Source organism: Tiliqua scincoides, chromosome 3, assembly GCF_035046505.1.
Source record: "Tiliqua scincoides isolate rTilSci1 chromosome 3, rTilSci1.hap2, whole genome shotgun sequence".
Lineage (NCBI taxonomy): Eukaryota > Metazoa > Chordata > Lepidosauria > Squamata > Scincidae > Tiliqua > Tiliqua scincoides.
In genome coordinates this window covers 20,337,728-20,409,816 of record NC_089823.1, presented here as the reverse complement: position 1 = coordinate 20,409,816, position 72,089 = coordinate 20,337,728, and the positions used below count along the sequence as shown (strand labels likewise).

Here is a 72,089-nt window from a genome sequence, read left to right as displayed (position 1 = left end):
AGCAGCAATCTCGGTCTGTATTAATGCTGCAATCCTATGTACACTTTCTGGAAGTAAGCCTCATTGAAAACAATAGGACTTACTTCTGAGTAATCATATTGCACTCCCTTGCACCAGTGGGAGCACTGTGCAGACAAACAGCTAGGCAAGGGCTATTCAGCCTATACCTGGTGCCCTGCTTGTAAGCTTGCCAGAGGGATATCTCCAGTTCAGCCAGAGTATTCATGCGGTGGGGTGACGCCACCTCCTCAAGATGGTGGAGGTGTGATGCTCTTGCCTAATTGTGAAGTCTGCTGTTTTCATCACAGAGTTCCCCTGAGCCATTCAGGGCTAGGCTGTTTGTGATGTTAGAGCAGCGATTTTCAACCTTTTTCATCTCAAAGCACACTGAGAAGGCACCACAATTGTCAAGAAACACCACTAAGTTTTTGACAATTGACAAGGCACACCAAGCTGCCAGTGGGGGGTTCACAACCCCCATTGGCTCTACTAATAAATGACCTTCCCCAAATTCCTGTGGCACATCTGTGGACCACTCACAGCACACAGGTGTGCTGTGGCACAGTGGTTGAAAATGGCCATGGTTTTTTCCAAGGACAGTTTGACTTGGTTCAGAAACGGCCAGAGCAGCTCTTGGACTTTGGCTGCAAGGCAGCATCTTGCCTGTGCTCCTGATGGACATGCCCTACCATGACTTTGTTGCATGGCTGAAGCAGCTCTTATTTCTGATTCTTTTCACCATCTGTGGTTTCAAGTTGGTTTACCACACTTGGGTAAGGGAAAAGCCTCAGTGTGGGAGAAAAGATGAGTCCTGGTCTGACTTAGGGTCTCCCTGCAGGGTCTGTCAAGACCTCACCTGAGGCGGTGGAACTGAACCTGTTCACTAGTGTTCTGTTCTCTGAATGTCACAACTAACTTTTGGACCTGGACCTAAGGACCATGAAGGAGGGCAGGGCCTAGGACAGAGGGGTAAAGGAGGTAATTTGTCAGGGTCAGAAAGGGGCCCCAGGAGCCAAAGGAGGAAGTCCTGAAAGTTCCTGGAATCTGACATTTTCCTGTCTCACCTAAACCCATTGCCTGCTCATGATGCTCAGCACAACCTCTTGCATGCAGTGTTAACTGCTGCTGCAAGCCATACACACCCGGTTCAGGAATACATCCATGACCCTCCTGAACAGTGTCAAATCTGGGAGGACACTGGCTTGTTACAGTAGCTCTTTGGCTTGTGGATCCCATAACCATGATGGAGTGCACAGAAGCTCAGGGACCCAGGTGTGGGGCTACAGCTGCTGCAGAAGTTCATTTTGGTCCATTCGAAAGTGAGCCTAAACACGATGATGCTAATTTTCTGCAATCGATTTTCTATATTTCTAAGATTTTAGAGAGACTTAGGAGTTTGTTTGGTTTTCCATATTACTTTATCTAGCTGCCAATGCCACATGATCAGGTAGACCTGGGCTCTGCATCAAGAAGCCTAGTAGACCTGGGCTCCAAAGACAATTGTGGCTGACAGCACCCTCCCCCTTACTTAGTTTACCCCCTGTTTTACCTGCCACATTGCCCCCCTTCCCCTTTGGGAACGGGCCCAGAAGAAACTTTGTACCCCCTGACAAAATTCCTCTCATAGGCCCTGAAAGAGGGTTGCCAGAACTCCTCAGGTTCAGACCTTAGGACTGCTCAAACATGTAAGTGCGTGGAGAAGGGCCTGGGAGGTGGAGCACCTAGCAGTTGATGACTAACACCTATCTCCCAGTTTCACCCTTTTAACTGGGAGTGAACAGGAAGAAGGCTGACACCATCCAAAGTTAGCGAGCATACATGGAAGGAAGCCTCCTTGAGAAAGCCTCCCCCAAATGAAAAGTAGCCCCCAAATCTGGGGAATCCCCTAAGAATCAAGCAGCAGTGGAATGTGTGTGTGACAGTCTGTAACTGAAAAACTACAGCGTATGAATTCAAAAGAAAGGAAGACCAGATATCCAAATGTCCTCAATGTTTTTTTCTTTTCCCATTTGTGTAACAGGCTCATGGCCCCAAAGTCAGGTGCTCAGTGAGTGAAGAAAGAGATATGGACTGGTGAGTAGCATCTCTCTTAGTCAGAGACCTCATGGGAAGTGGAGAGTCCTCTGGCTTCTTGGCTTTCTCACATCAGTTCACATGGTCCTTCATCTCCTATTTGCAGCATGATTGATCTACTCCTTCGTTAATTACAGAGATATGTTCCACAGGATATCCTGCAGGAAGAAGAATGTGGCTATAAGAGGGAAGTAAGTGGTAGCCAGTGTCCCCTTTCACTGCACTTACAGAGAGCCATTATCCTATAGCATCAACCTTCGATCCACAGCTTTCATTGTAGATGTGGGGGACATAACATCATAGAACAGCTATTTTCAACCAGTGTGCTACGGCACATTGATGTGCTGTGAGTGGACCGCAGGTGTGCCATGGGAGTTTGGGAGTGAGTCATTTGTTAGTAGGGCTATTGGAGGATATGAGCCTCCCATCAGCAAAGTTGTGTGCCGTGTCAATTGTCAAAAAAACTAATGCTGTTCCACCATTTTAGCACTTTGTCAGTGTGCCATGAGATAAAAACCTTGAAAATCACTGTCATAGAAGCATTGTGCCTGCCATGTTTTGGTCCCTTCTGTTGCTGCATCAGCCCTGACACCACTTCCTATCCCTGCAGGGATAAGCCCTGTTTCACATCTCATGGCATAGATTATGGATTCTTCAGGAGTGTGTGAGCACCTGGAAGAGGCCTCTCTGCAATGCTCAGCTCTGCTTCATTTCTGCTCAGCAGTGAGTTGGAGTTCTAATGCTTGGTACATCTTTGTGTCCACTAGGTGCCAATCTCGTTGGTCAAAAACAACCATGGACTCACTCTGCCCTTTGAGCAGCACTTCGTCTTTGGCAAGCGATGATGAGATCCCTAGCCTGTCAGGAAGCCTGCCGTCTCCACCACCTGATGTCTCAATGGAAGATGCAGCTGGACAACTGAGGCGCATTCCCAGACCCCCTGAGCTAGGCTAAAAAAGTCATGGCCACATTGTCATAAGAACATAACATAAGAACAGCCCCACTGGATCAGGCCATAGGCCTATCTAGTCCAGCTTCCTGTATCTCACAGCGGCCCACCAAATGCCCCAGGGAGCACACCAGATAACAAGAGACCTCATCCTGGTGCCCTCTCTTGCATCTGGCATTCTGACATAACCCATTTCTAAAATCAGGAGGTTGCACATACACATCATGGCTTGTACCCCATAATGGATTTTTCCTCCAGAAACTTGTCCAATCCCCTTTTAAAGGCATCTAGGCTAGATGCCATCACCACATCCTGTGGCAAGGAGTTCCACAGACCGACCACACGCTGAGTAAAGAAATATTTTCTTTTGTCTGTCCTAACCCGCCCAACACTCAATTTTAGTGGATGTCCCCTGGTTCTGGTATTATGTGAGAGTGTAAAGAGCATCTCCCTATCCACTCTGTCTATCCCCTGCATATGTCTCAATCATGTCCCCCCTCAGGCGTCTCTTTTCTAGGCTGAAGAGGCCCAAACGCCGTAGCCTTTCCTCATAAGGAAGGTGCCCCAGCCCCGTAATCAGCTTAGTCGCTCTCTTTTGCACCTTTTCCATTTCCACTATGTCTTTTTTGAGATGCGGCGACCAGAACTGGACACAATACTCCAGGTGTGGCCTTACCATCGATTTGTACCATGGTATTACAATATTAGCTGTTTTGTTCTCAATATCTTTTCTAATGATCCCAAGCATAGAATTGGCCTTCTTCACTGCCGCCGCACATTGGGTCGACACTTTCATCGACCTGTCCACCACCACCCCAAGATCTCTCTCCTGATCTGTCACAGACAGATATTATTTGATATCTGTCAAATATTAGACAGATATCTGTCAAATATTAGAAGGGAACTTTTAAAAGGCTTGTGGGGGGGCACAGCCCCCAAGTCAAATTCCTAAGAAGAGCGTGCGCAAACAGACACAGACACGCACCGTGGATATGGAAACCGTGGATATGGTTAACCGTGGATATGGAAACCGTGGATATGGTTAACCGTGGATATGGATATTAAATACTGTTAATAATAATATGGAGGAACCGTTCAAATACTGAAGCAGCCCCCCAAGCTCCCCACACCCATTCCATTACCTTAGTTTTTGTGTTTCTTCCTTAAACAAAGCAAAATCCTTGCAGAACTAAAGAGCAACAAGCAACAAGCCTGCACACTACCTGCAGGATAGCAGAGCATAACTAGGGTGGACACTGAGAGGCACCTGCCCTGGCCACTACTCCAGGGCAGGTGGCTTCGCACCCTCGTTCCTTTTTCTGCGGAGAAGGAATGAAGGTGTGAAGCCAGTACAGCAGGTGCCTCTCCTCTGGGGAGAATTCAGAAGTGACTGCCTTGCACCACAAGTGCAAGTGACTTCTGTGTTCTCCCCAGAAGAGGCTGTGCTGGCAGCTTTTCACCCCCTATTCCTTCTCCTGTAGAGGCTCCCCTTGAAAGGGCATGTGCCCACAGCATGTGCCGCTTTCCCGGGAGAACCCAGAAGTAACTGCCTTTCACTGCAAGTGACACTGTTATTATGTGATTTGGTTGTTAAGCAAACATTCAGCCCAATCTAGTGCCTTTGTTGTGTAAACAGACACTCCTTGCCAGACACTAGCTGGCTGTCTATGCTACTGGAGATAGATTGCCTGTTCCTTGCATTAAGAGCTTCTTTGTTGTGCAGACAGACACTCTGCTGCAGGCTTTGGAAGTCCTGACTGCCACATTAAGAGCCTCTTTGCTGTGCTTTGAGCACTGTCATATATGTGGTCTGTCCAGCGGTGTAGCTAATGATTGTGTAGCCTGGTGCCAAGCTCAAAATGTTGCCCCAGAAGTGATGTCACAACCGGAAGTGATGTAACATCTGGGCTTTTTCAAAGTGAAAAGGCATCTGCCTGCTATCTGAGGTCGATTTGTGCCCCCCCAGACAAAATCAAATTAATTAAGTAAATAAATAAAAAGTGTGCCCCTGATAGATTCAGGACACTGTACTGGGGTGAAGAGCAATGGTTATTCTTCTCTTGCTACATATAAGAGGGGCACCTCTTGAACAACAATCAGTCTCATAGTTCAGTTTTGATTGAAGAAAATCTACTTTTTGTTCTATAAGGCAATTGTGTTTTCATTTTCTGGTTAATTAGCCATAACTTTTGATAGAATGCTGATATTCCAATGCGTTTGTTTCATTGCATTCTACATTAAATTACCTTTCCAATGATATATAACATGATGGTATTAATAACATATACCAGATTTTCCCAATTTTGGTCACTAGTGCCATGCTCAGCTTGTTGCCCCCCCTAAAACTTGATGCCTGGTGCAACTGCTACCCCCTGCACCCCCTTAGCTTGCCACTGGGTTTGTCGTTAAGCAGAAATGTTGTTAAGCGATGCATGCCTATATTAAAGTTAATACCTCTGCCAAACCTTCCCTGAGGCGATACTAAGCACTCTCTTCTTCTGTCAGCGAGCAGATCAGACCCAGGAGGGGTTCATTTGAGGAGAATTGTGCTCCTACATGAATCAATAAGATCGGAGTTGTATTTGGGCCTCTGTGTGTGTGTGCGTTGTCTTCTTGAGAGGATAACTAGAATCCTCTCCTTCCCATGGAAACAGTAGTCTTGGCTTTTCAGTTTTTATCACTTGGAGAGTAGTTAAGAAGATTTAAATCACCTTGATAAAAGTGGAGAAAGAGGAGGAGGGGGACCATAATCGGTTTGGGACCTGCTGCCATCTCCTCATGCACCATGTGCCAGGGACATGAAGTGAATGGGGAGGCAGGTGAGGCAGAGCCTCCCCACCAGAGTCCTTTGAAAAGCGCTGCCGCTTTGTGAGGTGCCCAAGCACTCATAACCCAGCTTGGGCTTGGGCCTCACACAGCTGTGGCTTTTAGAAGGACTCCAGTGGGACGGCTCTGCCTCACCTGCCTCTCCAGCCACCGCACGTCCTTGCAACCTGCCTAGGTGTAAGGTCCTCTTCAGTGGCCATTTTATGGATCCTACACCATCTGAACTGAGATGGGTGCATCAAACTTGCTTCATATAATGGGCCGAATAGCGTTCATGGTGCCTGCTGAAGACCAGAAGTGACATTGTTAAGCAGAAAGTGACATCATTAAGCAGATGATGGTCAGAAATAAGCACTTGGTTCTCACATAGAAACTCAAGCAAATGACAGAGGAGAAAATGTCTGTCATTTGCTTGAAAATGAACAAGAACAAATCTTCATAATTTCAAGATGTGAGAGCCCAATTTATCATGCTGGGAGAGCCCAAGTCTAAAGTCGGGCAATAAATTGCTTTTGGGGGCCTTTCTGGCCTGTAGGCCTTAAGTTTGACACCCCTGATCTAGAAACTAGATCAAAACAGTTGCCCTGTAAAACCTGTTGCCTATCAAGGTTGGAAGGAGTCATTTCCTAGGGTCTGCTTAGCTGTGGCTACTGGCATTATTCGGGGGTTAAAGAGTGGTAATAGTATGAATTTCCACCCTTCTTATAAGAAACATGATAATGATTGGAAGGCTCTACCTCATCTGAGCAATCGTAAACTGAATTAATTAACAAAAAGATAAAATGAGAGAGTGCACATATACACATTCACTGAAAAAATGAGGAGAAAATTCCTTCTTCATCTCCAAATCAAATTACATTGATTTAAATAGGAGTGAGTGAGATTTACGCACTGGATACAACTTCAAACTGGCTCACTTTTCCTTGGTCATTCCAGAGGTCAGTTACAACAGCCATTTTGAAGATAGGCCCATGGGATGGCATTTAATCTGAAATTTAAAAAATCAGGTTACCCATGTCCCATCACCTTCTTTTGCTTATTTTAACATGATGTATGGGGGTTATCTTAAAACTGAAGCTCTGGTCCTGTGCATAGATTTAACTGGGAATAAACCCAATTAAACTCCATATAGAATTCATTTCAAACATGCATAAGCTCATGCTGCTCATCTGAAATGGTACGGCTGTTTGCAGAATCAAAATATTAAAAATACTTTTTCACAAAATCTAGAAACTGAAATGCAGAGAAGAATGGATAAAAATAGAGTATGATTTTATCAGAAAGGATATTACACCTTTACACCTAATAAATGACCTGGAGACAGGGGTGAGCAGTGAGGTGGCTAAGTTTGCAGATGACACCAAACATTTCTGAGTGGTGAAGACCAAAAGTGATTGTGAGGAGCTCCAGAAGGATGTCTCCAAACTGGCAGAATGGGCAGCAAAATGGCAGATGCGTTTCAATGTAAGTAAGTGTAATGTCATGCACATTGGGGCAAAAAAATCAAAACTCCACATATAGGCTGATGGGTTCTGAGCTGTCTGTGACAGATCAGGAGAGAGATCTTGGGATGGTGGTGGACAGGTCGATGAAAGTGTCGACCTAATGGGCAGCGGCAGTGAAGAAGGCCAATTCTATGCTTGGGATCATTAGAACAAAAGGTATTGAGAACAAAATGGCTAATATTATAATGCCATTGTACAAATCGATGGTAAGGCCACACCTGGAGTATTGTGTCCAGTTCTGTTTGCCACATCTCAAAAAGGACATAGTGGAAATGGAAAAGGTGCAAAAGAGGGCAACTAAGATGATTGCTGGGCTGGGGCACCTTCCTTATGAGGAAAGGCTATGGCTTTTGGGCCTCTTCAGCCTAGAAAAGAGATGCCTGAGGGGGGACATGATTAAGACATACAAAATTATGCAGGGGAAGGATAAAGTGGATGGAAAGATGCTCTTTACACTCTCACATAACACCAGAACCAGGGGACAGCCACTAAAATTGAGTGTTGGGAGGGTTAGGACAGACAAAAGAAAATATTTCTTTACTCAGTGTGTGGTCGGTCTGTGGAATTCCTTGCTGCAAGACGTGGTGACAGCATCTGGGCTGGATGCCTTTAAAAGGGGATTGGACAAGTTTCTGGAGGAAAAATCCATTATGGGGTACAAGCCATGATGTGTATGTGCAACCTCCTGATTTTAGAAATGGGCTATGTCAGAATGCGAGATGCAAGGGAGGGCACCAGGATGAGGTCTCTTGTTATCTGGTGTGCTCCCTGGGGCATTTGGTGGGCCGCTGTGAGATACAGGAAGCTGGACTAGATGGGCCTATGGCCTGATCCAGTGGGGCTGTTCTTATGTTCTTATCCTGGAAAGCTAATGATGATAAAATTATAATTATTTTTTTAAAAAGACTAAGTGCAGTATTAATTTTTGCCGTGCCTAGATACAACATAGGTAGAGTTACCAGATACAAAGGGGGATGGTGTGCCTACATGTTATTTCTGCCCAAGTTGCATATATGCAACAGGGATTAAATGTGTACAGCTGTGGACTGGGCAAAAATGGGTTAACCATTGTATAGAAGAGGGAATTTTGCAGGTGCAAACCCTCAACATGGAAGGGTTTAAAAAGCTGCACCTGCCAAAATTCCCTCTTCCATGCAATGGTTAAAGGTATAAGCACTCTGACCCCTTTTGCATCTGACAACCCTAGGTGCAAATGTACAGTGCTGAAATATCCTTAAAGCGCCTACAACATGAGATTTCACTCATATGCTATTAACGGGTTAATACTGCAATTGCGAGCATGACGGGAGTTGTAGGCGAAGGAGTAGGCGAAGTTGTATGCAAAGTTTCATGGGAGTTGTAGTTTAACCCAGCTCCTCCCCTAGAATGGCTGCCTCCTGTAAGGTAAGCAAGCTGATTCAGCTGTTACATACTTGCACTTCCTTGCAAAGCTGAGAGATGGTCACAGTTTAACTCAGGGAACCAGAGTCGAATGCAACTTGGGTGGATCTGGTCTGTGACTTTAGACCAGGGTTGAGGCTGCTCATCTCATTGAAAAAAGGTTAAAGCTCAGTCAGGACTGCTGGGGTTTGGGGAATTCCTGGGTGCATCAGTCTCTGTTTCCAGGGTGCTCATGATTCTTAAAGGCTAGTCACCAAACATTCCAGTTCTCCCATCTTGGAGACTTCGGGCATTTGCATTAAAGCATTTATACATGGAATGCCCCAGGATGGGCTGCTTATTGGCTCCTTTGTCCCCGCATCCTCCCATTGTGCCAAACCGTCTATCACATCCCATCACGCTACCATTCCCAATTTCTTCTCCTACTCTGCCTTTGTCTTGTTGTTCTCTAAGCTCCCCATCCTCGTCCCATAGGGATGAGGAGTCCTGAACCGGATACCCCTCAGCTCCTGTCGGCTTTCCCTCAGGGATCAGTTTAAAAGCTGCTCTGCCACCTTTTTAATGTTATTCGCCAGCAGTTTGGTTCCATTCTGGTTCAAGTGGAGCCCGTCCCTCTTGTACAGACCCCTCTTGTCCCAAAACGTTCCCCAGTGCCTAACGAATCTAAACCCCTGCTCCCTACACCACCGTCTCATCCGCGCATTGAGACCCCTGATCTCCACCTGCCTAGGTGGCCCTTTGCGTGGAACAGGTAGCACTTCCGAGAACGCTACCTTTGAGGTCCTGGCTGTCAGTTTCCTACCTAATAGCTTAAATTTGGCCTCTAGGACCTCCTGGCTACACTTTCCCACGTTGTTGGTGCTGACATGCACCACAACCGCTACCTCCTCCCCAGCGCTGTCTACCAGCCTGTCTAGACAAGGTGATGTCCTCAACCTTCGCACCAGGCAGGCAATTCGCCATACAGTCCTCACATCTGTCGCAAACCCCCCTCTCTATGTTTCTGATAATCGAATCCCCCACTACAAGAAGCCCCTGACCCCCCTCCCACCGAAGAGTATCCTGAGTGCATTCGGATATGGGCCCATCCCCTGGAGAAGGGGTCCCCCTAGGGGATTGTTTCCCTCCTCTCCAGGATGATGTTCTCTAGCCCCGAGACTTCCCACCTGGGCAGCTGTGAAGCTGCACACCTGAGTGTGGGACAAAGCCTGATCGTCCCCGGAAGTTTCCCCATGGTCCTTCTCTGCCTTTCTCTGCTTTTCCAGGTCGGCCACCAAGGCTTCAAGGGAGCGGATGTGTTCCCTGAGTCCCTGGAGCTCCTTGCACCAAGATCACACCCATGACTTATGCCCCAGAGGCATATAGTCATACATGTTGCACTCAATGCAAAACACTGGATAGTCCCCACCCTGCTACTGGCTGCCTGAATGCATAGTTTTTGTTTGTTTGTTTGTTTTTGTTTAGGGGTACTTAAAAACCCTACACTGGTTTGCTGCCCCTCTTCTCAAGGGAAGAGAAGGGTGGTATCTGGGGCCCTGGCTTCCTCACCCTGCTGCTGAACTTGCACAGATGCTAAACTCACTGTGCCTTACCCTGGCACTTTGTTCCTGAGGCACTGGGTTCCCGGGCGAATGGGCGAATATACATGCTTCTTTAATATCGAGGCTCTCAAACATCTGAAGTTTATCATATACAGCTCTTACGTTAAGCAACTTTACTTTGGCCACCCCTGCAATATGTCCTTGCAATACAATCTCTAAGCATGTGTTAGAGAAATGAAACTGACTCTGTAGCTGAGGGAGAATAATAAGTTGGTGGAGTGCACCCTCTGCTGGCGCACAGGCCACAGTCTTTTCTGTTTGTTAAGGTGAGTGAGAAATAGCTATGGAAAATAGCTATGTTTTGTGCATCCCAAACATATAGTTTGCTCAGAGTGTAGTGCTGTGTAATGCATTATAATGTCAACAGGGAAGACTTATTATTCTTGCTTCAGAAAATAATCTAAAAGCTGATCTCTCCTGTCGTAAGGTGTTGAGGTACATGTGCTCAACTAGTCTTCTGTCAGTTAACTAGCTCATCACTTCACCAAAGGTTTGGGTGGTTAACAATGTGTTAAACAGATCAGGTAAAATGCAATGGGTACTAAATTTTGGAGTGTATCTCTTTTGCACTAAAACATCAGTTACAACATCAAGCCTTTGTGCTTCAATAACCCAAATACTGCTCAAAGAAAAACTGGATTCTGCACTCTCAGATCAAAGAAATCAAACAAATTTGGATATATTTGCTTGTTTTGTATTGTTTATTCTATTTCTGCTGATAATGGGGAGAGGCAAAGGCAAGAGCTAGGCAGGCAATGAAGCCTCTCCCCTGTTCCATCTGGCAGGCTTATGGAGGTCCTGAATTACTTTCCAAGTCACTGATGATTAGAGAACATGCTGAGCTCCAGCTAACCTTGACCTACAGCCCACTCAAGAAACATTTTTGTGAAACTTCCTAATAATATTAGTTTCGCCTGAGCATTCCAAAGGTTCAAATGCTTCACATGCATTTTCTTTATTCCTATAAAGTCAGCTGCTATTATTGCTCTCATGAATTATAAGCTTTTCACAGTCTATTTTCTCTGTTTGTTTCTCTTAAGGATTTAAAAAATAAATTATCTCCTTAAATTCTACAAACCAGTTTGTGAAAAAACCTTCAACAGTCCAGTTACACTTAATTCACAAGACTGTCCATCAATCTCCTTTTCAAAGTTACGAGAATTATCAATATGGATAAATGTTGTCTTGAAAATTATTGTTCCAGAACTTAATGAATATAATTAATTTCTGCTCAGACTTATTCCTGAATTCTATTTGTTCTTTTTTGGAGCGCTTATATGTAATGTGTAAATTCAATTGTATTTACAATATCCCAGACAGTTCATGACAGAGGGTGATTGATTTCCTAAAAGCAGCTATTGTTATTTATGTGACTGTTCAGGGCCTCTGAGAGGAATTTTATCAGGGGGTACAAAGTTTCTTTTGGACCCCTTTGCAAAGGGGGAGGGGTGAAACAGAATGGGGGAGGGTGCTGACGGGCAAGCAGTATGGGGGCAGGGAGGAATGAAACAGCATGGGGGGAAGGTGGAGACAGCTGGAAAAGTCTTTGGAGCCCAGGTCTACCCACCCATGTGGCATCAGCAGCTAGATACCTACCCATGTGGCATTATCATCTTGTGTTTTCTTAATGGAATTTTGAACATGATGATTTCTTTTTTCCAGAATTACTTCCGCACCTAAGATTTTCAGCATGGAAATTGACAACATCAGTCAAAAGCTCAGCAAAACAGAGAAGAAGTTGCGGCAGAAACAGACGAAGGCCAGATATACTTTATTAAAGCATGAGGACATTGAGTGTGTATCGTATCCTACCAAGGTGACTAGAGCTTGGGGTTCTTAGCTGAGTGGGAATGCATTTTCTGCCATATGATCTTAAGCTTGTTTTCCGAGGAGTAAGTCCACCAATTTTAATGGAATGTATTTTCTTGTAAGTGTTCATAGGAATGCAGGCTTATTATTCAAGTCCAGCCTTCCTCCTTTAAGAACTGAAAGCCAGTCTCACTTTGACACATGACTCTGCGACGACATCATGTGAAAGAAGAAATTCCATCTTCACTATACTGCCTGATCTCATAGCAAAACTGCAATGTTCAACATATCTATGCTTATCCTTATAAGTCACTTTTTGCTAAAAAGCCCCCAAACAGTATGATATAAAACCAAAACATTTATGTAACATGTTTTTTAAAAACACAATAAAAGCAATTGTCTGGTAGAAATCAGAAGACAATTGTCTTGATTAAAACTTAAATTCAGCGGCCTCAACCAACTCCAAATGCCTGTTAGGACACGGGCAAATGCTTTGCCAGGTGCTGGAAAATAAGAAGCAATTCAATTCAAAATATGTGCTTTCTTTGAAAATCACCAGTCATATTTATTTTCATTGATAGTCAGGTACATTATTTAGTCCCACAGGGACATTATTTAGTCCCGCAGGCCAATCCTGACTCATAACTGACCTGTCAGGCCCAGTAACTTGTCCCTTCAAGCAGCAGCAGGCAATTCACTTCACCTGACGTCTTTTCTGGAACCTGATCTTTTGCCTTGCCTCTGATCTGGGTGTTCCCTGAGTGAGTTCCCTCACTCAGCTACCAAGAACAGACCCCTGCTAAAGGCTCAGGCAAAATGCCAGCCTGAAAAGGAAGACTGTTCTAACCCTTCCTGTTCAGGAGAGCCAATGGCCAACCAACCTCAGGGTTTTAGAAGTAGTCTATCCCTGAACAGGAAGATGCCATATACAAGGGAGTGGCAACAGGATACATGTTATCTTATGTGCAACAGGATCATGTTATCTTATGTGCAATGACCCAAACATCTGGTGGACCACTGTGAGATGCAGACAGCTGGTCTAGATGGGACCTAGACCTGATCTAACAAGGCTCTTCTTACATTCTTATGGGTAGCTATTGTGGGCAGTGTCACAGCCGTATCTGGGATCTATTTTCTGGCTAGAGAGTTCCTCTAAATTTGCATCCCAGGTGACTCACCAACACAGAGATATGCAGAGTTGTGGATTTCTGTTTGTAGCCCCATCGACTCCTGATATCAGAATATTAGCAAGTACCCAAGTTTTTCAATGTCATGTGCAAATGGCTTTTCTGGCTAAGACTCCAGGGTTATTATGTTTGAGTAGATGTTCTATAAATGTCAGTGCTATGCAGACAAAAGTTAACTCTTTTTTTAAAGTAATTGTAATACTCCAGGCTATTGAAATCTAAGCATTTAATTCTAGTATTCAAGAAGAATTGACCACATAGCAATACTGGGATAATAGCCTCATTTGCTCTTTATTGCTGTGCTCATTTATGAGATGCTCTTTCAGATGAACAAATTAGTGTTGATTAGTCATGTCTGTGTCTCTTTCACATTTCTCCCCCCCCCCCTTTCATAATTAGAGTCTAGTTGTTGCCAATGGAGGTCTGGGTAATGGTGTAAGTAGATGCCAACTTCTCTGCTTGGTCGAAGAATGTGGGCTGGTCGAAGCTCTCCTAATGCCGCCAAACAAACCATATTCATTTGTGAAATATGGAATGATGGAAGAGTCAAAGCGAGCCTATGACTCACTCAATGGAAAAGAGATCATGCTGGAGGGCTCTAGCCAAAACGTTATTCTCTATTTCAACTATGTGGAAAAAGGTATTACTGTTTTACAGTGATTTTTTTGGTCTGTTACAACTTGGTAAACAGAGCTTGCCTGCCATCTTGTGTTCCTTTTCCTCTGGTTAATGAGGCCTGGTCTTATGGGATATTGTCTGCATCAAGACTGTGAAAGTCAGGAAACTATCCATTAATTCTGGAAAAAAAAAGAAAAACATGATAAAGTCACAATTAAACACTTTGAAATCTCATTGATGTCAATGTGATTTCATTCTTTTCATTCCTCTTTCATTCCAATGATGGGATTTGCAAGTACAAGTTGGGCTGTCCTGTATCCAAATTGCTTGAAGCCAGAAATGTTCTGGATATTAGATTTTTCCGTATTCGTATTTTATCCTAATGAGATATGTTGTAGATGGGGTCCAAGTCTAAACACAAAATTCATTTATTTTCATGTACACCGTACGCACATACCTGAAAGTAATTTTATACAATATTTTTAAATAATTTTGTGCATTTTTGTAAGCTATCACATGAAATCAGGTATGGAATTTTCCACTTGTGGAGTTACACCATCATGTCAGCGCTCAAAAAAAGTTATGGTTCTCGGAATACTTTGGATTTCAGAATTTTGGATAAGGGATGTCCAACCTGGACTTAACATTGGCTGGGGTGAACTCTTCGTTTATACCCACAGTGTGGTTTTATGAATCCTGCCACTTCAAGAGAAAGGTTTCCTGATAGTTTGGATTTGACAGGAAGCTTCTTGTTTGGATATGTCAGAGCTATGTCATGACCATTAATTTTTTGTATTTTAATATGGATGCTCTTGAGAGTTCTTGGTCATGATATGGATTACCTGCTGTTTTGGGTTATCCTTCAGGGATAAGAAAAATGGGATATAAATGCTACAAATTAAATAAATTTTCAAGGAGTGTTGTTGCAGTAGAAGGCAGTAACGATAATAATACTGTAATTGCTGCTCTTGGAAATACAGTAATAATGATTGGAGAATTCAACAGTTAATTTTTTAAATATGTATTTATATTTGGCTGTTAAAATAACTTCCATGCTACTTTCGTATGCAAGATAACTGCTGAAACACATGCCCTATTTGTCGATTTCTCTGCAAATGTAACTACCAGGGTAGAAAGGAGCTGCAATTGTAAGTGTGGGAGTGTGTTCCCTGATGGGCATGGTGAGTTCTCATGCCAAGAACAAGGCTCTGCCAGCCAGCTGAGTGGCAGGGTGACGGCCGATGACATCATTGGTTGTTGCCTGCCCTCCTGTCAGGTTGATATCAGAGAGGTGGAGCTGGATACAACCCTTTAAATCCAGCCTGCAGCTAAGCCAGGTGTGGAGGAGTAGAAATGGACAGAAGTGAGACTCGGTCAAAAGAAAGGAAATATGGGGAGAGAAAGGGAAATCAGAGGAAGGAAGAAGCAAGGTATATTGGAAGGAGGAGGAGAGGAAGGACCAGCTGGAAGAAACAAAGGAGAATCCAGAGCCAGGAGAGGTGAAGAGAAAAGGAAGGTGGAAGTGAAGAGGAGCAACTAGGGTCTGGGAGAAGCTATAAACCAGTATCCAAAGTGCTGCTAGGGCACATGCAAGGGACTTGCCGCAAGCCCAGTAGAATTGTTGACAGCTCTTTTGAAGAATGAATCCTTGTGCCATATCACACATTGCTTTTGAATCTCCCATCAGTTTAAAAAGAATTGGAGGAAGTGTTGGTGTTTAAGGGGGAACAAAATTCCCTAACTCTAAAGCCCCCTTTTGTTCATGGAATTATTGGGGAGATACCCAGATACAAACTTCCACTCAGCCAGGAAGCTCACTGGGTGATTTTGAACTAGCAGCCAAGCCTACCTTACAGTGAGGATAAAAGCAGGGGATGAACTTAGAATGTGTTCCTGAGCTCCTGAGGAAGGGTGGGAGCTAATAATATTTAGTGTTTTATGGTTATATGGTACTTAGGATCCAGGCAGTGGTATTTAGACCTGTTTTCTTTCTCCTCTGTATTCATTGTCAGCCTCAACCTTTGACAACCCTCAAGAGTCCTGGGAAGAGATGACCATATGCAGCTGAAATCTCACCTGAAACAATTGGGGAAAGTTGTGACCTTTACTTTGACAGAGTAGTCAAGCAATTGAATTTGAAAAACAATGAGATTCCCTAGTCTCAAAGGGAGGGGAAGTTTGTATAGCATAGCATGTAGGGACCTCTCCCAGTCAACAATTGCCTTTGGCTATATCACTTAATTCACTAATACATTTTTCAAAAGCAATGTGGAAGATCTTTCTATTTAGGTACATTTTTGGTGATTATAGATTAGTAGGGCCTTCTTTTTTATGGTAATTTTGTTGAATATATGTTTGAGCACTTTATCATTGTAATGGTGCTTTCCTGGGCATTTGGGAATAGGGCAAGTTAAAAATTTAGACACATTTAATTCTTGTTGGTTGATTAGTTTGTTTATGAGCTCTGTGAGTCTGAGCAACCTGTTACCACTTGAAAGAGCACAAATGTGTCATTTTTGTGAACAGTCTGCACCTATCTGTACCCATAGTTCCTTGGGAGGACATGGCACCTGCTGTCTTGCCTCCAGGCTTGAGGGTAATTGAAGAGCTGGTTTCTCCTGAAGAAGAGAGACAACTTTTGGACAGCATTGATTGGTCAGAGGATGAAGTCCTTTCAAATGGTAAGTAGTTTGTTTATTTAAAGGCTTTATACCTCATCTTTCCCTTGCCAAAGCCAATGCCCAGCGCAGCTTACAAAATGTTCATTAAATACAACAATAAAATAATAAAACTCGGGCCAGAACTGGTGTCTATAAGAGCCAGAGGTATAGGCCCCTTCTTGCCTGGGCACCTTCTTTCCTGCCCTCAAGGCACTTAAATCTTGAGCCAACCCTGCAAACAGACAGAAGTAGATCTTCGCCAGATCTACAGACAGAAGCACAGATCTCTCATGCTAACCTGAGAGATCAGGTTAGGTTAGCAACTTCCTGCTCTTTCTGTGCAAAAGATATCACACAGAGGAGAGGGATGGGCAGCCCAATCTTATTCTGCCCCAGCGCCCAGAAGATCAGTGGCACCAAAATGGCTGCTACTATATCCTATGGGGTTAGGGCAGTCGCCGAAGACTCCTTGAGGTAAGGGAGCATTTGCTTCCTTGCCCCGGGTAACGTCACTGTGGCCCCAATGGGTATCCTTGGAGATTTCTTTCTCCCCAGGGATATCCCCAGGGATTTCTTTACTCAGCGTGTGGTTGGTCTGTGGAACTCCTTGCCACAGGATGTGGTGATGGCGTCTAGCCTGGATGCCTTTAAAAGGGGATTGGACAAGTTTCTGGAGGAAAAATCCATTACGAGGTACAAGCCATGATGTGTATGCGCAACCTCCTGATTTTAGAAATGGGCAATGTCAGAATGCCAGATGCAAGGGAGGGCACCAGGATGAGGTCTCTTGTTATCTGGTGTGCTCCCTGGGGCATTTGGTGGGCCGCTGTGAGATACAGGAAGCTGGACTAGATGGGCCTATGGCCTGATCCAGTGGGGCTGTTCTTATGTTCTTATGAGATGCAACCGCTATTGATTGGGCATAGAACCAAGGAGACCAATGTTGGGTTTCTTGGCTCAGGAGGGAGCACAGGATATGGCTGCAGAATCTGCCGCCGTCCCTGTTTCCTTCGGGCCTGATCCTCCCCTCCCCTGCCCAGTTCCATCCCCCTGCCCTGAAACACCTCTCCGCTGGTCCGTGGAGATACTGCTGGCTATATGGTGCTGAAGATTAGCTGGGCAAGATAACTAAGGAGCAGGAGGTCTGGCTCAGTTAGTAGAGCTGCGCCTTATATGCCTGAAGATCTGAGTCTGCCAGTTCGAAACAACCGGGAGTACCTGAGAACTGGTGATACGCTGATATACTGATGAGCTGACCCTAGGTGGCAGAGAGGAGTTGCCATCAAGTGGAACGTGGGAGGCGAAGGGCCAGAGAGAGACCAGACCGGGAAGGAATCCAGCTGGAATAAGGAGTTCTATGAAAGACCAGAACTATTCAATTGTAAAAATCCCTACGGGGGTTTAGAACAGCCTGCCTATGTAAACCGCCTTGGATTAAAGTCTGAGGAGAAATCTGACGATCAAAGAAAGGTGGTATATAAATACCTGTATAAATAAATAAATAAACTAGAGGTAACAGAAAGGGAAAGCCTACCAATTACCAGCATCTCCATTCCTTTCAGTATCAGTACTTGCAAGTCCCTCCACCTTTTCTCAACCATGAAAGAGAAGCTTCAGGATTCTGAATAATAGAGGTATAGCTGCTTTTCATCTAGTCAGTGTAACATGTTGCCAAGCTCCAAAAGACAAAATACCCATGGAATTCAAAAAGTGACCAAACTTCTCTTTGTGTGGGATATAGTCAGGAGAAGGCTTGTTTTCACTATCACTGGTTATGCCAATAAAACGTGTATTTGTTCTGCTTCCTTTCCACTTCACAGCTCAGAAGTCTTTAAAACACAGGAGGGTAAAGCATTTTGGATATGAATTTCGGTATGATAACAACAATGTTGATAGAGACAGACCATTGCCTGGAGGTGAGCATCTAAATGGAATGCACCTTATCTGTACTTAATTAAAAAAAAGATACAGATTGCTTCAGCATAGATTAGTAACCTCACCAGTTATGCAGTGAAGACCCCAAAACACATATGTGAACTATGTGTTTAAGGCCCAAATCCTAACCAACTCTCCAGCATTGACACAGCTGTGCCATGTGCTACATCCTGCAGTTGGGTGGCACTCACAGTGGCCTCCTCAAAGTAAGGGAACGTTTGGAACTGCATTGCCCTTTTGTTGGTGTTGGAAAGTGGGTTAGGATTGCACACTAAGGCTGCAATCCTACGTACAGTTTCCTGGGAATAATCCCCAATGAATGCAATGGGACTTACTTCTGAGTATACGTTCATAAGATTGCACTGCAAGATGTGTGTGGAAGTGGCCAGAAAGTGCCTCAAGTTGGGTAATCTTTGTAATGCTAAGAAGGTCTGGCATAAGTATGAGATATTTTGGACTGGATTCAAGCATGACCATAGTTTGTGCTAAACATAATTAAAAGCCCATAGCTGGTTTGAGCTTCCAGGTATACAAGCAAGTAAGCAAGCAATGGTTTAGGTCTGTCTGTTTGCTTCTGTTTTCCGTCTGATCAGGCATTAGCTTCATAAATTCACTCCTGTCTGCAGAGTGCAGCAATCCCTCAAGGTGAGGCAATGTCCATTTCCATCATGTGTAGCAAATAACTTGAGGCACAGCAATGCCTAAACTATGATTTCTGAACAGTCTGTGAAATTGGACATTACAGCAAAGCACAGTTAGCGCAAACCATGATTTCAGTTCCTGATTTGTTGGCTTGGTTTCAGATGTTTTTGTTTTAACATCTGAAACCAAGCCAACAAATCAGGAACTGAAATCATGGTTTGTTTATTTACTTAATACATTTGTGCCCCGTCTTCGCCCTTTTACTGTAGGCACCCAGGGTGGCTTATGTAAAAGTATCAGTATAAAAACAGTAAACAAACCATGGTTTTGCATTATATCAGAACCCAGCCATTGGCTCTGAAGCAGATATCAGGATTTTTGCATGATGAGTTTCATGTTCACATCAGTCTTGACCAGGATGACTGATATGCATTTCTGGCCATGTTTTGACCCCAACATAATTTTTAAAATGCCAAGAGGGGAACATGAAGTTAGGACTGTCTCTTGAGCTTGCTTTTCGCATTTTATTTAGGTGTCAAATATTTTTACTCACTGCTATTAGAAGGCCTGTTAAATCCTTTAACATAGCCTGCACTTTAAGATAGCCTGCAAAGTTATAGTATTCTGCAATTGTTTAAAATGAACCATTTTTATAATGATATAAAAAGTTATCCTTTTGACTATATAGAAGAAATGTGTAAGAGGAATAGAACTGTGACTAATCTGTTGCTCAAAAAACATGAGCAAAGGCACTTGATGTTAAGTGTTGCTTTTTATGGTGCATTTATGGCACTCTGTATGAAGATTTTTGAGCTACTCTTTCTGTGGCTGATTTGTTCTCGGCAATGAAGAAAATTCAAGATTGGGGAGAAGATTTAAAAAACATATGAAGCTGCCTTATACTGATAAAATCATTGGTCCCTTTTAGCTTGGTGTTGGCTACATCATCTGGTTGTGGCTCTCCAGATTTTCGCACAGGGGTCTTTCCTGGACCTACCTGGCATTGCCAGGGATTGAATCTGAAGCATTTTGCATGTGAGGCATTCATGCTCACCTGTGTCAGCCAGGCCTTTAAACATCTTATTTGCATCTTCTATATGTAATGTTAGGTCTCCCTGATATTTGTAACACACTTCTTGCAAAGTGCCTGGAGATGGAATACATCAAACAGAAACCTGATCAACTGACCATCAATCAGTATGAACCTGGACAGGGTATGTACATGCATTCCACTCATATCCTTAACCTGATCCTCCAGCTGCAGGAACTGCAGTGTTGTGAAGCAATTGCCGAGAGTGCCTCTCTGTGTGAACTTATTGTTCAGACTTGAGACATTGCTCCTGATTGATTTGGAGTTGTGAATGAATTCAGAGGGGAGAAGGCAGTCCATTAGGTGTGTGGAGCCAGGCTCCACTCTTCCAGTTGATATCCAATTTATGCTCCTGGAAAATGATCACTACTGACTGAGGCCTGCTAAAGATGACTGATGCCCAGTGTGTCAATGGGATCTAGAATCAAGTCTCTGATAATGAGGCTGGAATTAGATATTATGGCAGATGCAGGGCTGCCACTGAAAAGCAATAACCCCATGTCTTGTTCTCCCTCTCATTTTCTTTCATGACATTGAATGAAGCAATGTTTTGTCTTCATCATTCTGTGCATTTCGCAGCCCCCACAAACTGCAGCCAATGAAGTGAAATTGGGGCAGGGAGATGGGCAATGCAGTGATGTCATTTGCATTTTGTTTCATTAAATGGAGAAGACAGGAGGAGAAGGAGACACAGAGCTGGTTGCCGTGAATCTCAGCTTAAATCATTCCTAGTACTCTTTTTAATGTGACTACAGTCATGTGTCACTTAATGACAGGGATGCATTCCAGCACCCCTGTTGTCAAGCAAGGTTTGATGTTAAGTGAAGCCTCCAAAGCCAAGGAGAAGCTGTGCTGCCCTCACCTCTGGAGGCTTTTCTTAGTGGAGGCTTTCTTAGTGTCCAGTGGAAAGCACTGACATAAGGGGTTAGGATTGCGCCTTTGACCTGAAAGATCCAGGTTCAAATCCCCCCTCAGCCACAAAGCTTCCTGGGTGACCTTGGGCCAGTCACTCTCTCACCTACCTTACAGTGTTGTTGTAAGGAGAGGAGAAGTCACATACACCACCCTGAGGTCTGTGGAGGAAGGGCAGTATAAATATATGAAAAATAAATTTTAGAAAATAAACTTTTTGTTATGTGCTTCATATATCTCCATTCCTGAAACGGAGTGTTGTTAGATGCACAATAGAGAATGGTGGGAATTCCTAGGTCTACATATGCAAGAGCAGGATTTATGGTGAAGAATGGTTGAAACAGATATGTCTGTGAGTGAAACAGATATGTTCTGCACCTAACTATTCCTTTATTTTTTCCACAGGAATTCCTCCTCATATAGATACACATTCAGCTTTTGAGGATGAAATAATCTCTCTCAGTTTAGGAGCAGAGGTAATGTATATATTCCTTCTGGGTCTTTTACAGGGCAGTCCTGTGCATGTTTGCTCAGAAGTAAGTCCTCACCCCTGCTGGTGCAATGCAAAAGGTACTTTGTGCAGTTGAGAAGTTTTGCAGGAACCTGCTCATATTTGAACATATAGAAATATATAAAGACTGTCTTATGTTATTCATTGGTTGATCTAGCTCTGCATTGTCTGCAGTCTGACTGGCACTCACTCTCCAGGGCTTTAGAAAGGGTCTTTCCTGGGCCTTTAGTTAAAATGTTGAACTGGAGCCTTCAGGTGAAGTACATGCTCTGCCATTGAGCTATGGCTCCTCTCTCGTGGCTCAGTGTAGAGACGTGGACAGTGTAACAGTTGGAGGTTTAGAGAATGGAATCTCTGTGAGTTTACCACTAATTTTATATTTGCTGGAAATGGTAAGAGTTCTCAGAAGGCCCCAAGATGAGGAAGGGAATCAGGGCATGGTTAGGAAAGAAGCTGAGAGAGCCAACATTGAGGAGATACTTAGGGCAGTGAAAGGGTAGAGCAATGATGAAAGGGTCTCACATATGCTGCTGGGAATCATGTGCCTATGTTTAGAGGGAGATGTTGGCACTGGGGTCTTTGCTGGTTTGTGGATACAGTAGAGCCTCCCCCCCCCCAACAAAGCAGATACAACAAATGTCAGGATAGGAATGGTCCTTATAGACTACTTCTACTTCTAGAAACAGTCTTGCTTGTGAGGCATGCTTTTCTGTCAGGCCTTGGAAAGATTTAGGCTCTAGACAAGCAGATTCTGGGACCCAGGGGAGTGGCTGATCGTCCCAGGGAATGAGAAGCCAGGACAGTGGGCCCTTCTTTTTCATGGGCTTGGCACCTGCAGATTTGAATATTCACAGATGCTGAGCCCTTGGCTGCATGTCCTTAGAGGACCTCCTGATCACAACGGGAAGGCACTTCCAGTTTGCTGGCATAAATTTCCAGTCACATCCAGGAGGCTTCAGAGGAGGCTGGGAGGCCATGTATGACCGTGTGTGTGTGTGTGTGTGTGTGTGTGTGTGTGTGTGTGTGTGTGTACATGTGTGCCCCCAAGTAGGAATTATGGTGCCATGCAGCCCCCCCCCCCCCATGGATTCCATTATTTGCTGAATTTGGTCCTGGAATGGATCCCTCACAGATACTGAGGACTGACTGTATGTGGTCCAGGGGTTGTATTCCAGAGCACCAAACAGGAACCAGAAGGACTAGTGGCACATGAGTTGTCAAAACCAGACATCCATGGCAGCAGCCGATGAAAGGAAGCAGGAGCTTAATGTCCTAACACACTGCAAATGTATTACATGTACTGAGGAACAAATTCAGAGGCTGTAGGAATGGGGTCACTTGACTCTCAGGCAGGCAGTTGCTGCAGCCCACATGGTGCCTGCAAAGCACAGAACTCAATATGCCAGACTTGCAGTGGTAGAAGAGTGCTGGTGGTGTAGGAGATGAGGCGCCAGAGGCATGACTGCTATGAGTTCCAGTCCCAAGACACACACACACACACACACACACACACGTACCCATGCTTGGGAGAAGAAAGTCAGCCGTGTGTCATGTCTGTTGTTGGAATTGCTTTCAGACAGCAAAGTTGTGTGTAAAAGTGTGTTTATGCTCTGAAGACTCTTAATTTCAGACATTTGCTGACAGCTCATTTCAGAAAAGCTGCTGATCTAAACCAAAAAAAAAAACCCCTAGAGGAGGAAGAAACACTTTGCCTTCTCTCCTTTTTTCTTTGCCCTGGAGGCATCTACCTGTTGAATTTTTTAATACTAGATGAGAATTTCTTAGAAGCAACTCTGCAGCCTGTGGAATTCCTGCAGGGAGCTGTGCCTGAGAAGTCTTTGCCAATATGAAGTTATTTTATTCAGATGTTTTATGGAAGGGGTTGAAAAGAAAAATGCTGGCATTGATGTGGTTTTTCTACCTTGGTCCATCCTGAGCAGGAAAGTGGATGCTTTATATCTCTCACTGTCAATTATAAAGGCTGACATAGGTGTGCAGAAGCTTTTCTTTAAGAGGAGAAGGGGAAGACAGACACGGAGGGGAGATGAAACCTTTGCAGGTCTAAGACTATGTAGTTTGTATACCATGGCCAAAATCTTTACAGCAGATTGCTCTAAATGGGGGTAGGTCTGTCAGTTGACTTAAAAACTTGTTCCTGATTGACTCAACCCAGGCCTAATGGGTCTATCTGCAGGCCGAATGAGCTTTCATAAGGCAGAGACAGCCTTATGACAATTGTAAAAGTTTCTCTGCCAGCCCACAAAGTTGCACACTGCCGGCCCCAGTGTGGAGGCCACAGTGGCCTTGTGTGGCACAATGGCTTTAGTCTGGCCTGCCTACATTGATGGGAAAGGTGGCAAGGGGCTGGTGGGAGGGCAGAATGTAGCAGCAATGGAAGTGAGGAGGAAGGTGGATTGGGTCTGGGAAGGGGGCAGGTTTGGTGTCAGTGGCCGAATCCAAACCCCCTTCCTGAACTTGATCTTGTGGCCTGAATGCACGGAGTCCTGTGCCAGTGGTTCCATTGATGCAGATCTGAGAGGAGCTCTCCACACCTCAGATGCTTACCTCTAGGTAAGGGAAAAAATTTGCCCCTACACAGAGGAGACCTCTGGGACCCCCCCCCCCCCAGAAGGCAGTTCAAGCGATTTTGGGCTATAAGTTAAATAACTGCTTTTTACCAAAACTTACTTTAGATGAGTTTGAATTTTTGAGGATAACTTAAAATTTATCAAATGGGATTGTGATGGAACCTGGAAGTTTATCTCAGGAGAACACTTCTCAGTGTTCTGTCCCCCTTCTTAGAAGGAATGGGCATCTTTAGTATTTTCTTTTTCATTGCCTGTCATTGAATGACAGAGGAGGACTAAAATAACCTCCAAAAAATTGCATTGTAAACACCCAACTCTCACTGCAACTGACTCTTCAACTGAAGCTTAGTTGATCAATCTACTAAAATGATAAAAGCTTGCAGCCCCAATATCTGGTACTAGACTACTGCACTGGATGGAACATTGGGGTGGTCTGCATCTCTTGTTGTTTTGCCTGACACATGAAGCAAGACCCTGTCCCGGAGAAAATGGCAACAGTGCATACCAGCTGTTACCTTGAGAAAGGTGGGATGTGTCCATCTTTCATGACTGAGATATGTTTCCTGATGCCATTAAAATTCAGTCAAATATCTGGCTGCTCTTAAGACATAGCTGGCATTCCTACTCTTTTGCTCTTAAAGCGCCTAGGAGATATGGATCTCATCAGCAGAATGTCCTTGGGCTACTGTTCAAACCAAATACTTAATACCGTTTGGTAATGGGTTATTAATTCCTTGGTGAAAGCGGCCATAATTGCTCAGTGACCGGCCAGTAACCTCCTGCTAGGGAAGTTACTCCTCTGGCAGACTTTTCCTCCAGCGCTGTTCTTATTTCTGATAATCCATAATACATTTTGTACTATGATGCAATAATGGTAAATATGCAGCACAACATACTGAAATCGTAAAAAGTTTTGCAAACTACAGTTTTGTGTAGCTATTTAATCATGGTTGTCGTGGTAATAAATTAAATTACAAGCTACTATAGCAACTGTTGTGATAAAACTGTTAGATGCTAACTCTTACACTGGATGCTCAAATTTTTATTTCTGTAATAGCTGGCTAGATGTTCATTTTTCAAGATACGTCCATACTGTGGCTATACCTATGTCCATTAATTATATCTATCTATAATGGCTAGGGGCAGTCTAAAATAGTATTACTTTTTGTGAATTTCAGTGTTATCTTGCAAAAAAGACTGAAAGTGGTCTTATGTGTTTGTATTCGAAATTAATATTTGAATCAATTTTAAAGCATTTTGATCAAGTGCAGTCATGGTCATATAGGTGGTATATATGTGTTTTATGCTTGTGGCTGGCAGCAGATATAGCCACAGGTATAAAACTCCCCCCCCCCCAGAAGAGCATAGCTATGTAGTCAACTACTTTAATTAGACTTAACTGGAGCTGTTTTAAGATTTGCATGCTCCTTGAATGAACAACTACAACGAACGTAATGCTGCCAAACACTTCCTTCTCAGGTGTTTCTGCGTTCATCAAATTGGTACTTTTCTGGTGGTGTTGCATTCCTTTCAGCCTGTCCTTCAAAATGGACTGAGGCACGGTTGCCTACTCATGAGTAAATGCAGTGCGACTCAGTTTCACTTTCCATAGGGTTGCATGCATTTTCCTTGGCAGCTTCTTATCATGCTCAGAAGACCCTACAGCCAGTAGAGAAAGCAGTATAGCTGTGTGTGGAGTTGGGGGCTTAGAAAAGCAGTCAGAAGCACTCAGAACATCTAAAGACACTCTGCAGCCACTGTTATAGGTACATTTCAGTGTTAATTGAACTGGATATCACGTTTTATCATTTTATAATCCCTATTTCACAATATTTTGTTTTTATCATTTTAGACTGCCCCTAATAATGACACATCATAGTGGCTGTACTGTTAAAATGATGGGCCTTTGCATCAGTTGGCTGAAATTCCAGAAGGGGCACCCACGCGCTGAAATAACCTTTTATACACATAATTTATATAGACGTACATATGCATTCACGTTCCCCATACACATGGCAATGCTGAGCCATGCCAATTATCTGAGCCACACACACATCCCCATACACATGGCAATTAACTGAGCCTCATTGCACAGACTGGATGTTTCTTTTGATGTACTTGGGGAAGTGTGTCCCCATGTAGAGCCACCAGTTGCTACAAGTGACTAGTGGATGAGTTTTCTGCAGAAATTTTTCTTGCCCATCCTTTAAAATATATTTACCCTATTTGAAAAAGTGATTTCATTGTAATTTGTTGTTCATTTATAAAAATCCTGATGTAAAGCATCTTACTTTGTGTTTGCATTTATAATTAAGAATATCACACAGTGAAAACTTACTGTCGTCTTTTCTTTACATAAGAAACATAAGAACAACCCCACTGGATCAGGCCATAGGCCCATCGCGTCCAGCTTCCTGTATCTCACAGCGGCCCACCAAATGCCCCAGGGAGCACACCAGATAACAAAAGACCTGCATCCTGGTGCCCTCCCTTGCATCTGGCATTCTGACATAGCCCATTTCTAAAATCAGGAGGTCGCACATACACATCATGGCTTGTAACCCATAATGGATTTTTCCTCCAGAAACTTGTCCAATCCCCTTTTAAAGGCATCCAGGCCAGATGCCGTCACCACATCCTGTGGCAAGGAGTTCCACAGGCTGACCACACGCTGAGTAAAGAAATATTTTCTTTTGTCTGTCCTAACCCTCCCAACACTCAATTTTAGTGGGTGTCCCCTGGTTCTGGTGTTATGTGAGAGTGTAAAGAGCATCTCTCTATCCACTTTATCCTTCCCATGCATAATTTTGTATGTCTCAATCATGTCCCCCCTCAGGCATCTCTTTTCTAGGCTGAAGAGGCCCAAATGCCGTAGCCTTTCCTCATAAGGAAGGTGCCCCAGCCCAGTAATCATCTTAGTCGCTCTCTTTTGCACCTATTCCATTTCCACTATGTCCTTTTTGAGATGAGGCAAACAGAACTGGACACAATACTCCAGGTGTGGCCTTACCATTGATTTGTACGGCATTATAATATTAGCCGTTTTGTTCTCAATACCTTTTGTTCTCAATACCTTTATTCTGCCCCAAAGATTAAACAAATAATTGGTTCTTAATTTTCAGAATTCTCATTTAGCAGTCCTGCTTGGTCTGTGTGCAGCTCAAGTTTTCACTCTGGCCTCCAGGCTACTTATAGCAGACTTGTGGACTTTGTCTAAAAAAGACACCTGAGCAGTGGTGAATTCGAAAAGAATGTCATTGCTTGAGTATGGTGTTATTGCCCACAGATCTTCACATTTAGTATTTAAGGAAATGCTGACTTCTTGATGCAGGTGTTCAGAACAAAACAAACACTTGTGTCTCATTTTGCTAGCAATGATGCTCCAGTACCCATCTTTACCTCCAGGAGACTAATCTCTCTCCCTGAATGACATCAGGTGTGGAGCAGGTTTGGTTAGATGTGGTTGTTATATCATAGCCCTCCAGGTGGTGTCCCTAGAGAGTCATAAACTGCCAGGCTTATTGCAAGAGCATTGCTTTTGCTTGAATTCAAGCCCATCTTGTATCATTGCTGCTAAAGGAAGAATTAAGAAAAGAAAAGAAAAGAAAAAACTACCATGGCTCCAAATCACTTTTCCCTGCCTACCTGGTGCTTACGAGCATATGAAGTTACCTTTTGCTGGGAGAGTGTTGGCCTATGACTAGGGTTACCAGATACAAACAGGGACAGATTGCCTATACCTTGTATAGAAGGTATACAATAGTATAGAAGAGGAAATTTTGGCAGATGCAGCTCAACATGGAAGGGTTTAAAAAAAAATTGTATCTGGTACCCTATAGTCCAGTGGTTCTCAGACATTTTGCAGCGGGACCCAATTTTTAGAATGAGAATCTATCAGGACCCACCGGAAGTGATGTCATGACTGGAAGTGACATCATCAAGCAGGGAAATTTTTAACCATCCTAGGCTGCAAACCTATCCACACTTACCCAGGAGTAAGCCTCATTGACTATCACTGTTAAGAGAATATATATAATAGCTTGTTAAAAGTACATGTCTGTCACATTTTCCCCAAATGCAGTCACATACCATGGGAGCATCAAGTCTAATATATTAAAAATAAAATATTGAAATGAATGGGGACCCACCTGAAATTGGCTCGCGACCCACGTAGTAGGTCCCGACCCACAGTTTGAGAAACACTGCTATAGTCTATGACTGGGGCATTTCAGGATCTCAGGCAGAGGTTTTTCCCAAGCTTGTTACTCAGATTCTTTTAGCAGGAGACATACCAAAGAATTAAGATGGGGAGTTTATTCAAGAAAAGTGTGTGTGCTCTATCACAGAGCAGCAGCCACGCGCCAAAGTCTCCTCAAAAATGGATTTCCCTGTAAGCCCACTCGCTGGATCACTCCTCAGTGGCGTCACTAGGGTTTGTGTCACCCCCATGACAGACCTCCTCCCATGCAGTGGGCGGGGCAGCAACCCAGGTGGTGGGCATGGTGATGTACCATCACCCAATCTCTGCTGGTTTTTTGGCTATACCTTTTGATAGAACACAGATATTTCAATGTGATTTGTTTCATTGCATTCTGCTTGACTTACACATCGACTGGTATATAACACGATGGCATTATTCCTACAAACACTGATTTTAGCAATTTTGGTCACTAGTGGTGTCACCCCCTCGAGGATGTCACCTTACTAACACCTCATTGGTTCCGTGTTGTGTCATAATAACATTTCATTAACTGTTCAAACAATCAGTCTCATTGGTCCATTTTGAATTAAGCAAATGTACTTTTTTGTCACATAACAAAACAAGCCATTAGTTATTTGATTTTTCTCTGTAAACCGCTTTGTGAAGTTGAAAAGCGGTATATTATAAAAGCGGTATAATAATATAACTAATATAATTTAGTTGAAAAGCGGTATAATAATAATAATAATAAATAATAATAATAATGTCAGTTGCATTTTTGTTTACTAGTTTTTTGGCCATAATTTTTGGTAGAATGGAGATATTTCACTCCAGTTTATTTCATTGCATTCTGCTGTAAATTATGCATTGAACAGTATATAACATGATGGTATTATTCCTACAAACAACGATTTTGGTCACTAGTGGTGTCACACCCCTTTGCACGTCACGCGGTGCAGCCCCACCCCTACACCTCCTAGTGACACCACTGTTGTTTCTACTTCTCTGATTTTGTAATTCTGTACCATGTTACTTGGGGCCTATCCAAAGCTCTTGATCAGGGGTGCCCAAACCCCGGCCCGCGGGCCACTTGTGGCCCGCGGTGGGTCCCCATCCAGCCTCTATGGGGTCTCCCCATCTTCAGTGTGCACCCGGCCCTCATCACAGCCTGTGCTGGCCCAATGCACGAGCTCCAGCTCTGGTTTTTCCTCGCTACCGCTGTCAGTGGCAGCGAAGGAAAGACCAGCCAACTGCATGCGCACGGCCTTTTATAGTGGGAAGGTAACACGAGTCTTGCAGGTCTCGAATTAGTTCAAGCCTTGCAAGTGTCACATAACTTCCCACTATCAAAGCCCTGCTTGCACGCTGGGCACATCATTCCCTGCCTGACTGGTTGAGGGCAGGCAGGCAGGCAGGTGGCTGGAGGGCTGGCCAGCTGGCTGGCCGAGCAGGTGGCAGCACATGCCACCTGAGTGAGCGGGCAGGCGGGGAGGGCGGCTGGATGGGCAGGCAGGCGAGCGAGTGATTGAGCAGGTGGGCACCTGCAGCACAAGCCAACTGAGCGAGCGAGCGGGCGGGGGGAGGGCAGCTGGATGGGCAGGCAGCCAAACGAACGGGCGGGCGCCTGCAGCACAAGCCACCTGAGTGAGCGAGCAGGCGGGGGGGAGGGCGGCTAGATGGGCAGGCAACCGAGTGAGTGAGCAGGCAGGTGAGTGGGTGGCCAGTCGGCCAGCCAGCCGGCTGCAGTACAAGCCGCGGGAGGGGGGGTGGCCAGGCAGCTGAGTGGGCGAGCAGGCAGCAGGGCGGGTGGCCAGGCTGCAGCACAAGCCACGCGAGGGAGGGAGGGAGGGAGGGAGAGACTTTCTGTGAGTGAGTGCTTAAGAACTGATTTGAATTCATTCATTCATATAAGTTCCGCCTCTAATATATTCATTCATGTAAATTATGCAAATTTGAAACGCAAATTAATTCTTTTTTTTTTCCGGCCCCCGACACAGTGTCAGAGAGACGATGGGGCCCTCCTGCCAAAATGTTTGCGCACCCCTGCTCTTGATAGTCTGTTTACCCCAACTAGTATCTACTGGTGTAAAAGTCTCAGTAAGTGGTGAATTGGCCTCGCACATAATGAGAACACATCTAAACTCAGCAGGGGACACCTATATCATCTCCTTGTTTGTCAAAAATGTTCCTAAGACTATTCTGTTAAGAAAAAACTCTTGCCCTAGTTAATATCTTTTGTCTATGGTCGTTAGAAGCACTCACTCACTTCTGTAGAAGACTCATTCCTACAAATCTTATATCCTGCTGTTGCTTCCACCTGATCAAGTGTTTATTTTTTCAAATCTTTGCAAGGCTCCAGGAAAGGCGAGATTTCTTTTTACGTGCCAATTGTACAAATGGGACCCCATGCTGTAAAATTCCTCGGCTCAGCCGCCTTGCACTCAAATGTGCCTTCCTGCCTGCACTGTCTCAGGCTGCTCACTGCTTCTGTGCAAGTTTCTCTTTTCAACCAAAGTTAGAACTATGGACGCCCAATGAGGAGGATGAAACAGACAAGTATCTGAGACATGAAGAAACTGCAGTCCGCTGCCGGATCTCATTGCACCAGGAGGAACCATCAAGCGCAGCACTTCAAATCGAATTGCCCCAAGAATAATGAACTTCACTGGGTCACTCTGATAAGGGCCTGCCTATCATCCACTCGCGGCGATAATAGCAGCAGTCTGTTTTTCTACCTGACCATAAAGCTGTTTGAAAGCAACATTCTTTCAAATTCTGTTATTCCGTCTATCCTGTTGCTCCATTGATCGCTGGCCTGACGTTCCGGTTTTACTGCTATGTAGTAAAACTTACATCTTCATCCTCACAACATCTTTCATCCTGAAAGAGGCTAAAGAAATGCAGGCCCACCTTTCGAAGGATATAGTGAATCCGTGGGAGTGCAGAAAAGCAGAAGAATATGCTGTGGGCCACAGGACCCGGCTTCCTAAGAATTTCAGTTTGCCCTGAAATTCCCCTTGGCTGCATCAAGATGAAACACTGAGGGCCCTCCCTCACTTTCTTTGGCTCAGCTGGGACTCCCATTTGGCTCCTCCTCTTCCTGAATTTTGTCTCCCTCTTTCCATTGGCTTAAACTATTGAATCTGTTTTGATCTTTATCAATCAAACTGAACTTGAGTCGAAGAAACTGGACTTGAGTCGAAGAAACCATCCTTGCAATAAGGCTCGATGCCTTCCATGTCCAGTTGGCCCACGTTGTTTACATGTTTTGCTCTTTCCCCTGTTTATATACTTGACCACTGAGGTTATTGCCTCATGGAACAGATGGAGTGTAGTTTATGCAGTATGTAATCCAGCAAAAGCTACTTCTTCACAGGGATGGGCCTCCCAGGGAAATAGCATATTGTTTATAAAACAAATGTCATTAATTTCAACAGGGCTTGTGAACATATGCAGTTACTTTATAATGAGTCAGCCCCTTGGTCTAAGTTAAGGTGACCGGATACAGTGGAGAACAGAGTGCCTATACTTTTAACCATTGTATTGAAGAGGGAGTTCTGGCAACATGGAAGCGTTTAAAAAGCTGCACTTGCCAAAATTCCCTCTTCTATACAATGGTTAAAGGTATAGGCATGGTGTCCTCCACTGTATCTGGACACCTTGATCTAAGTCTCTTAGTATTCACTGGTCTGCAGTGACTCTCCATAATTTCAGATACAGATCTTTCCCAGTCCTGTGTGGAGACACCAGGGATTTAACCTGGGACCTTCCTCATGCAATGTATGTGCTTTACCACTGAGTAACAGTCTTATTCTCAAGCTTCCATAGGGAAAATTTTGCACATCTTTTGATGCTTCCCATTGTCTTCAAGGCTGACATCTTTGTTCACTGTCAAACCCCGTCCAGCTGTGTTTTTCCAGATCAGTGCAAAGGGTTGCAGGCTTCATCTCACCAGTGGCGCTTTCTACATTTATGAAACTGGAATCGCCCTTCCCAGATTGATTCACCAGCTTGGCATGAGCTTAACACCATGTTTCTTTTGTTTCCCTCCTTGCGTGTAGTGTATCTTCATTTTATCTTGACAGTACTACGGCACAGCTTGTCATGTTGCCGAATGGTTCTACTAAATAGGAAGCTTTGCTTAACACTTGCTCACCTTGGTCCTACGTTCTTGCTGAGCGACACCTACTAAGTGTAATGTACCGTATGCTGCAAGGGCCTTACCACAAGCTCCATGCGCTTCAGATGACACCCCCCCCCCAAGGAGATTTACCTTGAGATCATTCTTTGCACTTCCACCCTCTCTTTGGCACTGCATCTGTTGCTGCCACTTTTGCAGTTCGGTCTTTTCTGTCTGAAGCCTGTTCTGAGGTAGGAGAACGCAGGTGTCTGTTGCTAGGGAACTGCTGTTGCGTGTGGAGTAGAGGAGGGTGTCAAAAGTTGCCTAGCAATCCTCATGTGATTCCTCGTCTCTTCCTCCTAGGCATGCATTTGACAGGGGGTTATCTTGAGGCTCCATTTTGTCCCCCAAAGATTGAAATGCTGGTCATTTTCCCAGGTTATTTAGCTTTGATCTTGCCTCTTAATGATGTTGGGCCTTTGGTGTACTACTCTCTGTCCTGTTGCTTCTTGATTTTATATGGTAAACTGTTTTATCCTGATCTCTCTTCCTACTACTCTCCACTTGCTGTTGTCTTAAAATAAATTATAAAGTGTTCCCATGTTTGATACACTAAATCATATTGGTTTGCATTTAGATTTTCCTTCCTTTAAAACCTTTTGAGTTCTAAATCTTTGTCTTTACTATACCCAGCAGTTTGTGCAAGAGATTTTTAAAAAAATCAATATTAGGAATGATCTTAATTCCTGGAAGAGGTTTATCAATGCTAATTATTTTTTTACATTCCAAGTTATTTTTGGAAGATCAGGATGCAGAGCATGAAATGAACTTGCTGATGCTTGCCAGAAATTAACAGCAAGCAAGCTGAACTGTGGAGCATTAGAAACTCGTTATCTGTCGCTGTTGCATTTCAGTAATACCTCTGCTCCAGGATTCAATAAAGAGAGCTAATTTCATCTAGCCTGTGACATCATTCCCCTTTGTTATAAGATTCTATTTTAAGGCACTGGCAGTTTCATCAGAAAAGTTTTTGGCATGTCGATGAGGCTGTGGTGCGATAAGACCAGAAGGAGGCACAGTTGGTCTTTTAAGCAGTGAAACATGCTGAAAATTGCAACTTTACCATTTGTTGGGATTGTTGATCCTGGATGTAAAACGGGCTTTGATAATATCTCCACTTTCAAAATCTTTGGGCAGTGGAGTTTCATAGTCCTATCTCTATGCCTGGACAAAGTATCCTGTGTGTCACAGTGTCCTTTGAACTCAGAGGAGAGAGATTAGACTGATAAGCAAAGTCGGCCCAAGACCTCTTGATGCCTGCGATGGGATGCCAAATGCTGCCCCTTACCTGACAAGACACCAGCCTTTGCTCCTCCCACTCTCCAGCGCTCGTGCTGCCCTTCCTTCCATGATTCCTCTTCCTCTCTGTTCCCCTCTTCATTTTCCAATCTAGGAAGTGGAAGGAGAAGTATAAGCAGTGGAGGCAAGTATGTGATGGGCTTCCCTGACCAATCTGCTACCTGAGGCTTCAGATGGCCTCATGGATGGGCTGACCTTTCTGATAAATCAATTATTTGTATAGCTATAGAGACATTGCTACTATGCCTTCGCATGGGCAAAAACTCTGTTGAATTTGAACACTGTTTTATATTGTGATATCTACAGGTGTATGATGGGGGGAAGACACCTAATTCAAAGTACTAATTTTGACCTATAAAACCTTTAGCATCTTGAGTTCCACATAGATTCAGAGGTTACTTTCTCTCTTTTGTGTGTGGAACTGTTAAGATCAACTGAGAACACCGTCTTGATTGTAGAATCTATGCAAGTTTGAACCACAATAGTATGTAGACCAGTGTTTTTCAAACTGTGGGTCGGGACCCACGAGGTAGGTCGTGAACCAATTTCAGGTGGGTCCCCATTCATTTCAATATTCATTTTTAATATATTAGACTTGATACTACCTTGGTATGTGACTGCATTTGGGGAAATGTTACAGATCTATACTTTTAACAGGCTACTGTGTATATGCTTTGAACAGTGATAGTAAATGGGATTTACTCTTGGATCAGTGTGGGTAGGATTTCAGCCTAAGATTGTTGAAATTTTCCTGCTTGATGATGTCACTTCCAGTCATGATATCACATCCAGTGGGTCCTGACAGATTCTCATTCTACAAAGTGGATCCCAGTGTTAAAGGTTTAAAAACCACTGATGTAGACAGTTGTTTTTCACCTCTTCACAACTGTATTATTTTCTTCCCCTAGAAGCCTAACACAATCTGAAGTTCAATACTTTCCAGAATGGCTACTTTGTGGGATGAGGTGTTCAGTGCATACGTGTCACTGTTAAATGCTATTATCCTTCTCCAATTTGTAGACAAGGGATAGAATGCATCTATCTACACAGTTATCTAAGATCATGTAAGAGCTTCAAGCTTAGCTTGCAAATAGAATGAACATGGCAGAGAACTACATTTTTCCTGTTTTTGAGGCTCCATTATTTGATCACCCTTTGCTGTAAAATATATCGGCTTGCGTCGATTAACAACCTTCCGCTTAATGATAGACCGCATATACAGTGGTGATCAAAGCGCAACAAAGACGCTCTTAATGCGGTAATCAGGTCTCCCATAGCCTGCAGCAGAGTTTCTGTTTACACAACAAAGAAGTTCTTAATGTAAAGAAGTGACAATCTATCTCCTGTAGCAGCCTGCACAGCTAGTGTCAGGCAGGAAGTGTCTGTTTACACAACAAAGGCACTAGATCTGAATCTAGGCTGAATGTTTGCTTAATGATGTAATCGCATAACAACGGGGACCGAAGAACATATCCTCATCGTTAAGTAACACAGACCTGGTAGCTATAGAGTGTTGAGTACACAAATAGAACAGTTCCCACAAATGAGTTTTAAAAAATCCATTTTAGAAGTAGGCATTACTGTGTTAGAATTATATTCCCGTGTCTCCTATGACAATGATGACAAAAATGATGGTTTTTATTATTTTTATGGTTTCTTGCATTGTCCTCTTTAATGAAGGTCTTCAAATGGACTTGTTTAGCCAGGTCTGGATTCCCAAACCTGGATAATCCTCTATAATACTGCTGTGTGATGAGATATAAAACTACTTTAATAGCGGTCCTTGAAATTCCTGTTTGGAAATATATCACCCCTACAGCTTTTTCTATAAGGAAGGTATACAAGGTTTGGTTGCATCTTTTTGCAGTTAGATAATCTAGAACAGGGGTGTCTAAAGTTTTTGGCAGGAGGGCCACATCATCTCTTTAACACAGTGTTGGGGGCTGGGGAAAAAAAGAATTAATTTACATGTAAAATTTGAATAAATTTACATAAGTTTACACAAATGAATATATTAAAGATGAACTTAAATGAATGAATGAAGGTCTATAAAAGGCCTTGCACAAAGCAAGGCTGACGTTTCCTTTGCTGCTGCTACTGCATCACAGATGTGAAACAACAAGCAGTGGTGGGAACCCTCATCCCACAGCTCACATGAGAGGTCAAACAATCACACTCATGCTGAGAGCAGTAGTGTCGGGCCAGTGTGGACTCCAACAAATCTCCGGAGGGCCAGGGTCTCAATGGAGACTGTGGGCTCCCTGAGGGCCACATTGAGAGGCCTCGAGGGCCGCAAGTGGCCCCAGGGCCAGGGTTTGGGCACCCCTGATCTAGAATATATGCTTAGCCTAATGAGCCTGCCTTCCTTTGCACACTTACTTGGGGGTGAGTCTCACTGAGTACGACTTATTTCTGAGTAAATCTGCATAGGATCCAGGAGCATCAGAGTGTTATTTCCATGTCTGGTTTCCCCACTGTCTATACTGATTTAGTGAGTTGTAAGACAATTTATGTAAAATTTATATTGCAGCTGTTGCAGTTGTTCAAATAGAACTCCTTTGGTGATGTATAGTTAATAAGCTAATGGCCCATGAACATGAGCTAATGAACATAGAGGGAGTGGGCAAAATGGGGTGGTGATGGAGCGGGAAAGAGGTTGGATTAGGTGCTGATTGGATCCTGACCCCGTTCTTGGGCCTGATTCTCCTTCCGGGGTTAATGGGGACTTGCACAACAGTTGAGCTGGTACAGGTTCAAGTTGACCCATAGCAGCTGCTGGGGCTTATCCCCGGGCAAGGGGACAAATGTCCCCTTAATCTGAGGAGACCTCCAGCGGCTGAAAATCCCCTGTAGGATATAGCTGTAGCCTTGCCAGTGCCTCTGCATTGCCGCACAGGGATTTAGATAAGATCTGGCCGTAAAATAATAAAATATCAAATGCATTGACTAAAAGCACTGCAAACTAAAGAAGCTTCAATTAACTGTAAAAGCAGATAAAAGGGTAAACCACATTTAAGTAGACTGTGCCTGCTGCTGTAAAGTTTGGCTTTAGGTCTCCCTTTCTGAGGAGAGAGTTGCATAGGCAGAGCGCCAAAAAGGCCCTATCACCATTTGCAACCGAAGGCAGAGGCAGCACCTAGATTATGATATTAGTATGCACCTCAGGTGCATATCACCAGCTCCTGAGGTGATATTAGTATGCAGGCATGTAGGAGTAGCTGGTCTCTTAGATTTGTCACCCTGCCAGCTGTACTCACACAAGCACTAACCCACAGACTACTCACTTGTAGTAGTCAGTGTAGTCTACTATTCCCAGGAAATTGGGGGTCATCCTCGAGCCTCATAGACCTCAATGGCAGTGGTGGCCTTTAGGTAATGTGTTGTAGTAGTAAAACAGACTGGCAGTCACTGATACAGCACAGTGCAAAGATACTTAACAATAGTCTTGAATTAGAATTCAAGTTAGAATTAGGCAAGTTAGAATTGCCTTCAGGGGGCCTGGAAGTAAAGATGTCATATATTGGAAAAAGTTTGGGTCTTTTTTTTTTTTTCTTTCCTTCTCAGGAGGTTAACATATTCGAAAGATGATTCCCATACGTATGTGCTGACAGGCAGGCAGGCTTCATAAACATTTTGCAAGCTACTAATTTTTATGGACTTATTTGAGAACTATCTTGTTGTCATTACTGATGTGCCAGAATTGATCAGATGGGCTGTGTGCCCAGAAATGCGAGGAAATGATGTTAAGTGGGGTGTGAGGCCTGGTTTTGCTCTGCCACTGTTGCAGAATGGCATGGATGACACTACCCTATGAAATTAGAGTCTCCAGGACATTAGCAGAGGGTCAGGCATTGTTCATTAGCTTTGTGTCTGCTTCAGGAGTCTGGTGATCTAATCAGAATCCTATTGAAAACCAACTGGTGGTAGGAAGGCCAGTATAAGTTGATGGGGCATAAGTTGAGGGGTAAAAGGTCAGAGGGCCTTAATGAAATCTACAAGATAAGACCCATCCACCCCCTAACCACTCAATTTTAGCCAGATTAGTTTAAAAATAAATAAAGATAACTGGGAAATAGGGGACATAGTGCTAGAGATTTTTAAAATTATAATCAGCATAAGTAGAGTCACAACCAAAGATCCCAAACCTATCCAACTTTCCAGTGCCAATGCTGCCACAATGCAGGCCTGAGGTAAGGGAGCAAATGTTCCCTTATCTTGAGGAGGCCTCTGTGATTGCCCCAGCACCAAAAAATGCAGTGCGTGGCCTGTTGACATGGTTGCATGAGTACTGGAATGTTGGATAGGATTGGACCCTAAGTGGCATAAAAATATTTGTTCCTAGAGAGAAAGCGTCTGAGGAAACTGTTGGAGACTTTTATGAGAAGCGAAGCAATGGGTGGTTGGTGAAATTTAATAAACTTAAGCAATGCTGGAAGCCTCATTGAATCCTTAGCGTTGTAATCATGAGAAAGTGCCAAAAGCCTGCATTACATTTTCTGGTGGGATTAAGTTCCAGCTATTCCAGGCAGCAGGAGAGATCAAGAGGCAATGGAAACTGTTAAACGCTCAGCCTCAGGAACTGAAGGGTCTTAGTAGGAAATGTTAACAAATACTTGGTGGTTTATGGCATACTCTTATTTCAAATGAGCAAAGATGGAGGAAAGAGAAACCGGAAATAATAATAATAATAATATTATAATAATAACAGGTATTTATATACCGCCTTTCTTGGTCTTTATTCAAGACTTTATTCAAGGCGGTTTACATAGGCAGGCTTTACTTAAATCCCTTATTAAATAGGGATTTTTACAATTTTGAAAGAAGGTTCTTTCTTTCAAGAACCACTACATTCAGGTGTTTCATTCCGATCTGGCTTCACATTCTGGCCTCCATCCTCCCACGCTCAGAGCAGATGGAATAGCTCAGCTTCAGCTTGTCAGCTGCTTCAAGGTCGCACGGTGTCGGTGGCCTCGAACTGGCGACCTTGTGGATGTTATCTTCAGGCAGACGGAGGCTCTACCCTCTAGACCAGACCTCCTGCCTAGAGGAAGGAGAGAACTCCTAGAGGAGGAAAGAGAAACTCCTAGCTGATATCATGGGGATCTCAGATAAGTGATCAAATGGTTAGTCACATATTTAAAAAATGTGAGGCTCTGTGAACTATACATAATCAGAGAGCAGGTGTCTGCAGTTCCAGCAGGATGATCCATTGTCTAATCAGAAGGCAAGGAACTATCTCTGGAAATGACAAGTGTTTCCCTGACAAGCACACTGAGCACACCCTGTGAGGACATCATGGCTCTACAACCTGCCTAAGTTTGCCATATTTTTTTTCTGTGGGACTTCTGTGCCTTCTACAGTTGCTCAAAGCAAAAAGTTCAGTCCAACCCTGAGCTCAGCTTTGCACAAGAAGATTATTATAGTTTCTTGGATGGAACCTTTTTTTGTCAATCAATGAATAAAAGATCTGTGTGAACAAAGCTGGCCCATACCTGAGGCCAGCCGAGGCAACAGATTGGCAGGGGGCGCCCACCTCCATCCTTCCACCCCCTGGATTGGAAAAGGAAGAGGGGGAGGTGTTAACAGTGGTATTTTTTAAAATGTTATGTTGTCTTATTCCTGATTCATTCCCTCACATTCATGTAACCTATGAGCTGTGGGCAATATCTCGGATGCCTGTCACTCATACACAAGTCTTCCCACATCAGCTGTCACTAGCACTGTAGTTCTGGGCTATTTTCCTGAAGTCTCTGTGCACATAAATGGACCATAATAAGAACCAGGGATACCATCTTTCCGAGATCAAGACTCCATTTTCAATTTCTGTTTTCTACTTTGCGCAGAAGGGATGATGTTGCACATTCCTATCATATTGTGCTGTAAAAACTTCCATCTCCTGTTGGTACCTGTTTGACTTTTGCTTCTATTTGTAGTTCAGCTGTTTTAAGTTCATTGTATGTCAGGATAACTCCTATCAGTACTTGTCTGAATTGTATTCACAAACTAGAACTTCAAAGATCCACCCCCCCCCCAATAACCCATTTAAGCCCTATAAAGAAGATGAAAACATCATGGAGAGCCTATCCTGGAGATGCATTATAAGCAGCTCAAATTCCAATAAAAATTGGCATATTTTGGCTTGTCAACTGCACTCTACCTGATGCAACAAATCCCTTGTGGGTTGCTGTGTCGTCAGAGTGTTGTCGTCCCCCCCCGGCCCTGCATGAAACCCAGCATGCCAAGGCTTGTGACAGACTGTCTTCTGGGAGGTAACTATAGTTGTGCTTCTTGCTTCCTTTCCAACCCCAGCGCAAACTCTTCCCCTTCTATAGCCTGTGGACTGGGCAAAAGGTTAGGATTTATCCTGTGTGATATCTTCTTTCAAACCCTTGTATTTTCCGTCTACTCCCACACTTCCTGGGTGCACCCTAAAGACACATTTTTATTGCACCAAGATCAGGCACACAAGACGCCCATGTCAGGAAGGGTAGTATTGTATTTGTTCATTTTCTTACTAAATATGTGATTGGAGACTCTCCTAGCCTCACCTTTAACAGGGAGCATTCTCCAGTCCTGGTCTTAGACCCAGTTCAAAGAGTCCTGATCAGGGAGCTGTTTTATTTTTGCCTTACCTACTTTTTTTCCCTTGGAAGGGGCAGGACTGATCCCCCTGTATCCTTCTCCAGGGCATTTATTAAACGTCCCCATGCAGCTCCCTTCTTAATGGGTAGCAGAAGAGGAAATATGGAAGAGAGTGGTGAGTAACTCCCTAGCTTACTGTTCTCCACACTTCATCTTTTAATTCTTCGTCCTCTTCTTTTGCCAACTGAAGGAGTTGGGAGAATTAGAGACTGTCACATCACCATGTAAGGCATGTCACCAGAAGTGTCAGGAGGTCTTGATCTGGCTTTGCATAAGAAGCTGCCTGAGGGGGGACATGATTGAGACATACAAAATTATGCAGGGGATGAACAGAGTGGATAGGGAGACGCTCTTTTCCCTCTCACATAACACCAGAACCAGGGGACATCCGTGAAAGTTGAGTGTTGGGAGAGTTAGGACGGACAGAAAAAAATATTTCTTTACCCAGCGTGTAATTAGTCTGTGGAACTCTTTGCCACAGGAAGTAGTGATGGCATCTTGCCTGGATGCCTTTAAGAGGGGATTGGACAAATTTCTGGAGGAAAGGTTCATTACAGGTTACAAGTCATAGTAGGTATGTGCAAGCTCTTGGTTTTAGAGACAGGCTGCCTCTGATTGCCGGATGCAGGGGAGGGCACCAGGACGCAGGTTGTGTCTGTTGTCTTGTGTGTTCCCTGGGGCATTTGGTGGGCCACTGTGAGATACAGGAAGCTGGACTAGATGGGCCTTTGACCTGATCCAGTGGGGCTCGTCTTAAGTTCTTATGTTCCTAATATTGAACATTGGTCTATCTAGCTCAGTTCTGTCTACACAATATTGAGTGAGAGCATGAGCATGGTAGGGGAGGGGGAATTTGAGTAGGGTTGAGTGGGGGAATTTGAGTAGGGTTCAAATCCATGGTTTTGGGTATCTGTGATAGCAGCAGGAACCTATCCCCCATGGATACAGAGGGACACCTGTACCATGGACAAACTTTAGCAACATTTTGATCAAAATTTGGTAAGGCTGCTTGGGACTGGATGATATGGTTTGAAGGATGAGATTCAGCCTACACTCACTGTTGGCTGTTGTTGGTTTAGAGCAACTTTCCTTGCAAAAAGTGTGTGTGTATGTAAATTTTTTTTGGAAGAATTAAATTCAAAATACATTAGGCAACATCTTCCCTTTATTCTTGTAGCAGTTTGCAAGCTTTTGAGTTACGCAGGCTCATTTGATGAAGAATTGTGTATAAACTGGAAGCTGGCATGCTTCCATACCAGCAGATTTTGTTCCAATTAAAGGTATCACTTCACTGGGTTTTGTATGTGGCTCTCTCTCTCTTTTTAAAATTGACGTGGTACCTCTTATTCCCTATGCCAGTGTAACTGCAACGATTAATGCCATTAAACAATGACTCACTTTATATAGCCTCCTTAACAATGATTTCCCTGCTGTCTCTTTTGCAGCCAAGTGTAATTTAGTTTCCAAGAAAGCAACCATGTAGAAGTTTCCTGCCTTTAAAAAAAAAAAAAAGCCCTTTTCTCTCATTGTTGTGTCCTTTGTAATTTTTCCCTTACCCCACCCCTTTTGGCAATGGTTTGTCTGTGTCTGGTGCACTGGGAGTTACATTCAGGTGCCTGCTTTGATGTCAAGGCAGCTTTGAAAATGGCTTCACACAATCCCTCGTCACGAACGTTCAGCGTCATGCTTACACAGAGAAAGGGTATTATTAGTCTCATACATACATTGAGACTTTGCTTAGCTCTTGTGCTTTGCTTGGGACAGGTGTGAAGCCATGTAACAATTCCACCACCAACTCACACTCTGGGTTGTGGCAAAGAGAGCTTGTAAAGGGATTGCGTGGGTTTAAAACATCCAGCAATTTTCTCCCTCCCTTTTAAAACTTTATTATTATTAATTGACTGCAGTCGATGATCCACCATGGGCAAGCTGGAAATTTGATACTTATTGACTTTGCCACCTCTGAGAATAAAGAAAATGGGGAAAAAACTTAAAATAGTAGTTGGAAATAGCTCCTGTGGACGAGAGCTGTCATGAGGGGGATTGATTCGGTGGTGGCAGATGTTGCATTATTGATTTTGAGTCTTTCATGAATTAGAACGAGGACCAGGAACCTCAGTCAGCCTCCTTCCTTCCTTTTGTGACTGTGGGTGTTATGGGAGAATGAGACAAAGCAGTGGCAGCATGGAACACTTTGCTAACACCCACAAAGACGGAAGGGAATGTTATCGACTTTCTTCAGCAATGGTCTCAGTAGGGAGCTGGGAATAGAATTCGTCAAAATTGCAGCAGGATTAATGTATTGTTGTTATTGTTGCTCTGTAGGGAGGAATAGAAATAACTTCTTTAAAGAGCCTTCAAGTTATTATTTGTGAAAGGGGAGATAAAGCAAATCTCTTGCATTTGAACATTGAGCATTGTGAGTGGAGGGGTGCTCTGCAACTGCCAGTTCTCAGCCAGACTTTCAGGATCTTCAGTCTTCTATTGTGCCAGCTTGGAGAGAGAAAAGAGAATGAGAACAACACTTAGGCCTTATTTCCCATGCATCAGTTCTTTTTGTGGTACTTATAGAGTATTTATTAGCAACTTCATATGCCACCTTTCACCAGGTGACAGAACCTGGTGCCCAAGGCAGCTTATGTCCCCTCCCCCCACAAAATACACAATACAGGCCCAACCTTGTTATAAAGGGGTTTTTTATACACGAATTTGACTCAACACTAATGGCCACTGCAAATGAGAAGGAATGTGCTGATCCCTGGAGAAGGGGAAAATGCATCCCTTTAAAATCACAGTTTAAAAAACTGCTTTTTACTGTTGTAGAGAGACAGTCATGCAAGTGATTACAGGTATAACCTAATTATCCACAGATTTTTCTATCTCTATCTTTCTGTGATGAGACATACTTTTTAAATTGAAGGAAAACAGTCCTTTAACAATAGCCTCATTAATGTGAGAGATAGCAGCCAGCTGACAATCCATCAATCGTTCTCTCTCCAGGCACAAGGCAAACCCCTCCCTTCCCTCTGAGCATGTGAACGAAGGCTAAATGGCAGTGATTATCACCTCCGTTCTTTCCCCCTCACTGAGGCTCCTGGTGAAGAGAGGGATTGCTGCCTCCTAGTGAAGCCTGGAGAGAGACTGATTGCCTCTGTGTGCATTTCAAAAGGTCAGCAAGGCTGTTTTTAAATCACTGGAGCAAAGATATTTTTCAAATTTTGTTTTTCAAATTGATTTGCTTTAGTGTAATTTTTGCCATCCACCTGAGTTCTGGGAAGGGAACCCTTTCAAATCATGAGACTCAGCCTGTATTACAAAACAGTAACCATAAAACAGAAAACAGAAAATCAGAGGCCATAAGCATAAAGCATAAAAACAACAGTCATAAAAATATGTCCTCGGGTAATAAAATCTCCAGCAGACCCCCTGCAATACTCCCCCACCAAACAAATTTCCCCAATGCTACCCACCACCAAAAGCCATTCAAAATAAAAAAATAAAACTCTTCAAACGTTGCCTTAGCTAGTGAGGGTAACATCTACCCAGACTCTTATGGGTATCTCATTCAAACACAGAGAGATTCTCAAAATATCTTGGTTTGCTGTAAATTGCCCTAAGGGTAAGGGTGGGGTCTACATAAAACAAATAATAAAATACCTTCTAATGGTTCTAGAAGTATCTAGGATAAATATCTAGAATCAATATCTTCTAACCGTCATCTCCCATTCTGTGCTATTTGCCAGCAGCCTATCTTAGTGACCATTGGGCTGCAGTGTCACTGTCTATACTGTGTGTGAGGAATGACGACTGCTGAAAATGTTTATCTTGACTACTTATCGTTAATTGCAAGAAAGGATTGATGGTTCTGTCCTTTTTTCTGCAGATTGTGATGGACTTTAAGCATCCAGATGGACATGCAGCAGCGGTTATGCTGCCTCAGCGTAGTTTGCTAGTGATGACTGGAGAATCCAGATACCTCTGGTCCCATGGGTAAGTATTATAATGCACAATGCCTCGTTGTTCTTTGAGACTTGAATCACACACAGGCTGTTCAGCTGCTTTAAATAGCTGCATCCATTTGTGTAGACTTTGGAAAACAGATTAGACTTTTGAGATAATGCAAAGATTGTGGGATTTTGCTTTTGCTTTTGCTTTGCTTTGTTCAAACTGAAAAAGAAAAAAAAGAATTACTTGCCTTGCCAGAGTTTTATTCTGATGGGCTGAAATCAGCTCGCCAAGTGTACAAGTCAATAACAGCCTGAATGCTTGTCTTGCTGGGAGTCAAGTGCTGACGACTTTGAAGTCAGCAATTCTGAAGGGCTTTCAATGCAGGCTGCTCCATCAGAGGCAGCAATTTCTTTTTCCGGAGGCAGATTCTGCATTAGTGTAGCTGGTGATCAGGCTGAGCAATAGGCAACTTTTGGAGTTCAGCTGGATTTTCCTGAGCAGTCATAACCAGTCTTCACCCCCTGCCATGCTCACCGACACCAAAAAAGACTCCAAATTATAAAAAAGGATGGTTGTGGAAATCCTTTATACCCCTTTGTACCTCTTGCTGCTTTTGATCATTCTCACAGAGATCTACGTTGTTTCAGAAGTTGTTTATCTGGAGGCCACATCACATGTTACAATTTCAATGTGTAGGTTACAGAACTGCCTTATGTACCTGCTATTGTTGTTGTTGGCAACCTTCAGTCTCGAAAGACTCTGGTATCGCGCTCTGAATGGTGGTTCTGGAACAGCATCTAGTGTGGCTGAAAAGGCCGATTCGGGAGTGACAATCCCTTCCACACCGGGAGCAAGTGCAGTCTGTCCCTCGTCTGTCTCCCTGGCTATGGGCCTTCCTTCTTTGCCTCTTAGCCTCAGACTGTTGGCCAAGTGTCTCATCAAACTGGGAAAGGCCATGCTGCACAGCCTGCCTCCAAGCGGGCCGCTCAGAGGCCAGGGTTTCCCACCTGTTGAGGTCCACTCCTAAGGCCTTCAGATCCCTCTTGCAGATGTCCTTGTAACGCAGCTGTGGTCTACCTGTAGGGTGCTTTCCTTGCACAAGTTCTCCATAGAGGCGATCCTTTGGGATCCGGCCATCATCCATTCTCACAACATGACCGAGCCAACGCAGGCGTCTCTGTTTCAGCAGTGAATACATGCTAGGGATTCCAGCACGTTCCAGGACTGTGTTGTTTGGAACTTTGTCCTGCCAGGTGATGCTGAGGATGCGTCGGAGGCAGCGCATGTGGAAAGCGCTCGGTTTCCTCTCCTGTTGTGACATTATAGTGTAATAATAGTGATGATCATAATTTTCTCCTGCCTTCTCCCAATGAAATACCCCAGTCACTCGCCTATAAGTCAATCTCACAGATAAGTCGAGGGCAGATTTTGAGTCCCAAATCATGGAATTTTCTATGACCCTTGGATAAGTCGGGGGTTAAACTTAGGGGGGGGTCTTACTATAATTTTGTCTGATTTTACCTGAAGCCAGATCTTGAAAAATAATCTTCGAGTAATTGTTACCTAAAAACTGTACAGTTTCTGATTTATTAAAAATACAATAAAAGATCATAAAATGCATTTTTGACATTAACTTTTAAAATTCTGGTCTTCACAACATTTGTGTAAACACTGTCAGAGTATGTGCTTGTAAACAACATACCAGTAGAACCACCAATCAAATCCTTCTTTAAGGTGCCTGCTGTGTGAAGCCAGAGGCTCTACACATAACATGCAACATAAAACATGTAATTGGGAGTGTGCAATTCAGTTCAGAGCAGGGAGACGAGTGACAAGGACTGAGCTGTGCACAGTTGCAACCCTCTTTACTCAGAAGCACAGCCACTGCTTCCCATGGGTATTATTTTTAAGTAATGGTGCATTGCAGCCTGGGACTTCAGATGGAAATGAGGATCCCCTCCTGGGGTCTTAAAAACCAGACCCCTAGACTTGGGGTGTGTGTGAAATTCTTTGCAAATGACTTGCCAGGAATGTTCTGGGGCAGCAGCAAAAGTAAAGGAGGCTTTTCCCTTCTCCAAACTGGAAGGGAGACAAAGGGGCTTCTGGGAATTGTGAGGAGGCTTTGTGGGAGTTTGTGCTGCACTTCCATAGTAGTAGCCCATACAGACTACAGTTCGCAGAAGCGCCTTCACTTCTCTTCCTGTCTGGAGAAGAGGCTGAAATGGCTGCCTCTGAATTTTCCTTTTTCTCCACCTGCTTCCTGCTTCTCAGTCCATTTCCACGCCTCCCCCCACTTCACCAGGCAGCTGCTGAGCCACCATAAGCTTCCCAGAAGCTCCCAGAGGATTCTGCCTCACTCACTGCATTGAGCCAGGTATAAGTTGACCCAGGTTCTCAGGCTCCATTTTTAGGCATAATTTTTTTTGACCTATAGGCGAGTATATGCAGTGAGTGCAACGTGGCTTACAGTAAATGCAGGTACAGTGTAGACCAGTGTTTCTTAAACTGTGGGTTGGGACCCACTAGGTCAATTTCAGGTGAGTCCCCATTCATTTCAATATTTTATTTTGCATGTATTAGACTTGATGCTACAATGATATGTGACTGCATTTGGGGAAATTTTACAGACCTGAACTTTTAACAAACGATTATGTATATTCTTTTAACAATGATAGACAATGAAACTTACTCCTGGGTAAGTGTGGGTAAGTTTGCAGTCTAGGATTGTCAAATATTTTCCTGCTTAATGATGTCACTTCTGGTCATGCCATCACTTCCGATGGGTCCTGACAGAATCTCATTCTATCCCAGTGCTAAATGTGTGAGAACACTGGTATAGACCAGGGGTGCCCAAACCCTGTCCCTAGGACCACTTGCGGCCCTTGAAGACTCCCAATCTGGCCCACAGGGAGCCCCTAGTCTCCAATGGGCCTCTGGCCCTCCAGAGACTTGCTGGAGCCCGCTCTGGCCCAACGCCACTACTCTCAGCGTGATGGCCAATTGTTCAACCTCTTGCGTGAGCTGTCAGACGAGGGCTCCCTCCACTGCTTGCTGGTTCACATTTGTGATGCAGCCCTGGCAGCAAAGGCTGGCCTTGCTTTGTGCAAGGCCTTTTTATAGGCCTTGAGCTATTGCAAGACCTTCATTCATTCATATAAGTTCCATCTCTAATATATGCATTTATGTAAATTTATTCAAATTTGAAGTGTAAATTAATTTTTTTTCCCCAGCCCCCGACATAGTGTCAGAAGGATGATGTGGCCCTCCTGCCAAAAAGTTTGGACACCCCTGGTATAGATAATTAAAAACAAAATATAAAAATGCAAAAAACAACCCCCAGTTAAAAAACAACAACCCAGCAGCCTAAAACAATAAGCTTAACTGGTCTGCTGAAATAATTCAAAAATTTTTTTATGGAAAAAAGTTTTTAATTTTAATAATGTGTAAGTTCTTAGATTCAATCTTGACATCTCCAGACAGGGCTGGAAAAGTCCTGTTCTGAAATCCTGGACAGCTGCTATCAGTTAATATAGTCCTACATAGATCCCTGTATGGTTTGGTTCTGTATAAGGCGACATCATACTATTTGCTTACTTACTTAGGGCACACTCGTAACCAACTTTCCAGCACTGGCATAGCTGTGCCAGTGGGGCAGGTGCTGCATCCTGCAGTAGGGGAACAGTCACAGAGGCCTCCTCAAGATAATGCAATGTTTGTTCCCTTACCTCAGAGTTGCATTGCCCTTACCTTGGTGCTGGAATGTTGGTTAGGATTGCGCAGTGCCAGCAGTATATGTTACATTTTACACAGACTGAGACTACAGGCCCCTGCCCTGAAGGACTTACAATGTAAACAGACACAAGGTAAGCAACTGAGCAAAGGGAGAGAGGTGGAGGCAGGGAAGAATATATGGTAACTCATTTCCGTTTCTCATGCTTAAACTTCATTACAGTACAGGTATGCACCGCTTAACAACTGTTCGCTTAACGAAGGACTGCATATATGGCGGTGGTCAAAGCACAGTAAAGATGCTCTTAATGAGGCAATTGTGTCTCGCATAGCCTGCAGTGGAGTGTCTGTTTACACAACAGAAAGGCTCTTCATGCAAGGAAGAGGCAATGTATCTCCACTAGCTTCTGTAGCCAGTGAGTCAGTAATTTATTTGTCAGGGTGTGTCTGTTCATACAACAAAGGCAACAGATTTAGAATTAGGGCTGGCTGGCTGTTCCATGAGGTTGACTGACATGGTTGCCTCAGGCAGCAGAGTGGCAGGGGGCACACAACTCCCTCCATCTACTTCCTTCCTCTGCTTCTCCTCCTCCTCCTTCCACTTCCTAGATTGGAAAAGGAAGAAGGGGTAGAATGAAAGTGGGGAGGAGTGGAGAGTGCTGGGTTAGACAGCACCCAGGGAGGTGCATTTCTGAATCAAGGTGCCCCCACTGAAAAAGCCCAGTCTCTGCTGCCACCACCCTGCCTCTGAAAGAGGCAGTACCTAAAGTAGGGCCTCAATAAATACCTGATAAAATTATAATGCACCAGTTATAAAAATATAGGCTGATTCTGCCATGCCTTCTGTGGCTGATGGATTTTATCTTTGTCAGAATTTTTGCAGCTGTTTTATTGACTTGCGGGGGCACTCTGGTTGTAGTATTTTGTGTACCTTGGCTCAACGATCTCCGACACTCTTTCTCTCGATACCGAGCTAAACAAACGCATCGGTAAAGCAGCTACCACGTTTTCCAGACTCACAAAGAGAGTCTGGTCCAACAAGAAGCTGACGGAACATACCAAGATCCAGGTCTACAGAGCTTGCATCCTGAGTACACTTCTGTACTGCAGCGAGTCATGGACTCTTCGCTCACAACAGGAGAGGAAACTGAACGCTTTCCACATGCGCTGCCTCCGACGCATCCTCGGCATCACCTGGCAGGACAAAGTTCCAAACAACACAGTCCTGGAACGTGCTGGAATCCCTAGCATGTATTCACTGCTGAAACAGAGACGCCTGCGTTGGCTCGGTCATGTCGTGAGAATGGATGATGGCTGGATCCCAAAGGATCTCCTCTATGGAGAACTCGTGCAAGGAAAGCGCCCTACAGGTAGACCACAGCTGCAATACATGGACATCTGCAAGAGGGATCTGAAGGCCTTAGGAGTGGACCTCAACAGGTGGGAAACCCTGGCCTTTGAGCAGCCCGCTTGGAGGCAGGCTGTGCAGCATGGCCTTTCCCAGTTTGAAGAGACACTTGGCCAACAGTCTGAGGCTAAGAGGCAAAGAAGGAAGGCCCATAGCCAGGGAGACAGACCAGGGACAGACTGTACATGCTCCCGGTGTGGAAGGGATTGTCACTCCCGAATCAGCCTTTTCAGCCACACTAGATGCTGTTCCAGAACCACCATTCAGAGCGCAATACCATAGTCTTTCAAGACTGAAGGTTGCCAACTAACTGACTTAAATTTTATGTGTTTTTTGCTGCCTTGGATTTTCTGTGAGAGAAAGACAGGCCATAAATGTTTCAAATAAATGACACATATGAATCACCAGGACACTCCACTCTGAAACACCCAGGGAACAGTCCAAATGTCTGTGTATCTCTTATGTTCATGAAGATCTCTGTACCAGAAAATATTCTAAAACAGCTAAGGCGCCAACCTTATGGCACCTTAAAACTACTACATAACTGACTGTAGCATAAGCTTTGAATCAATTCCACTAGGATATATATTTATCACATTTATATCCCATCCTTCCTCCAGGGATCTCAGGCTAGCACACACGGTCCCTGCTTTTACCTGTACAAGAATCCTGGAAGTAGGTTAGTTTAAGAGAGAATAACAAACCCAGGTTCATCTAGTGAGCTTCATGGCTGAGTGGACATTTGAACCCAATTCTCCATGGTCATAGTCCAGCCCATTCTAGCTGTCTACACCATACTGGTTCTGAGATAACCAGAAGCTTGTGTAATGTAGTGTAGTGGATAAAAGAAAAACAGCACATCCCAAGATATGTCTACTCAGGAGTAAGTCCCACTGTGTTTAAAGGGGCTTGCTCCCAGGAAAAGGCATATAGCAGTGGTTCTCAAACTTTTTTAGCACTAGGACTCGCTTTTAGAATGGCACTCTCTCGGGACCCACTGGAAGCGATGTCATTAATCTGGAAGTAATGTCATGGCCGGATTTAGGCATCAATTTAGGCTTCAAACCCAAGTTGTGATCAGCCAAAGGTCCCATTACACAGTGCGCTTGTGCTGTTATTTTGCATCACTTGGAATTCAAACATTCCAGCTTGGAAGTCAAAGCAGAACACAGACTTGGGTCCTTCTGCAACCACACAGCCCTTCCTCCTCCTTTCCAGCATCCCACCCACCAGCGTTTTCCCATCTTTTTGGGTTACATAAGAACATAAGAACAGCCCCACTGGATCAGGCCATTGGCCCATCTAGTCCAGCTTCCTGTATCTCACAGCAGCCCACCAAATGCCCCAAGGAGCACACCAGACAACAAGAGACCTCATTCCGGTGCCCTCCCTTGCATCTGGCATTCTGACATAGCCCATTTCTAAAATCAGGAGGTTGCGCATACACATCATGGCTTGTACCCCGTAATGGATTTTTCCTCCAGAAACTTGTCCAATCCCCTTTTAAAGGCGTCCATCATGCCTCTCTTTCTCCCCCCAGGAGCCTGCTCTGAAGCTCTGTACCCTGTATTTTCAGCTCTGTATTTTCAATGGCAGCTGAGCAAGGTGCTGTGTGACCCACCTGAAATTGGCGCACCATCCATTAGTGGTTCCCACCCCATAGTTTGAGAAACGCTGGCATATGGGATTGCTGCTTCACTCATCTGAAGGGGTGTTGTCCAGACAACATCAGGTTAATACATGCGAAGCAATTGGTATACTCTGAAACTGATATATAAATCTTAGGTATAATAATAATAATAATAATAATAATAATAATAATAATAATAACTACTACTACTACTACTACTACTACTACTACTACTACTACTACTACAAGACCCACAACAATTATGTGTGTTTTTCCTAAAGTATGAATGAAGTTACAAAAAATAATCTTGGCAAATTTTATTCTCAAAAAATTTATACAGATATTGTCTGGCACTGACAGAAGTTCAGGTATGCAGAAGAAAGTATGTAATTTTGCTAGTAACTTTAGATGTTTACTAAGGCTCTCATCCCAGGATTTCCAATAATCATTTCATAGCATATTTTTGTCATATCTGAATTATATTAAGAGTGATCAGCAAAAAGAAAGACAAGAGGCGAAGCAACAGCACACCAAAACTAACCTTTGTTTTATTTTCAAGCATCACACCTAGGAAGTTTGATGTTGTTCAGGCCTCTGAAGGACAGAAAGTTGGAGCTCTCAGGGCTGACATTGGAGATTTAACGTTAAACAAAAGAAGGAAAAGGACATCTTTCACTTTCAGGAAAGTGAGGCGAAGCCCATGCAATTGTTGTAAGTTTCAGACCACGTTTACTGTGCATTTAAGGTGCTTTAGGGGGAATTGTGTACCAAGGCTTTGTAGTTTTCATTCATGACCTCATTTTATCCTATGATGAAGGTCATTGACTAGTCCCATGGTCCATATGGGAAAACTGACAGTGCAAGCCTATACATGTCTACTCAGAAGTAAGTCCTAGTGTGTCTAAGGAACACGTGGCTAGGATTGGAGCCTGAATTAGAAAGGCTTGCACTATGTCCACACTTAAGATTGATGATAGAACCTGTCCTTGATAAGTCTCCCTCGTTCACCCAGAACCTGGTATTCACTACTGAATACTGGCTTTACTTAGAAATGGGATATTTGGTAGAACCCTGGCTGTCTCAGCTTTTATTTTTTAAGCTTATGAATGAAGCTATTTTGGAATGCAGCTGCACTCTTTCTGATAAGCAGCATATGCCCACATTGTAGCCTCCAGAGGGTACCCATGTGGCCAAAGCTCGTACCTTAGCAAAGAATACACACACCTAAGTTAAAGACTTTTGATGAGAGCATAGGTCCAGTGCAAGTGTTTTACTCAATCATCCTAATCCTGTGTGTTCCTTGGACCAGTGGCATAGCTAAGCGGGAGTGGGGGGCAATTTCCCCAAGTGCCATGCCTGGGGGTTGTCATGGGTGTGATTTATGAGGTCTGGGGAATTGGTGCGCAGCCTCCCTTGGAGCATGATGGAGGAGTGACAATAATAAGCACAATTTTATGCACTGAATGGGAGGATTCCTTCACCAAAGTGTGTGGAGACCATAAAACATGAATATCCATTTCCAAGGCTTTACAACATAGGAAGCAAACTGGAAGGAGACATTCCAAAAGATCCCCGCAGCTCCTTGGGAGGGAGGTCTTCAGTGGGAAACCGAAAACTCTCATTTGCAGAACACTAGCTGTGGTGCTTCAGATCCTTCCTGACAGTGCCTTCTGCATATTGCTACTGGGGTGAGATGTAAACCCCATTCCAACCCTAGGACTCTGTTTGCTGTAATACCATGAATCCAGTTTAAACTGATGAATGCTATTGGAGTGTTTTCAAATGCTCAGGATCGATAGGAGGAACCCTTCTTGGATAATAGATGAGGGGGATGACATTTTCATTACTAAACTAACTAAACTTGCCATTTCAAAGTAAAATTGAAAATGTGCAACTTAGTTGGCAACTTTCATTGCTCTCTCTCTGTAAAGTAAATGCAAACAAAAAGAGACTATGCTGGAGCAAAGCATGGCATTCCTTAAAAAAAAACTCATCTTTTTTCTTAGCTTACCCTTCTGTGTGTGACAGTCAGCATAAAGATCCAGCACCAGCATTCCCCGACAATGACAGAGAAGCATCACATCTAGAAGAAAAGTATGTCCATGAAGTTTATGAAGAGATTGCCCAGCATTTCAGCAGCACCCGACATAGCCCGTGGCCACGAGTAGTTGAATTCTTGAGGGCTTTACCACGTGGGGCTGTAGTGGCTGACATTGGCTGTGGCAATGGAAAGTACTTAGCAGTCAGCAAGGACTTATTTATGGTAAGGCACTATTGTTTGTTCTTGTTTGCATTTCTCCCTACTTTGAACAGGGATGGTTTGTGGGCCAAGCTCAATATAATGTTAGGACTGTTTTGATCTGTGACACAAATGTGGATCTTTCTTTCTTTCTTTCTTTCTTTCTTTCTTTCTTTCTTTCTTTCTTTCTTTCTTTCTTTCTTTCTTTCTTTCTTTCTTTCTTTCTTTCTTTCTTTCTTTCTTTCTTTCTTTCTTTCTTTCTTTCTTTCTTTCTTTCTTTCTTTCTTTCTTTCTTTCTTTCTTTCTTTCTTTCTTTCTTTCTTTCTTTCTTTCTTTCTTTCTTTCTTTCTTTCTTTCTTTCTTTCTTTCTTTCTTTCTTTCTTTCTTTCTTTCTTTCTTTCTTTCTTTCTTTCTTTCTTTCTTTCTTTCTTTCTTTCTTTCTTTCTTTCTTTCTTTCTTTCTTTCTTTCTTAGCTTATAGCACAAAACAACCATTAGAAATCAATGGGATTCTTAAAAACAATAAAATGGAATAAAAAAATTCTTAATTACAACATAATCCACAGTACGGAAATAAGGGGCTTAAAGCTCACAATTATTCCCCATCCTGTAGACCTACAAATAGAACCATCCTGGAGCCCCTGTGCATGTATAGCCATAGATACATGAATGCCTCATGTTGATCTGAATGTGTAGCAGTCCATGCATTCCCAGAATGGGTAGAGGCCTTGTATAAAAGGGGTTCCTGCTGTAGAAAGTTCCTTTTAGTCTCATTTTATTGCTTGTGTTCATACTTTCTTTCCCTTCCAGTACCTTGTTTACTGGCTTTCTTTTGTTCTTCATCAGGTCTCTCTTGAGTCCTCCTCAGATCTCTCTCTCTCTCTCTCACCAATAATACCAGGGTATTTGGATCCCTGTATTAATAATTCCTTTGTATTTTTATAAAGGAAGAGCTCCTAATATTTATACTTGATGACCAATCGAGAGGCCTCTTATTACTGCCAATCCCAAGGGCTGATATTGTGCACTCCTACCCCTTTTATGTCTGAGAAGGGTTCTGGTGCCTGAGTGCATTCCATCCTGCAGAGCTGACTAGGCTAAGACCTAGTCTCAGACTGAGTAGCTCCTAGTTCAAGCTGAGTATATATCGTGACACTGTATATATCCTAAGCAGTCCTGGCTTGAATTCTTCCTCCGCCTTGAAATCCTTTCCCTGAGCGTGTCCTACAGTTGCTTCCCTGTATTTTAGCAGAATAAATTTAGCCATTGCAAACCTGGTTGACTGTGCTTGGATTCATGCTAGCTTCATTGTCACATAATGATACCTGGCTGAAAAAAGCGAAAAGATGTAATCATCTTGAGGAAAGTCAAGAAAATAACGATAGCACAAATTGGGAAGTGACATTTTGCAGGCAGTGCTTGAACATTAAAACACCAGGAGAGCTGCTTTGGCTTCAGAATCCTTTTTACAGTTGCTGTTTAAAGTGCCAGCCTAGAAAAAAGGACAGTAATCTTCAGAGCAAGGGTGGCAAACTTCTGGCTTCTCCATGGCCACCCTGTGCTCCAGAAGGTGGTATGAAGGCTAAAGTGTATTTTTCCACATAACCAAGGCCCTCATGAGGAGTGGGGCCCTATATATAAAGTCAGAGATGTCCTACCCCAAGAGCTTCACAGTTATGCATATACAGCCTGGCTGCATCAGAGGAAGAGGTGGAAAACTGAGACCCTTTCCCAGGGCTGGCCCATCCACTAGGCCAGTGATTTTCAACCTTTTTCGTCTCATGGTACACTGACAAGGCACTAAAATTGTCAAGGCACACCATCAGTTTTTTGACAATTGACAAGGCATACAACACTGACAGCAGGGGCTCACATTCTCCAGTGGCCCTACTAACAAATGATCACCCCCCAAATTCCCATGGCACACCTGCAGACCATCTGAGGCACACCAGTGTGCCTCGGCACCGTGGTTGAAAATAGCTGCACTAGGCCAACTGAAACCTCAGGAAGCAGATTGGTGGGGGGGGGGGTACCCATCTCTGTCCACCCACTAGCCTTCACTGCTTCTCCTCCATCTATTACTTGGATTGGAAAAGGAACAAGAGAACTGAAGGGAAGATGAATGTGGAGAGGAGAAGAGTGCAAAACATTGGAGAATGGAAGGAACAGAGGCTGGCACATCATTGGCCAAGTGGGGGGGGGCAGCATTTGGCATGCCATCTTAAGCATCAGGAGGTCTTAGGCTGCCCCTGCTCTTTCCATTCATTGACTTTCTGGAGACTGGAACCAGCACCAACTGCCTGTATTCTCTTATATTTAGTAGGGGCAAAACAACTGTCCCTATTCACCTCAGCATAGTGTCTTTTCCAGTAGCTGTTTGCTGATGTCTCCCTTGTGTCTCTTATTTAGATTGTATACCCTCTGGGGCAGGGGCCTTTCTTTTCATTTGTTTTGCTTTTTGGACCACTTTGTGAACTTTTTAAAAGCAGTATCTAAATATTTTTAATAACAGCATTAAATTGGGCTTACCTTCCCAGAACTGTCTCTCGCTATGGCCCTTCCACAAGGCTGCGTTGGAGGGAGAGTGTGACAGTGAGGGCCCCTATGTTACAATAGCCATTTGACTTTTCTCCACCCCTATGGGTGTGCATTACATTGCACTCCTCAGAGAGGAGTAACATTAGAGTTAAAATTCTCTCTCCACTTCTGAAAATAACTTTCATTACCTTACAAATGAATCTGTGGACTTTATACCTATCTATTTTATCACACCCTGATTAACTAGGTAGATTTCCAAAGACCAGAAAAAATTGCTTTATGAACTGGATGTGGCTCTAATCAGCCATCCCTGCTTTGGAGCACAGCATCTCTATGATCAAACCTGTGCAACTGTTTGTCCTTTTCTTTGCAGCTTCCCCAAGTCAGAATGTTTCCACAAGTGTGAGCATCTTAGCACATCTGTCTGTTTAAAAGAAAAAAAGAGTTTTTAATTTTTCAGCAATGAACTGGAAGCAATTTCCATTTATTGTAGGCTTAAGAGCATTTGTTACGGTGTTTTCACTGTTTGAATGGAAATGGTCTGAGCTTGATACTGTGCAAGTCACTCACTATTATTCAGTGGAAAGAGTGTGATTCAGAAGATGCCTGTTCTTTTCATTGCTAGAGGAAGAGTTCTGCAGGGACTCCTGGAAAAATCTTGATGGGAACAGAAGCAGATAGTCTCCTTGCTTGCCTCCCTTACTTCTTAGATAAGTTATTTTGGGGTGGGGCCGGGGGAATTGCAGCTACATTTAGATATTAAGATTATTCTGTGTTTGACTGATAATTATAGGTTGTTTTTCTTCCTTGAAGGTGAACCCTTTAGGGAATTCAGGCTACCATTTTTTCCCAATCAAGTTTTAAATCAACCAAGCAGTGACTGGAATTAGTCCAGTTTCGCAGTTAGCCACTTGCTTGGTACTTCGTTACCTGTGATTAATAAATATCACCTCCACGTGAACCCTCAACTTTCATGTTGACTTTTTTTCCCTGAGCATTTGCCATGACCCAGAACCCTGTGCCACAGCAGCCTTTATGTTGCAAAGGATTCTGGGTCATGTTCTGGGACACAGATTCAGTGCATCCAGGCCTGTTGGCTTTGCATTGCCTGGTGTGAACTGATACACCTAAATCTGCCCTCTGTCTGTGCACTGCAGGGGAAGATCAATAGTGGGGGAAAAGAGGTCCTTCAGTGTTTCTGAAGCTTTCCCCCTTTTCCATTATTAATCTTCTAGTTGATAAGCTCTTGTTAAGCTTCTGAAGAACCCAGTTTAAAAATTTACTCTTAGAAAAAGGCTGCAACTCACAGTGCAATCCTACTTACCCACTTCATCAGCGCAGTGGTCCCTGTGCTGGCGCTTGGTGTTGCAAACGTGTCATAAAGAGCGTTTGCAGTACCGCACAAGTAGGCAGAGCCAGCAGGGAGGCCTGTGCCTCCCCACTGACACTGCATCCAGGGGACCAGGGGAACAGCTGCCCGTAAGTGAAGTGAAGTTGGTAAAACAGAAGTAGGGAGGGGGTGTTTCTGGGCAGGGGTTGGAATGGAGGGCCTCCGCCAAATCCTATCCTCCTTCCCGAACCTGAATGGCCTATATAGAGCAGCTCAAACTCGTACCAGCTAAATAGCTGGCACAGATCCAAGTAGCTCCATTGGGTGGGCTGGGGCATTACTTGGGGTAAGTGCAAAAATATCCACTTACCCGATGAGGCCTTCAGCCTGCTCCTAAAAAGCATTGGATACAATGGAGGCTATGCAGCTGCACCAGCACTAGTTAGGATTGGGCTATAAATTGATGCAGCTCTGACTGACTTCTGAAGGCAGCAAGTAAGCAGTGCTTTTATTCCCATAACCACCCAATGGCAGTCTCTTGGAAGATGTTCACATTTCTCTCTCTAACAAGCTGCCATTCAGGAACTGGAGTCTGCAATGTAGTTAACATTCCCAATGAATTTATAATTATTTTCAAGCAACAACATTCAGACATTAACATGCCTGCTTATAAGTCAGTCAATTTTTTTCTGGTTTAAAATAAATTGCTAGAAGCAGTTGCATCATAATTCTAGGCAGGGTTTTTAATAGCAACTTATATTTTATAAAGTGAATAGAAAGAGCAGAGATAAACATGCCTGCCAATTATAATGATAATAATAATAAACCTTTCCGTTTTTACAATGTGCAGGCATATAGAGAAGGGGGAAAAATAATTACTGTTGAAGTAGTACTTGTGTTCTGCAGTGGAAAAAATCAGTAATGAATACAGAGCGGTAGTTTGCTAATAGTTTGGACGGTCAGGACAGTTTGCTCAAATCACCCCCATTTCAACCCCCCCCCCCCCGGAGGTTAGAGCTGTTCTATAAGTTAATTATGAATGAGCTGACAGAATTCTGGGCGGCACCACTTAGGAGTGACTTTTTCAGTTCTCCTTAATAAGATACTGCCTGCATGAAGAAAACTAGCATATTGAGGAGAAAGGGTAAAGCACAGTCTTCTTTCCCAGGGTGGTATTTTGCTGCAAACATGGAAGAGTTTCCCCCCTTGGAGAGGAGGTCAGTGAAATAAATCACCCCTTGCAGTCTCAAGTGATTTACTCCAGAATTTTAACACCTCTGTTCTGTATAATGTGGAACTAGTCCACACATGCTGTAGAATGAGATGATTGAATCCTAAAGTAGTAGAGTCTGCTGCAGCATTTCAAATCACAGGTATAAGGGGATGGCATTTTTGAATGCTCCCCAATGTGAAAAGCTAGCACATCAGAAACAAATTCTAGCCCAGTCATTCAATGCTGTATTAGTTTTCTGCTTGCAGGAAGTTCAAAAATATGATTCCCCCCATTTACAATCTGAAGTTGTGCAGTTAATTCTAGAACCTCAAGATTCTGCCACATGTCCAGTTTTATAGAGCAGCTGCTACTCGTATTTGATGGAGGTTGCAGACTTTTTGCTTTCTTTCCTGCTTGACACAGAGGCTAGGAGAGAACCCCTTGCTGCAGCCTGTGGTGCTCCAGGAAGGTAGGTTCTTCAAATATACCATCCCTAGATTTGTGATTGGATTTCTTTTGGAGTCTTTAGGGTGTGAGGTAACCACCCTATGAAGAACCAACCCTGCTGAACAAACGGACACTGAACTGAAGAACCAGTCCTACTTTCCTCTTTAAACTTCTCACCAATAAAATTCAAGCTGGTGAGGAGCCTTCTCCACATTACCACAAACAAGAAGAGTCTTTCATTTAAGGATGTGATTTTTCTCCCATAGCTCACTGTCAAAGTACCTGAAAGCAGATGCTCTATGTCAGGGGTGTCAAACTTGCCGGTGTCGAACTGTATGCTATTCATACTGCAGGCTGCATAGCATTCATTATGTCTGCTGAGGGCCAGAAGTGACATTATTATGTGGATGATGGTCAGAAATAAGCATGCTGTTCTCATGTAGGAACTCATTAGCTGCAAATGATGGAAGAGAAAATAAGCAAATTTTGACCGTATTTTCAAGATTTGGGAGAGTCCAATTATCAGGCTGGCTGCCCTTTCAGCAGTACTGCTTCTGCCATCACTTTTGAGTTCAGCAGCTGAGAGGTACTCTGCGAAGTGACACCTGGGCAGAAGCGACACCACTGAAAGGGCAGCCCACGTGATAATCCCAGCACCTTAGCATCATTTTCCTCTCTCACTTCTCTTGGTCTGCCCCCATAGCATTCCTTGCCTTCTGAGACTTCCTTCCATCTGTCACTCCCAGAGCCTCTGTGGAAGCGGCGCTGCTGAAAAAACAGCCCAGGGAGAGCCCCAATATCATGTGGGCTGAATAAAGAGCTTCTGGCAGCTGTGTGTGACCTGCGGGCCTTATGTTTTACACCCCCGATCTAGGACACTCTCATTAGAATCTGCATACTTAGCTAACATAGCTTTATTGATAAAACTGAACTTCCTTGAATAAAAACTTTGAAATGTGTGGAGATTTTTCAAAAAATTCCAGTTTGCACTTTAGGGGTCCCCCTTTCTTCTTTTCTCGGGCTTTCTCACAGAATTACAAATTCCACGGTTCCCTAAAATAGGTAGTAAACCATTTTAAGTCTGTAATGTAAAGGTGCCTTGAGTGTCAATTTTTCTCACAGTTATGAATAGCTTATGGTGGACCTAAAAATCTGCTCTCATGCCAACCAGCATACTTTTAAATAGTCTCAATATAGTAGTGGAAGTTACTACCTTTTAGAGGTAGCCTGACTCTGAATGCCAAATGCAAGGGATTAGCAACAGGATGCAGGTATCCTGTTGTCTCATGTTCTCTCAGGAGCATCTGGTGGGCCACTGTGAGATGCAGGAAGCTGGACAAGATGGGCCCTTGGCCTGATCCAGCAGGGCTCTTCATCTGTTCTTATGTTTGTGATGATGCTGTTTTGATATTTCTGGAATTGCTGCATTAGTGAACCAAAGTGTTTCAGCATGAGCAACAAACTGAGCATGAAGTAAGTGTTTAGGGTGTTCAGGGTTCTCTGGTGCAACAGCATGTATGGTGACATCACAGCGTCTTATGTTACAAATTCAGTTTGAACCTGGATCTGAATTTTTCAACAGTAGATCGTAAGAGGTGACCAAAACAGTGTTGAAATTGAAAGTTGGTGATGGACTTCCTGTGCTGGCCCTATGACAAACAAGGCTTGCTCTCTGGAACTACTGATATCCTTTTGGTCATTACATTGTTCTGTTTGTGACTGAAAAGGTAAATATCTTGGAGATGAAGGGCTCAGAACAGCAGGCACCAAAAGTTAAAAAATACTGGGAGCCTACAGGGTATATGACATAGTACTCTTTTTTTTTTTTTTGGTGAGAGACAGAGTTCTTGTTTTAGACATGACGCCTTGTTTCGAAAAGGTGATGTGACTCTGTGAGAGAACACAAAACACTACGTGAAAGAAATGTTAAAGGTCTGACTCAGAACAAGTGAAGCAAGGGAATTTCTTTCTCTCTCTCTTGCTGTGGCTGCGTGCTGTCATCTTCCTTGCTGTGTTTGTATGCATTTGCCAGAATTTAATTTGCTTCCTCGAGACTCTCATGCTATTAGTTATAGCCGAGATGTTTCTCTGGGGAGCCACATAATTTCATTTGGTGGCTAGGTTTCGAAATTAGATGTTCTTCTCTCTCCATCAGCTTTCTGATAAGTTGCATCAATCAGGTTTCAATGGACTTAAATGATCTAATTCCACCAGGTGGAGTTAGTTATTGGGAGGTAAAGTTAAATGACTACAATAGTCTCTTGGTCCTTTCTGTTCCCTGAGTTTGGGTGGTTAATTAGACTCTCCTGAATTGTGGGTTCCTTGATAATAATTATCTTTAGCATCTTTCGATCTCAGTTGCTAACTTCGTAATAGGTATAAATGGGACCACTGCGGAATCAGCAAGCCAGATGTGGAGGCAAAACCATTGCATATTGATTGATTTCCTGTACGACAAAAGTAATGTGGATGCTTGGATATAGGGTCCCCTTTCTGTTCCCCAAGCTCTTAGGAAGTGAGCGGTTCTAGAGAAAGGAGGAAGAAGGACTTACTTTCTTCTTCGCCCTGTTCCATTCCATGCTTTCTTTATTAATCAAATCCCACCAAAATGTACTTAAGCCCCACCTGCATGATCGTTTTTGCCCAGGAAAAATAACCACACAGTGATCTTTCATATAGTGGGCTTGTGTTCTGAATGCATGCCTTTGTGGTGAGAGTTAATACCTGGAAAGGGATTTTAAAATTAACCTTTTCCAAGTCTTGTATTTCTACCACACAAAGAAGCATTCAGGGAACAGTTTTACTTCAAGATGGCTTTTCCACCTCAGAAAGGATTATACAGATCTGGTTTAAGCATCCCAAATATGATCCTTGTCTGTTAACTCTTCCTTCTGTGCTCATTATAATAACTAATAACTTATCCTTCTCCATGCTCTCCTATTATCCTATTATCCTTCTCCATGCTCTCCCCTCCTGATTTGACGTTGCCATTTTGGTGATCTTGCCATATTGGGTAACTGCCTCCCATCCGCTGTGCCAGTTCTGAAGCTGCATATCCATCTTGACTTCGTGGTTACAAAATGAACACTTCTACATCTATGAAGTCCCTACAGTGGGTCCTGCTTGCCTACCTGCGGCTCACCTGGTCCCGGTTCCCCCCCCCTCCTTCTCTTGCATAGTCATAGTAGCAGCCCATCTGTCATTCGCTTAACTTGCCTCCTTCTCAGTGGTTGTTTCTGCTTTAGAAGGGGTGTCATGTGGCCAAGGACTGGATCCCCAGAGGAGGGCATGAATGCAAGTAAGATACCCTGTGCAGAAAATGTTACTGGCAGCCCTGGCTGTGTTTGCAAAAAAACAGAGAAAGGCAATCTGCATCTGCTCCAAACTGTATTCGCCTTTGTTATATTTCACATACTTCAAGCTTTAGCATTCCCAACAGATTGTTGAGTTGAGTTCTCTCAAACCTCTATTCACATTGAATGTATAAAAAGAGTCAGCAAAGGAGTTGATGAGAATGATTTTAAAGTACCCTCTCATAATCCTAGTAAGAGCCCTACACCTGCTTAATCACTATAAAATGCAGGTTTGAAGTCATAATCTGTGTTGGCTTATTATATGCATGCATGAAATGCCCACCATACTATTTATATCAAAGGTAAATCTCATCTGCAACCAGGATGCTTTTTGCACTACTTCCTATGCATCTTGATCAAGGTAATTGATGTTCCAAAGTTCTCCCCCCCCCCTTCATTGCAAGATCCAATCTTTTTGTTTGGGGGAGTGGATTCACTTTAATACATAGGACATCACAAGTAAGCCTGACTTCACAATTATTTGATATAATTTAGATGCAAATTAGGATTTCATATTCTGGCTGTCGTATGCTCTCTTCCTCTTGGTTAGCTTAGCTGCAGCTCATTACATTTCATCAGAGTACAGTGTTGTCTCTTTCAAGGTCATTTCTGCATTGTCTCTTTGATTGAATTCCTGCTTCCCAGTCAATTTATACTACACGTACTTGGTACAAAGTGTGATAGAAGTCAATGGAATTTTTGTCTGTGTACTGCAGTAAGGAGCAGGCCTTATAGCCCAATCCTAACTACCCCCACCACCACTGATGCAGCTGTGCGCAGACCTGAAGGCCTCCTCTAGGTAAGGGAATGAAAGTTCCTTACCCTGTGGCAAGCCTGATGGGTCTCTTGGGATCTGTGCTAGCGATTTTGCTGGAGCAGAACAGAGGAGAGGAAAGGGGAAAGGAACAGGGATAGGATGCTGCCACACGCTGGTACTGCCAGGATTCACCCCTCGCTCCCCTGTTCCAACTCTGCCTGCCCCCTCCCTACCCAGACACTCCCCTGTTCCAACTCTGCCTGCCCCCTCCCTACCCAGACACTCCCCTGTTCCAACTCTGCCTGCCCCCTCCCTACCCAGACACTCCCCTGTTCCAACTCTGCCTGCCCCCTCCCTACCCAGACACTCCCCTGTTCCAACTCTGCCTTCCCCCTCCCTACCCAGACACTCCCCTGTTCCAACTCTGCCTGCCCCCTCCCTACCCAGACACTCCCCTGTTCCAACTCTGCCTGCCCCCTCCCTACCCAGACACTCCCCTGTTCCAACTCTGCCTTCCCCCTCCCTACCCAGACACTCCCCTGTTCCAACTCTGCCTGCCCCCTCCCTACCCAGACACTCCCCTGTTCCTCCCCCACCCTGACCCATTCCTCCCACCACACCTGCCACGCTGGCTTACTTATAGTCCCACATATAGCTGGCTGCAGCAGCAGGCCTCATGGTGGTTCCAGAATGGCCACCTGCAATCTCTGTGCACACTGCTGCATGGCCATTAAGACAGCAGAACCACCGTTCTGTTGTTGTAAAGCCCAGTTAGGATTGGGTTGTCAGTATCTTAATGACTCCGCCATTTTTTTAAATATTACAGAAGAGGATGTCACAGACTGTCAATGAAGCACTGGTCATTCCTTACCTTCAGTGGCTAGTTTGAGGTAATTGCCATGGGACCTATGCTGATATAACCTTTACTGTCTTTAATTGAACTTCTTTCTTTTTGAAATTGTTCTGACTCTGGCATAGTTGTATTATAATAGAAACTATCTTACATTCCATATGTCCAAATTTGATGAGAAGAAAATAAAGGACAGCCTATGCTTCTAACAGAAGTCCTGAGCAGAAAATGGGTCTTTTCAGATAACCCAGCAAACCATGGTTTGCTGAAGAATGTCAGTGGAATGGCTGTCAAACCCTCATTTCCTTCTCTTGTCCGCTTTACCTTGCACCGTTGGGCATCTTGGTTTAATTAATCACTGCTGTGTGTATTATCCAAAAAGAGGAACCATGGGTTAGAAACCAAACTATGAAACTGAAATCAGATCTGAGTTTTATTTCCAGGTTTTTAAGCCTTAGGTTGAGGCTCAGTGGGCAACTACCAGGGATGGGGCCTTCCTGGTGATGGCACTAACAGCATGGAACACTCTCCCCAAGGAGGTATGTCAGACTCTAGCACTGCCTTCTTTTCGGCATCAAAAACCTGGTGCTGGCCTGGTTCTTGTTACTGACTTGTTTGTAATACTGCTGGCTATTGGTTACTGTCTCTGTTGTCTGCTTTTGCTGAGGAGGGGTTTTTAAATGTTTATTGCTTTGTAGGAATAAATTATGCTCTTTGGGTTTTGGGTTTGCTGCTGGTCCAGAATCGGCTGTAGATCAGAGAACATGAGCTTCAGTTCAGAGAGGTGTGCCGCCCTTTCTGATGTGCTCTCAGAAACAAGACCCAGTGTTCCTAGCACTTTCTATGCACAGGAAGGAGGAGCCAATGGGGTGTGACAGCTGTGTGGCAGCAAGAAGGGGAGACAAACATAATAATGAGGGACATTGCGATCCATCTGGGAGATAGTGGGAATGTTACTGCTGGTGGAATGTACACGCTCCAAGCCATACATGAATAAATTAGTAAAGTCTCTGGTCTCCAGAGTGCAAAGGTGAACTGACACTAGAACCCAGGAGCCAGGAATTGTGTCTAAAGGACATTTGTTAATGTGAGACTGGAATCGCTATTCTTCTATGTCATGCCACTGTATCTGTGCAGTAGGGCAGCCAAAAATGTAGGAGCTCAAACAAAGACAACAAAGTAAGCTAAAGTATGTCAGTCAGTCCTGCAGTTTTTCAAAATTGAAAAGGCTCTCATGGGTGGGGAAAAGAGGAAAGGAAGCCCATGTAACAGGTTCGTAGCAGGCTCAGATAAATTATGCTTGGGCCCCGTGGGTAGGAAGCTGTCATTTTTTGACAAATGACAACTCAAGCAATGAACACTAACAAAACTTGAACAAGGAATTCCTAAAAGACCAAAATAGGGGGCGGCAATTGACCCAGGCCAGGAAGCAGAAAAGCAACAGCTGGAGCATTTCAGGAAGCTCTTCAGTGGCCTTATTCTGCCCATCTCTGGACCAAACACTCCATCCTTTCATTTGACATGCCTATCTCATTAATCAACTCTGCTGAGAAGTTTTGCACTTTTTTTTTTTTTGCCTTTTGGCAACTAATCCATCAACCAGTTTAGTTGTTCTTCTGAGCAGTATGGTATGCAGAGCAAGCAGGTCCTGGTAGAAAATTTGCATTGTTCCCAAAATGTTATATTAAAAAAGTAACTTATTTTGTGATTTCTTATAATGATGTTTTAGATCTGAGAACACTGCTTAGATTTCTTGAATCTTCTATCCTTATGAATAAATATAGCTTTATTTATTCTTTGCTAGGTTTGTCTTACAAATTTCCCGTCCTTGGTTGTCCCCCTTCTGCCTCTCCCCAGACCTGTGGAAATAATACAGAAGAACTGTTCTTGCTGTTTGAGATACCAAATCCCACTGGAACCCCCAAACTATTTGTGAAACAGTTTCTCCCTGCTTGTTGTATTCTCAAGGCCAAATCAAGGAGCAGCATGGGGTTAGCTTTGTGAGGGACTGTGAGTTTCCATTCTGTCAGTACTGTGTGTCTATAGTTGCTAGAAAGCATGGTGTTTGTTAATAAATGAGTTGTCTCCATCGTTGTTGTTGCCTGAAAGAGTTGATTCAACCAGTAGGTGAATAGAAGGGATGGAACACTAGGGAATACAGATCTAGCGCAGCAGGATGTAAAGTTAAAGAAAGCATTTCGAAGGTGGAACTGGCTATTGAAGCAGGAAGAACTGCTGGGTGCAATACACTTGAGAGACCCTAGTTAAATGATGCTGCTTACATGATTGGGTGAAAAACCTAGTTTTATTTCAATGAAATACTCAAAATAGCAGGCCTAGCAGAGATTCTAGCAACAGCGGTTTGCTTTCCCTACAGCTCTGACAAACTAGCAGAACACTGTGCATACTACGTCTTCCCTCTCAATTTCTTTTAGAAATTATATAACTACCACCACAGTTACAAATATTAATTGCCATGCATGGCTTTATAATATATGAAATGATCACCATTACTACATTTGTGTCCCATCTTTCCTCCAAGGAGCCCAGCTTGGCATATAGGGGGTTGTTTCATTTTATCTCATTGGAAGGGCTCTGGTTATTTTCTCATCTAGCCTCTGTCTCTCACCAGCACTGATTATTCAGAATTAGTTGTTTTGCTATTTTCCCTGTATTACAGCTGGTTTACTGCGCATTCTGTCTCCAGTAAACAGAATCAGTGCCAGCAACAAGTACTCAGAAATTTGAATTTGGCTCCTATGGTCTGGCTGGTAGCTAATGTATTTTAATGGAAAGTAAACAAAATGATCTTAGGAAAAGTGAAGTCAGAATGCAGGTGGCAGACAGGCAGAGCAACTGAAAGGTTCCTGTTATGAAGGGACTGTGATCATGGACAACATACTGCTTTCATGATTGATGGGCTGAAGCTGTTGGTACACAGTACTTGACTTGAAGACATGACCAGGCTATAGTCCAGATTATGGAAATCTGTTTTATGCAGTCTGTGGAAGCAAAGGATGTGCGGAAACTTTCTAGAAAACAGATTTGGGCTAGGAGCTGCTGCCAGGGAAGGAATCCTACATGCAGAGACCAACTCCCAAGCGTGCACATGGAAAAGTGCATGGCCGCAGGCTTGAGAACTGGCTTTTAGTAAAGTGGTGGTGGTATTGTTATTAAGAATATTTAGATACCATTTTTCAATTTTAAAAGGTCCACGTAGTTTACATGGCAAAATAAAACCTATGAACCTGTAAAAACTTGTACAAACCTGCTTGCCTGCTGAGGTGGTCATTTGAGACCATGCTTCATGTTCCACCTCCATCAGAGGCTAGGTTAGGTCATACCAGAAGCAATGCCTTTTCACTGGTCAGTTCCAGATTACAGTATCCCATCCCGGGGTAGCTTGGCCCTAACCTTTCCCTTTGCCTTTTGGGGATGGGCAAAAACCACTCACTTCCTGAGAGCTTGGGGAGCAGAAAGGAGTCTCAGCTAGTCCTTACACTTCTGTCTATTATATTTGTATTTCTCTTTGAATTTATTGTACCTCTTTTTATTGAATTTTAAAAACACATTTGTATTATTCTTCATGGTTGTCTGTGTATTTTCATTTTGTGCCAAGTCGCTTTCAGTGTCTTATGGCGCAGAAATGATGGAATATCCAGTTCAAATAAGTAATGTGAACTCCAAAACCGCTGCCAGCACTCCTGTTTGGTTTCAAGCTCAGTTGACGAAGGGAAAAATCTGGCGGATAGGCAGCGGCAAATCTTTGTGACCTCCCTTTTCCTGCTGCGTCTTGGCAGTACATATGGCCAGATAAAAGATGTTCTTAGGATCGTGGAAGATTTATCTCTCATTCCCTAGAGGTTGCCTTGCTTGTCATAAATACAAAATGGAAGTTTTTGAAAAGTTTTCCTGGGCTGAACCTTTCAATATCTCCCTGTAACTTCTATCAAATAATCCGGAAAAGGGGAATTTATTTCTTTATGCTCTTCTGGGACTGGAAAGCAGGTTGATATTGATACCATTTTAGCCATTGGCTCTCATGCTCAGGTGTGCTATCTGTTCATTGCAAAGAACAGTGAAATGCTTTACAAAATTCTTCTAAGGTTAGTCAGGCTTAGAAGACAACCATTACAGCATAACATCTCAAAGAGACTGAATAGCTCTCATGCACACTAGGAAACGCCAAAGGCTGAAGAACAGGCCCATGCTGAGAGTGCTACCATAAGCTTCTTGGAAACTTGCTTTATTCTTCTGGCTCTTAGATGAGCATCCAGTAATAATTTGAAATTATCAGGCTCAATATTGAAAAGCAAAACACTGCTGTCTTGTAGTTTGGATCAGAATTTAAAATCCTTGTGGGTTTTATGGGAGAGATATATTGGCAGGAAATGAGATCCCTGCTTTCTTCTGCTCATAGGTTATACCTATAAAAACCACATGGACATTTTTTCTAACATACTGTTTTCATGGGCAATCCTCCCCATTTCCCAATGCAGTTTGGCTGTGATCGCAGCAAGAACCTCGTGGACATCTGTGGAGAAAAGGGATTTCAGGCATTCATGTGTGATGCACTGTCTGTGCCAGTACGAAGCGGCTCATGCGATGCATGCATCTCTATCGCAGTGATCCACCATTTTTCTACACCAGTAAGTGGCATTCTTGTACTGAGTATCTTCTGAAAGCTAGGCAAGACAAAGCTTCTGCTTTGGCTTTCAACAGGTAAGTTTTAGTGAAAACTGGAGAGTTTAAAATATGTTCAGAACACATATGTTCAGAATACACATATGTATTCTATGTGTACATATAGACTGGGTGTGAGGTTACATAACACTCATTTTACTTTTTAGCCATTACGTGGGTGACAAAGAACACATATTTGGGATCTGGATACTAAAAGGACCACCTTCATCAGTAGGAACCTACCCACAAACTCCAGTTTTTTGAGGAGGCCCTGTTACGATCCCTCTACCATCTGCTGTTGGTGGGCAAGAGGGTCCAGGATTATCTTACTACAGGAAATCCAGCTGCTAGCCTTTGTCTTTTAGGCATCAATTAAAAGCATTTTTATTTAGACAAAATTTTCAATAATAAGCTCACAATCTCATATACATGATCATGATGGCAGCTAATCATTTTTAATGATTTTTGGCAGCTCATCGTCCTTTCATTCCGTTTTTATGCTTGCTGTCTTCGTTGTTTGTACTGAAGATGTTGGAGACCTTTAAAGTTTGTTATGGAGCCAAACAGTTGAATTGGGGAGGGGGGATCACTTTAATAAATAAACAAGGAGCAATCCTGATCCTGATCATAGGATCAGGAGGACGCATCAGGTTTTCTTTTGCTACGGATTCCAAGATACTGCTCTTTCTTGTTATCCTGCGACTTTGTTGATGTCAGATTGACTTTGGTCTGCTTTTCTGTTCACTAGGAAAGAAGGCTGACAGCTCTCCGTGAGTTACTCCGGCTGTTGCGACCAGGTGGAAGGGCACTCATTTATGTCTGGGCCATGGAACAGGAGTACAACAAACAGAAGTCAAAGTATCTGAAAGAAAAAAGAGCTTGCAAGAACAAAGTGGAGGACCTCAATAATGATGCTATGAAGGAAACGGATGACAATGGCTGCCAAAGTTCAGTGTACCCAGATGAGGGTGTTAGCCAGTATAAGGGCAGATGCTGCAGTGTGAATGAAGCCGTTCATCCCAAGCTCCCTGTTCATACCAACAGAACTTCCTTTGACTCCCAAGATTTGCTGGTCCCCTGGCATCTGAAAGATGGCACAAAGAAGAATGCAGGGCATACCAAATCACATCAGTCTCTGGCCAGCTCTGCAAACTCACAAGGACTTAGTCCCGTTTTTCACCGTTATTACCATGTCTTCTGTGAAGGAGAATTGGAACTGGCCTGCAAGACCTTGGATTGCATAAAATTGCAAGAGAGTTACTATGACCAAGGAAACTGGTGTGTAGTTCTTGAAAAGCAGTAAAGTATTAACAGTCTTTTACGGGCAACTGAAATGGGAATATTTCTGAGATGATTGGTTCACACTGGTATTTCTAAAAAGGGGTTGTTGGTGGCATCCAGTTTTTAATCCTGTCCCATCTTTACACTTGCAAAATTAAAATAAACTATCTTTTAAAAAAATGCTGCTGCAATTCAGTGTTCTGTATTTGTTTGTTTGTTTGTTTGTTTGTTTGTTTGTTTGTTTGTTTATATACATGCAGTACAGCCTTTCTTATGCTCAGGGGATATACAATATAAAAATAAAGCAGTTTAGAACCTATGAATAAATTCATTAAAAACAATTAAAAACGATACAGGAGCCAATTAAAAGGATAAGAACAGCAATTTAAAAGCAATGACATAAAAGCAGCAACCAAAGATTAAATGGATTACTAAGAGGTTCCTCGTTCCTCCTTGAATGCCAAGTGAAATAAATAAGTTTTTAAAGCCCGCATGTAAAGGGGACAATGACTGCTGTCCTCGGATGTTTTGGTAGTTGGTTCCAAAGAAGTGGTGCCATAACAGAAAAAAAAACCCTGCACTGGCTTCATGGCAGTGGTATCCTAAGCAGGGCCCTATCTGATTATTGTAGGGGGCATGCAGGATTATATAGGAGAAGGTGATCCTTGAGGTATCTTGGACCTATGTCTTATAGGGCTTTAAGTTCATCACCAACACCTTGAATTGGGCTTAGATTGGAATGGGCAGCCAGTGTAGTTGCCACTGGGGCATGGACCTCACTCAGGTCAGTATTCAACTTACTCGGATACGGTCTCAGCTGAGCTGGGCAAAAAAGCCTTCTGGCCATAGTTGCCATCTTCTTATATTTATCTTCTTGTACTATCAAATCAGATATGTACATGCTGAGTTACTGGGCACCCTGGACAATGCATAGATACGTCTGGAACCAAGATATCTGACAGAATTCTGAGCATTTCATATCTGATATTTTTAAAATGGGTTTTCGTTCATCATAATGCAGAACTTATGCTGAGAATGGGACCACTGTGCCTACTAGCAATATTTTCCAAATATATCTACGCTAAGAACATAAGAAGGGCCCTAGATCAGAGAAAAGGTCTCCCTACGATGCAATCCTATACATAGCTACACAGAAGTAAGTCCCATTTATGTATAGGATTGCATTGCAATGTATAGGATTACAGTCCTAGTCTAGCATCCTGCTTTCCACACTGGCCAACCAGTCACCTCTAGGAAAGGCCACAAGCAGGGCTCGCAACCAATAGAATTCTTTCTCACTACTTCTTCCCTGCTAAAGGGAAACCACTGTTCACTCATGTCCAGCTGCGAGCCCCATGCATATCTTTGATCCCTAGCTGGAAACACAGTTACTCCCTTTCCTGATCCAGCTACCAGGACTGTGTGTTCAGAGCCTTGGTAGAAGATAGATAGGCAGTATCAGTGGTGTCTCTAGGGGGGTGCGGACCACACCAGGTGATGCGCTGGGGGGGAGTGACGTGCCAATTACCTACCCCTCTTCCACCCCCACCCTTCCATAAGAACAGCCCCACTGGATCAGGCCATAGGCCCATCTAGTCCAGCTTCCTGTATCTCACAGCAGCCCACCAAATGCCCCAGGGAGCACACCAGACAACGAGAGACTTGCATCCTGGTGCTCTCCCTTGCATCTGACATAGCCCATTTCTAAAATCAGGAGGTTGCACATACACATCATGGCTTGTACCCTGTAATGGATTTTTCCTCCAGTAACTTGTCCAATCCCCTTTTAAAGGCATCCATGCCAGATGCCATCACCACATCCTGCGGCAAGGAGTTCCACAGACCAACCACACACTGAATAAAGAAATATTTTCTTTTGTCTGTCCTAACCCTCCCAACACTCAATTTTAGTGGGTGTCCAAGGAAACTCTTGCCTTAAAGTGCAGCCGAGGCTCGCACATGCATGATGCTGCAGGAGCCTCTTGCCCAAGTTCGGAGGTTTTTGAAATGCTGCATGCATGTGCAAGAGTCACATGTGCGCGCAGCGCAATGCAT

The 72,089-nt window shown here is 43.6% G+C and overlaps 1 protein-coding gene across 1 annotated transcript; it reads left to right on the top strand.

Annotated features, from left to right (window-relative positions):
* The first annotated feature begins 12,021 nt into the window (after nt 1-12,021).
* Nucleotides 12,022-70,194, top strand: ALKBH8 (alkB homolog 8, tRNA methyltransferase). The gene is made up of 11 exons (XM_066621093.1): nt 12,022-12,171; nt 13,751-13,991; nt 16,519-16,650; nt 18,450-18,545; nt 20,316-20,420; nt 21,614-21,684; nt 44,513-44,619; nt 51,904-52,055; nt 53,351-53,607; nt 68,570-68,719; nt 69,502-70,194. The coding sequence occupies exons 1-11, from the start codon at nt 12,046-12,048 to the stop codon at nt 70,054-70,056; spliced, it is 1,992 nt and encodes a 663-aa protein (XP_066477190.1). The 5' UTR covers nt 12,022-12,045; the 3' UTR covers nt 70,057-70,194.
* The last annotated feature ends 1,895 nt before the right edge of the window (nt 70,195-72,089 follow it).

What these genes read in the sequence shown, in the direction of transcription:
- ALKBH8 (XM_066621093.1), top strand. Translation starts at nt 12,046, where the DNA reads ATGGAAATTGACAACATCAGTCAAAAGCTCAGCAAAACAGAGAAGAAG. An exon ending in GTGTATCGTATCCTACCAAG is followed by an intron (nt 12,172 to 13,750) that starts GTGACTAGAGCT and finishes TTTCATAATTAG; the next exon opens with AGTCTAGTTGTTGCCAATGG. An exon ending in TCAGCAAGGACTTATTTATG is followed by an intron (nt 53,608 to 68,569) that starts GTAAGGCACTAT and finishes TTCCCAATGCAG; the next exon opens with TTTGGCTGTGATCGCAGCAA.